Here is a 72,089-nt window from a genome sequence, read left to right as displayed (position 1 = left end):
AGGGGAGAGGCAGCCAGCCACCAGAAGACTGTAATAAAGAGGGAAAGTACTTTTTTACTGCTACAAATGTGATTTATGATTGTATTAAAAGTTTCTAAAGGTGGAAAATTACATATACATCATAAACTTAATTTTCAGTCCAGCTACCCATTCAAAGCAAAGTGGACCAATATAAATTTTTACCATTAAGATTCCTGCATTTCTTTGAATATTTAACTTTTGTGGTTGTTTTCATGTGTGTCTGCATGTATTTTGTTGGGGTTTTTTCTCCCTGGAAGCTACGAATCTTGATTTTTTAAATTTTTTTTTCTGTGTTTCTTCCTATATTCTTTACAGAATATGACATCCCATTTGATTCAGAAAAAAATATTATGGTTAGCCCCAGGTGCTCAGGTGGACTCAAAATATTTTTATACACTGAAATCTTAATTCCTGGTTGCATATCATCTGCTTTATTTCTTGCACTTAAAAATTCTGTAACTATGTATTTCTTGTAATATTTTTTTTTTGCTTTTGAGAGAAAAGTAAAATTTCTATCAAAAGAACAATGATCTCTTCTTTCACACATTGCCTTTCTTGGGAACATACTGGTTTTACAGATGTGATCAGATTATTCCACAACTTTGCAGGAAAAGGCATAGCCTAAAACCAGAATTAATCAGTAACAAACATCGTCAGTGTGATATTGCCACTCTGTTCTCAGAATCAAGTCTGGCTCACTGCAGCTGAGGCATTTCTTTTGATTTCAGCAGACTCATTGCAAGGGGAAGAGGATGATCCACAAGATCTCATGTGTGTTGAGGAGTTTAAACAAAAATACTCTTGCAGGAGCTAGAAGTCATCCTCAGTGGTCCAATGTAGGAAGGTCTAGATTAAAAGACTTGCACTGGAGAGAGAAGTTATATGTCCTTTGTTTTTCTCCTCATCGCTTCCAAAAAGTTGAAGTAAGCCTGAAACAGCTCCAGTGGTTCCCACAAGGCTCTGCAGGATTTTGCAAAGCCCAGAAATCATTTGCTCTGTGCTGGATTATTAACCCTGTTAGCTGTGACTCAAGAAGTTATGAGAGATTAGTGTGCATATTGTTCTGAAAGGGTGGAACTTCAAGGTTTTTCCTCCTTTCTAGTTTTTGGTTTTGAGTTTTTAAGTTAAAAAAAAATTAAAATAAATGTTTAGCCTCAGGGAGTCCTCCAAATTTAAGCCTTTTATTGTGTCCTGAATTTTGCAGTTCCTCATTTGGTTTAAGTCTCTAGATATGTCCGATGTGAAGCTTTGAAGTAACTGCTGCCTGACTGAAGCTTCTCTGGGGGCAGGGAAAAGGATAATAAAATTTGTGCTTTTGACATTTTCTTTCTTCTCAGCATGTAGACATTTTAACACAAGAATAAGTGAAACAACTTTAGTAAATATCCTAAAATTACAGAATTGCAATATATATATCTTTTTGTGGTTTGCTTTCAGTTTGGGACAATTGCCAAGATCAGTGGTAGGGAAAACCAAATATATTTTTGTTGCAGTTGTAATATCTAACATCAGGAACTGATTAATCCATTTCAGAAGTAGAGTATGAGATCCAAGAAGGAGAAATTTTGACACTTTCCCACATGACATCCTTGTCTCTAAGATGGAGAAACATTGACTTGATAGATGAACCAGTTGGTGTATAAAAAACTGGCTGGATGGTCGCTCTCAAAGAGTTGTGGTCAATGGCTCAATGTCCACATGGAGACCAGTGACAAGTGGAGTTCCTCAGGGGTCTGTTCTGGGTCCAGTGCTGTTCAACATCTTTGTCAGTGACATGGATGACGGCATCGAGTGCACCCTCAGCAAGTTTGCCAACAACACCAAGCTGTGTGGTGCCGTGGACTCGCTTGAGGGAAGAGATGCCATCCAGAGGGACCTTGACAGGCTTGAGAAATGGGCCAGTGCAAACTGCAGGAGCTTCAACAAGTCAAAGTGCAAGGTCCTGCACCTGGACCGGGCCAATTCCAGCCACAAATACCAACTAGGCACAGAGACTAGGCACAGAGTGGGTTGAGAGTAGCCTTGAAGAGAAGGATGTGGGGGTGTTTATAGATGAGAAGCTCAACACGAGCCGGCAGGGTGCTCATGCAGCCCAGAAGGCCAACCCTGTCCTGGGATGCAGGAGTGTGGCCAGCAAATCCAGAGAAGTGATTCTCCCCCTTTGCTCTTGTGAGACCCCACCTCGAATACTGTGTCCAGTTCTGGTGTCCCCACCATAAGAGGAACATAGATCTGATGGAATGAGTTCAGAGGAAGGCCACAAAGATGATCCAGGAGCTGGAGCACCTCTAGTATGAGGACAGGCTAAGGGAAGACTCTGGGGAACCTTATAACTGCCTTCCAGTACCTGAAGGAACCATAGACGAAGGCTGGGGAGGGACTTTTTACAAAAGTGTCCACTGAAAGTTCAAGAGGAAATGGATTTAAGTTAAAGGAAAACAGATTTAGATTGGATCTTAGGAAAAAATTCTTCAGTACAAGGGCAGCAAGACTGTGGAATAAATTCCCCAGAGAGGCTGTGGGTGCCCCCTCCCTTGAGGTGTGCAAGGCCAGGCTGGATGAGGCCTTGAGTAACCTGGTCTAATTGAGAGGCGTCCCTTCCCATGGCAGGGAGGATGGATTAGGTGATTTCTAAGGTCCCTTCCAGCCTAGGCCATTCTGTGATTCTATGATATTTTGTTAGGCCCAGTGTTCTCAGGTGATGCCTCATGGACCACTGGCAAGTATCAGCAAAAGTGAGGAAAGATATTTCAGAAATCGACACAAGCTTTTGGATCTTTGTAATTCTGGTTCTACATAATGTCTGTCAGTCTTATACACAGCTCAGTGGGCAAACATTTGCCAAGTCCATGGCAGTTGATATCCCAAGAGCAAGCATGGGATATCTGCCTTCACCTTTCCTAGCAAGACTGTTCAGATGCTATCTCAGCATTGATCATCTACTTCCTCCAAGAATAAACTACATACAGACCGCCTTCTCCTGGCTACTCCTAGCTTTTTCAGCCTGGCTTCCTTAAACAGAAGTGTACTGAGGGAGTGTGTTAGAAGTAGGACAAATAAGTCAGGGAGAAAAAAAGCTTTTTGAAACATCTTGACTGTGGTGGGGTGTATGTCTTTCTGTTTGACTCTTCCCAGCTGTGGCAGAGAGCACTTCCTGCACTACACAGGTTAGTGCTAAGACTACTAGATTTGGTATCGGCTGAAATATATAAAGTGATGTTAAAACAATTAGACACCCATTGCTCACTTTACTGGGCTATCTGGGTTTGGCTGCTGCAGAGACCTGGGAAGCACAGGGTGCTGTTTCAGATGTAGTCTGGGGCACAGACCCCGTCCAGCAAAGGGAATGTGCCCCATGGTGCTCTGTGAAGGCACCAGTGTTGTCCAGGCTTTAGATTATTTAACTAATTTCACTCATATTGTTCTCAGTTGAGTGATGCAGCCTATTGGGATTCTAGATCAAAGCTCCTTATTTGGTCCTTGCTGATCCCTGATGTTCAACAGAGTAAAACCTTATTTTGTAAAACAAGGAAAAATAAATCTTTGTTGTCATGACTTCTGTGCACTGTGGAAGCCATAAATGCAGTAGTAAGTTTTTTAGTAGAAACTTCCTTTATCTGAAATAGTGGTATAAATGGTCTGGTTTTACTTGCAATTAGTTGTAGTACCTTTTGTTCTGCTGCATCAATATTTATTCAGTTTGTCATTGTACATAATTATCTGTCATGCTAAAATTGTTAGACCTATATAAAAAAAATCATTCTGTGCTGGAAACAGCAATTCTGTGACTCCCTGACAAGTCAGCAACTTGCATGGTTGTAAAGACTTTGCTTTTTTTTGTTGTTTTTTTTTCCTGTTATGACCTGGAAGAATTGACATAATGTTGCTATTATGAGTCCATACTACCTGTCCTTTAGCAAGCAGTGGCTAAGAGCTGCATACTAAACCTCAGTTATCATATGGTGTGATCTGCATGAGCTGCATTCTGACTTCCACGGTGATGAGAGTGGAAATGTGAGGCACTCAGTAACCTCAGTCCTTCGAGGCTCCTCCCAGGGGTGGCTGGTGTAGGGTGCAGTGAAGTCCAGGCAATTCTTCTGACCTTTTGTAGGCACAGACCTTGGGAAACAAATGAGCATTGTTAAGGTGACTATATCTTTCAGAATTTTTAATCCCTTTTTTTCTCCCCCCTTATGATAAAAGTAGCAGCTCACCAAAAAGAAAAAAGCTTCTGACACTTTTGACAGGCTTTCACATGGTAATTAGATAGTAGAAAGAGAGTGTGGGTTGGCAAGGCATTAGATATGAATGATATGCAAGTTCATGTGCATTTTTCTTTAAGCAACATTGCACTGAAGATGAAGGCCTCTGAACAGTTGTGTGAAGATGAGGTTTTAAACTGAAAATGGGTTTTATCCATTTGAAATAATCCAAGAGAAGCTGGAGAAACCTACTGGCACTCATTTCTATTTCTGAATAACTCCTTTGTCTAGTTAAGAAGTTCTTGATACAGCATATTATGCATGTAATCTGAGAACACTGTGCATTAGCTTCCAGTTACACCCAGTGTCTTATTCATTCACTTTCAACTTAACTTTCTGGAATAATAACCCTTTTCTTACGCTGTAGATTATGAGCATTAACCCTCCTGCATTTGCATCCTGTTGAGGAAGGAACAGCGGAAGAAGATGCATTTTGTAGCTTGTATTGAGGAGGAGAAATGGACAGAGAGAGAGATGATGCAACCGTAGTGTATGAATTTTACAGTTAGTCCACAGGAAAATGGATTATGGGAACATATGCGCAAGACAGAAGAAAATGCATGGCGTTTAGTATTCCTGCAGGATTTTGGGACAGCCAACTTTATTTGGCAGGGTATCATCAGCAGGTCAATGGTAATGGTGACAGCAGAATTGGATTCAGGTAGTGGCAACTACCCCCTCTCCTTCTGCCATGTTTCTTGCTGCACGCTTTGGGTTTTGAGCATGTGCTGGATGCTGTGCCTACTGAGAGTCTAAGTCTGTACTTTCCACCTGCACTTTGGATCCCATCTCCTTCCTGCAATGAACAGGGACCTGCTCCTACTTGCTGAAGCCCCTTGAGCTCCCAGCCCAGCAGCGCTCCCAGCTCCCTGCAGTAGCTGCAGGTGGGAGATGCTCGCCCCACGCCCTGGGACCGCGACTCCCCAGCGCAGCTCACAGAGGTGATTGTGTCCCCGTATGCACTGACTTGAGACGTGGGGCAAGCTCTTCCATAAAGTTAGTAGCAGCAGCAGCTACCTGCCTTGCAGGGACTTGCCCACAGGCACTTGGGAGGCGGTTGTGAGGGCCTGGTCTGTGCTGCCACTTTTTAAATGCTATTTTGTCTGCAAATTTTTAGCACCATTTTGATTTCTGGAGAGAAGGTCAGCCCAAGTTCTAGAGGACTCAGCACTGTTGAAGGGGACCCTTTTCCCAGCATGCTGCTGCTCTGTCCTGTTTGCCAGGCTGCAAGTCGTTCAGGAATCAGATGTGAGCTGCCAAAATAGCAGATGATGTTTTTACTGTGTGTGCTGTAGTCTCTTGTAGCACTGGTGTTAATCAGACTTCATCAGCACAACTGAATGTCCTCCAGCCATTTCCTACACTAACTGTGTAGTCTTTAGCACCACAGGACAGTTAAGGAGACCCTGACTGAGGGCTGCAGGGGTAGGACTGGGTAGGTTTTACCTATGATGGACGCAGGGCACATCTTGCACTAGATCAAGTTGCTCAACCCCGTCCAACCTGATTCTGAACACGTCTAATGATGGAGCATCCACATTTTAGCAATCTGAGCACATCTGAGCAATCTGTTCCAGTGTCTCACAAGACACTGAGCAGACTGGAGAGCAGAAGTCTCCAGAACCTGCACCATGAGGCTGCAGAGTTTGTAAGGAAGTGCAGATTTCTTAGATTTTGTTTTTACTCTGCTGTAGGCAGTTATCTATGAAACAGAATATTTTTTTTTTAATCTTCTGTTATAGATCCATGAACGCTAACACACTTTCCTTGCTGTCAGTTGTTTCTGTGGATGAAGTAGCAAGCAGATAGAAAGTTCCAACACCTCTGGAAGAACTAGGAGAGTTATTAAGCTTTCCTTTTTAAGTTCTGAGAAGTTAGTAAATGTTAAAACCAAGGCTACATAATGAAGCATAAACCACAACTGTTTTATTCGTATGTTACAAGATTTTTTAAATTACTTCATCACCCCCTATAATTTACATTGGAATTGTGCCTTGTTCATTTCCCAGGAGAGACTTTCCCCGAGTCCAATAAATCCAGTGAATGTATTTAATGTAAATTTGAAATCCAGGAAATATAAAGCCAGTAAATTTGATGGCCACTTCAAATGCCTCTCTTTTTTTCTAGCAAGGAGAGGTGGAAGGCCACTGAAGTACTTGCAATACAGTGAAAAAAAAAAAATTTCTAGGATTTTTTCCTTTATGACTAGGGAAGTAGGAACTATCACACTGTGAATGACTTCTCAAAACTCATTTTTCGGTAAAATACTTGGGTGTAGAATTTGTTTGGTTTGGGTTTTTTTGTTGGTTTTTTTTTGTTGTTGTTGTTTTGTTTTTAACTTGATAATGTTCTTATGAAGCTGTCTTGCTTCTATTTGAAAAGATGTAGATGGAGTTGCTCCTCTGCCTTTAGTGGCACTTGGCTGCCACAGCGGTTGCCTGTTGGCTTGAGTATAAGTGGGGATGCTGATGAACCAGATAGTTTTTTCACTTTTTTTCAGCTTTTGTCTTTGCAAATATGGAGTGCTTGGTTTTGCTGAAGAATCAAGATTTGGAAACTGCTTGTTACAGATAAGACCATTGAGTGTGACAAGTTGGGTCACTGGCCCAGGGAAGCTGTAGCTCGGGGAGTGAGACTAGGAGAGCACTTGATGTCTAGAGGTTTTTGTAAATGGTTGTGTTAAATATTAGGAATATGGCTTTCGGATTTGTGTGTCTTACCATGAGATCATTTATTATGTTTGTATCCTTTACATAACTATTTTCATGCTGAAGCTTTTCTGTGCTAGGCTTTACTCTTCTCTATCTTCTACTAAACTGAAGGGTATTTTGAAAAGGGCATCTTCTGCTTGCCTTGTCTGGCTTAGAAAATTGATGTCCTGTGAGCAGACACTGTTTGCTGAACTGTTTGGTGCAGCAGGGAGAAATGTTTTCCAATCAGTTTCAGCCTTTTTCTCACCTCTCATAAATCTAGTGATTCCCAAGCTCAGTGTATTGCTCAGCTTACTGCCCACAGAAATCCCTGCTCTGTGCTGTGTCAAGGAAGTTTACCATTCCTGGGTGCTGTTTTGGGCAAATCTTATCACAGAAATAATCTTTACATATTTAGAGACTGATAATCTGTGCTGAGGACTGCTTTTAAAAATGTTTGAATCGTAAATAAAGATTGTAATGTTAAATGGTGTCCTGGCACATTTTTAATTTGGCTTGTGGATCAAAGAGGGGAAGATAAGTAAATGAATTCCAAATTCACAAGTGGGAACCCTGAAAATATCAATTCAGTTCAGCTGACTATACTTGCTCTACCTTGTATTTGTGCGCTTGGATACAGAGGTCTGACTTAGGGGTCCACCCTTATCCAGAGCTAAAAAAGCATAAGGGAAATTTTGCCCTAAAGCTGCGCGGCCATATTAGCCTTAAAGATTTGTCTTTGCTGGTAGGCTTCTCCTTATCACAAAGGTTGAAGCGCAGGTACTTGGTAATGCTGGGTCTACGAGAGCTTTATCAGTCAGGCTTTCTGCAGGGTTTGTTTGCACTAGTACTTCAGCTCAGTGCCAGTTGGCTTTTGGAAAAGGATTTGCACTGCACAGCCTTCACCCATCTAATCTCTCAGGTGAGATTCTTACGGGAGAAGTACTGACTGCCGCCAGAAAGTCCTTGAGGGAGAGCCACGGTCGTGAGCCAGGCTCAGCTTGGACCTTGGCCTGGGGCTTGTTCCCAGCCAAGGGCGGATCAGGGTTCTGCTGGCTCATTCCCGTTTGCTGAAGACTCTCTGCGTAGCCTTGGAGAGATATAATGCTGCCTTCGTTGATCAGAGCATGTACGTAAACATTTTTTGATGAACATGAAAACTATAAAATAGATTATCTCTGCCTCCTCCTTCATCTCCTCCTCCATGAAAACCAGATTTTTATTTTTTTGAACAGGCGATGTGCATGTCACTGTAGCATTTGCCAAACGCTGTGGAGGATGGGGCGAGCCTTGGAGTTCAACTCCTCTAACAGGGTGGCATAATGTGCATAATGTGCTGGGAATGGCATCGCAGCTGGGTGAAATTTGTGACAATGCTGTGCGTCCCACTGTGGTAAAAATAAGAATATGATCTCATGCTAGGGAATCCAATTAAATATAAAAATAATGCAAAGGAGAAGCTACATTTTAAACCGAATAATTTGTCAGTTTATGTATGTTTCTGTTTCCTGAAACAAACCTGAAATGTGGGAGTTTGTTTTTTCTTTTAAAGGATAGGGAATAAAGAGATTTTTTTCCTTCTATGTATCCTAAAAAACCCTAAAGCATTCCTCTTCCTGGTTATTGCCAGGACATCTAACACTTTATCAAATGGAGTATCTCTGGCAATATTTGGGTCCTTGGCAAGGGCAGTTTGTTCTTTCTGCGTTGATGTCTGTGAAGATTTTTATTTTTTTTTGCTGGAGAGTGAGAATGCATCATCTGAAAATTTTGAAATGAAATTTCTATTACTATTAATTATATATTACGTTTGTCAAAATTAAATGAAAGGAAGACTTAACCCTAATTGAAGAAAAAGATGGACAATATGGGAAAAATTCCACTCTGTTGTGGGCATCCTGTATGGGTTTTTTTGCCTCTCCCATTGAAGCAAAGCTGTCACTAGTTAATTTAAGTACTTCTCCCAAGCATTAGAATAGCTGACAGTAGTAAAAAAAAAAAAGTACATTACAGTGAAAGACAATAGAGAACAAGACGGATTTTAAAAGAAGACTGAAAATAGTTTTCCAAATTTGAAAGATTTTTCCTTTAAATATTTAGGTTGTGATCTGTCTTTGTGACAACCTGTAATGAAATCTAATGTTATACTACATTAATTTCAGAAACTAAAATATTAACGAGATACAGCATCCTGAAGAAAAGTCAGACCACTGTTGGAAGTGAAGCCATTAGCTGAGAAAAGTAACCAGAGTTTGCAAAAGTGATAAATCTGCTTTTGACATCAGTAACCTCTTCTGCAGGTGCAGGAGAGATGTTACATTCTTTGTGTATTATGTTGCTTAGTTTGAGTCTGCAGAAAATGATTGCAAAAGCTGATAAGCCCTTAAGAAATATAAATGTGGAATGTTTGGGGGTTTTTTTAATGATACTAATTGATGCTATTGATTAGAGGCTGAGATCTTCCAGTTCTTAATTCTCAAAGGATATGCTTATAAAAGCAGACAAAACACAAACTATTTCAAATTCGTAACTATAGATTACTTGCTATTGATGTAGTCTCAGTTTTAGTAAATCTTTAATTTCCTAAATGAAAAAAGAGTCTTATTTTTGCGTATGTGTTTCTGAAGTATAATAATGTTTCCAGTTTGGTTTTTAAAACCTTACACATATATGATTATAATTTTCATTAAAATACAGATTATAAGAACTTCTAGGTAGAAAGTTAATGGTCCCAGTAAATTTGATTGTCAGTTGCCATTCTAATACTGAATATGGAAGTGAGGAAAGTGAAGAACTTTATGCTAAGGTAAGTAGTTTCTTAAGTGTTTATATAGTCCTATCTCTAACGTAAAGGCTGCATTGAATTGCAGATCACCTTGTGGCTGATATGTCTTAGTGGTTTCTTGTTAGAGAGAATCAACTTTTCTCTAGGAAAATAGGAAGTACACAACAAATAAAATAAAATAAAATCAGTCTGGAGTGCATGATCACTGGCTAATGTCAGTATCTTTTAAAATACATTTTAAATCAGTTTTCTTGCTTTTAAAATCTGCCCTGACTGCACATAAATCTTTGTTTTACTTGCATATGGCATAGTTGAAGAATCCAGTGAAGACATTGGGTTTTTTTAAAGACAGTGAAAATTGAACTAAGTACTGATAAAGTTTCTAAGAAATTGTTTTGTGTGTACCGATGTGTGGTGTCTTATCTGCACGTGGTTCTAAACACATTTAGGTGAAGCAAATCTTACATCTGAGAGGGTTCTTTTTCTCTAACTATTCAGCACAGAAGCCGGAGTTTTATTACTGTACCTCATGTGAAGAATTTGAACTCACCCCTTGCTAGCTTTTGTGGGATGACTTGAACGTTGGGCCATGGCTGTGACATAGAGATGAGAGTCATCCTAAATGTTCTCCCCTGCTTCACAGTCTGCTTTCCTTCTCTTATTCTTAAGGGTGTGATAAGGCACATCCTCAACACATTGCTGAGAAGGTAAGATGGTAAGACACAGCCCAGTTCTTCTGCCCTGACGTACCTGAGATTAATCACGCTGCTGCTTCCTTTCTTTACAAGTTCATGTTAGGCCAGATCTTCAGCTTCTTAACTAGGCAAATCCCGTGGTGCCACTTTTTTTCAAGCTGCTATCCTTGCATTAATATTATACTACAAAAGGGTGTCTTTGCTTTCCTGGCTTTTTTTCATAATGAAATTTTTTTTTTTCTGGTGCAGACTGATCTCAGCATAATGTGGAGGAACTATACTTTGTTAAAATGTTTTCTATTGATTTCTATGCTTGATGCAGCCAGCACAGTAACTCTGAACTCTAAAGCATTTACACCGATAGACCTCTTCTGGGGAAAATTCCTCTAATTTATTGTTGTGTCAAAAATTTCTTTCATCTCCCACTTAGGCACTATTGGAGAAGATAATTTTTAACTGGTTGGTTTCCAAGTAGAAGCTCATCTACCATCTGCTGGGGAAAAAACAGTAAGCTGCTGGTTATAGCTCGACAGCTACAGGCAGGTCAAGGGCACATGCTTATAATTTTGCTACAGTGATTGCTGACTAATTAGCCACGAGGAACTTTCCGAGAATTTTTTCAGATCATTTTCTTCTCTCCCATTTTATTAATGAACACAGTGTGACCATCTGTGAGGCTCTGAGTGATGATTGCTGTTATGGATTTATCCTTTCAAATTCTGCTTCTAATTTTAGGAAGTAATATTCTTCATCTTTAATTTTCTAGTGGTAAAACTGTAAAAGGACAAGTTATTTCTCAGCAAATGTTGGGAAATGCAGTAATAAGATTTTATAAATGCTGCACTACAATAGCTAGCTATATTAGAGGCAGGGAAAATACTGTTCACAAAAATAACCATCTATAGTCCATATAGAGTAGATGAACAAATATTTGTGTTACGTTTTTTTTGTTAAGATGGTTTAGAAGTGGTCTGTTCATGCAAGATGATGCTTTACGTTACTCTTACTGTGGTCTCTTTTAGATCACCTGTCTGCAGCCCAGAGCACGACATTAGGCAGATGTGTGGGATGGAGCTGTTTTCTTCCCATTTCCTCCTACACATCCGTACCTTGTGAGGACATGGAAAAACTAATCTAGTCTGTTCAGATTACTTGCTGTGAGATGTACCTGATTGTAGTGAACTAGGGCATCTCCTTGCAACACTAATCACTCTTAAGTAGGTGCATTAAAATAGGTATTGAACTGAAAAGTTGCCCTACTTGTTCAGAGACTATATGCTTATATACATATGTAAGCTTTTAGATAGGTATTGTTCCTATAGCTATCAAGTTTAATGATTAGATGTGATTTCTTGTTCCTCACAATTACAGCTTTCCAGCTAAAAAACGTATGTGGTGCTTGCACTTTTATCCAATTGTATATACTTCTGTAACAAAACACAGTTAGAATATTTGACATAATGAAGGCCATTCCTCTAGTGTTCAGCTGGCAACCAGCTTTGATTTCCCAAACTTCAGGAAAAAACTTGAGCTAAAAATTTGTCTGTTTTTTGCCTAACCACACAAAATAACAAGATTAAAGAGGATAACATTATTTTGGGCTTTAAATCCACTTGCTTCTCATAGTGGAAAGCTCTAATCTGGTCAAATCAGGGTCTAGCAGACCAGTCCAGTATGTACCAGACTTTATGATAAGCTGTTGCCCATATGTGTTGTCATTGTCCCCAGGAGACAAGCCTGGAAAGCTGCTGCTGTGTTTCAGGTATGGTACAATGTTTTGCATTCGAAAAGTGAATAGAGGAAAGATATTTAGTCTGTGAAATACTGTCAACATTAATCTTTTAAACAAAGGAGCTTGGCGTGGCTTTGTCAAAGGAAACTAAACTTGCAGTTTTATTTTCCCATTGTTCTCTTGAACAGAGAGTCTTTTGGTCTGCATACGACCACTGACATTATGCCACAGAAATTTCTACAAGCAGAGTACTCGGTACCTTCCAGATCTTGCATTTAAGCCTGGCAGCCCTGTCATGACTGCGTTCCCCTGTTTACATGCCACAACAAAACAGCCGTGTTCATTTTGTGAGATGTTTTAATTTTAAACCGTGGATGCTTGTCTCTCACTCTGATTCTCCTTTTTCTCTCTGTTGCTGTCAATTCAGACAGACTGTAGCTATCAAATAAGTTGTCTGGTTGACTTCTGTGCCCCAAACTCAAAGATGCATGAAATGAACCAAAAAGGGAGGACACGATTTTGAAGGCGTAGGGGATGCCTGCCACAGAGGGATATTTTCCTGCACTGTTAGAGTTTCAAGCTAAACAGATGGCACTGAGAGAGGTGAAGTGGAGAGGTCATTTGAAAGGTAGTTGTAGTTTCATTCCCAGGGAGCTTGAATTAAATTGCTGAAGTGACTCAGTTACTTGTGTGAGATCTCGGTGATGATGTGGACCGGAGAAGAGAAGGTTCTGAATATGTATCAAGTGACATGTGCCACATCTTGTAGTTTTGCAGAGTTAGTGGAGTCTTCAGAATGTGGGCCTCTAAATGTTCCTTGAAATACAGAATCTTCAGTCTTCTTACCTGTTTGTTAGTATGCTGGGTCAAATCCAGTCTATAGTTCTCCCTATCTAAACTCAGCTATGGGATTGTGCTTTTTGTTTGCTTATTTTTTTAATAAATGCTATTCTTAACTTTCTCTCCTTTAGTATTGTGGGCTTTCTCAGCAGCTACTGTGTTCCACTGTACAGCTGGCCGCTTGCTGGGGGTGGAGCATGTTTCATAAGGCTCTAGTACCAGTCCTGAAGTTCATAGTGATCTCCAAGAGATGTAAATACTTGTACCAATTACTTTCAGAAGTGCAGAATGTTGCAGAATGTGATACACTTACCAATATCTCTCGGTGATAGAAAGTATTCCTACCAGCTAAGCTCAATTCAGGCTTGTTGGCACAATCTGTGTCTTTATGCTGGAAGAAGGGCGCGCCCATGTGCAGGTAATGAGGCCTTTTTACTGCCATTCTTTGCCCTGTTTCGCATCATGTGGGTTATCTCTAATTTTTGCTGGAAAGCGCTGCAGCAATTTGCTGTCCCCAGAAGGCTGAGATTTTCTTCTCTGATGTCCTGCAGACTGTCTAAATTCAGGGACAGCTTTGGTGAAAACTGTAAGATACTGCTTTTAAAGTATATTATAGTAGAGTCTAGCAACAAAACCCTTGTTGTGCTAGGTAACTTACAAACATATGATGCGCAGGATATATCCTGAAGAGCTTTGAAAGTACTGTGTGCACAATTTGATCCTGTTAAATGGTGCTCCAAAGAGACCACAAAGATTGAATCAACTCAAATTTTTTTGCCAGTTTTTCAGAATCAGTACCTAATGTTCCCACTACTTAATCAGCTGCCATGGTCTGAGCTGAACGAGATAGTCCCAGAATTAATGTCTGCAGAAGTCAAAGGCAGAGTATGTTTAATGAAGTAATTCTTCTTGGGGGGAAATTGCCAAGTCTATTTTAATTGAAGCTATTTCCTACGCCAATAATGTACAGTTCAGATTTACCTTTTCCAGCAGGTGAAATCTATAAAAAATAGACTGCTTTTTAATATGCTTGCTTCTAACTAACAGTATGTGTCACCTTGTTTTAGCCTATGTACAATGGAATAATATTGAAATCATTCATGTAAACAACATACACATCCTGTTGTTGGCTTTGCTTCAGATGTTTCTTCACATTTGGCTAAGTTCAAGTAATAAATTGCTGAAAAACTGGAAGACTCTCTGGAAGCAGATTAATCATCTGACTCAGTATTGTTTTTTAGTTTGCCACAAGAAATCTTTCCAATCTATGAGATCATGGATTAGCTGGTTGGAAAGTTTAAAGAGAGGCATGAAGAACATTCCCTTTTTTTTGCTGCACTCTCTTTGAAACCTGCAGAATCTCAGCAAAGCAGAAATGACAAATGACTCTTCTTTGCAAGCTTTACCACAAATACATATTGTGATGAAAAGTAAGGCGTCTGAATTGATACCTCCTCATTTTATCTGATTTTGGACATTGTAGGTGGCATTTATCCCATGAGATGTAGATGTACGTGTTTGAGACAGTAATTTAGACTTGCATTATGATCCATGAAAAGAAATGGACACATACAGAAAGTGATTCACTTCAGATTTCTAAAACCAAGTTGCTAAATTTCACTTTAAAATTCCTTTTTCTTCCAATTGGTGAAAAAGAGGCAATAAGAAGTTTTGACATGCTATTTGTGCTATCCATATAGGTGATACAAAGTCTGTTCTGTCTGTCAGCAAAAGTGGTGGTAGTGGCTGATAAGTAGATCTAATGCTTTAAGGCAAATTGTTTAGGATTAGTAGTCCCCTTCATACACCTTTCAAGATGTATGAACATCTGTAGGTTTTATGACAGCTAGATTGCAAAGAGATCGCCAAATCTTAATATATTAACACTGTTAAAGAGTTGTAACGTAATGACCTTGTATTGTAAGTATGTATTCTCATTGTATTGTGAAAGCACATTAAGGTTTGTGTGCTATTACTCCAAATTTCTATCTATGTGGATTTCTTTTAAAAGCATTCTATTTTTTTCCTTGGATTTGCCTGGAGAGTTTTAAGGACCTTTGTGCCATTACTATAAAGCGCTTTTCTCTTGGTTACTGTAACTATACAGCCCGAGCACACTTGTAACCCTGCCGCCACGTGAGTGCCCTTGTCGAGCCTGTGAGGCAGAATTTAGCCCCAGGCTGGACCCCCCACCCCAAGGCACAGCAGCCGTGGCCTCCTGGCAGCCCACAGCTGCCTTCCTCCAAACCCCCGTACTTCTCTCTCAGTCTGCTCTGTGCGAGTTCCTTGAGGATATGCTCTACTCATGAGAAAATGTGGGACTAGGTGCTGCTGTAAAATGTATAGTCACTTTAAATTTAATATTGACTTGGGAACAATAATAACAAGATGGCTCTGCTAGGAGTCTAAATTGCATTACAAATGTGTGCTAAAAATTTCCTTGCAAATGTTCTTTGCTGAGAGGCTGAGCTGTGTACTGCAGAGGCAGATCACAAGTTAGGCTTACAATATAGCTTTTGCTCTTGTGAGATGAGTAGATGACATTTTTGCTGTTGCTTGGTTAGTGCATATTGGTTTTTGTTGTTTTTTTTTTTCTGATACTATCCCCCTTTGCTTATTTGGCTGCGTTGAAATTGCAACTTTATTGCTCAATGTACTTGGATGTAATGATCTCCATGGCAAGAACATTCCATCCCCTACTTGCAAAATGAACAGGTTATGCTTATTTTGTAATTAAACTTTGCATTCTTAAACTTAGTTTTGTTACATTCTGTGTCTCTTCTCGAGCTTGCTTTTATATGTTTGTATGTTTGCAAAGGAGAGGTAAAATGAAGTGTAAGTGGACTCTTTAGAAATCTTGTCTCCATTTGGAATCTTCCTGACAGTTGTTACAAATTTAATTTTTTTCTGCATCCTTGGAAGCAAAAGGCATCCAGCAAGGAGAGGGGGTTAGAGAGCATCTGTGGACGCTCAGCGGCCGGCCCAGCCCTAACCCTCCACACCACCATGAAAAAGCAGGTTGCAGGTTGCAGCAATGATGAAGGTCCCATTCCCAAGGACCGGGGAGAATGGTGACGGCAGAACGTGTAGGCGTGCTCTGTCCAAAGGAAGGGTTTGCTGGTGCCTATTGGTCAGCCAGGACAAGAGGAGAAGCATCACCATGGCAGCTGGGAGGAGGGGGAGGAAGGAAGAGAAATGTACGTCTTAATAGTTCTTAGTAGGAGTGGTTTCTTATAGGACTCTAAACCAGTGCCGCTGATTTACTGCTTGAAGATTTATGTTTGGGCAGCATTACTGTTTCTGCACACTTAAAAATTAGTGCAGCTGGTACTTTGATGAGGATATTTTCTTTTCCAACAAGGACTAGATCATTTTAACACCAACCGATTTCTCCCTGGGTTTCCTTCTTTGCCCTGAATTTGAGAACTGGCTATTTCTTGTTGACTGAATTCAGAAGAAAACTGTCGTATTGAATTTGTCATAATAGCTGAAGTCTGAATTTGCCTTGTATTGGTTAAATCAAGCTTTTGATTTGGTTGCCTATTGTCCAGTATGCTAATCCGTGTTATTTCCAGCTGAGTTAAAGTGTAAAGTCATTAGAGCAGCGTGGGCCTTTTGTTTGTACAAGGAAAGGTTAAGTTCTGCAGGCAGCTCATACTGCTGCCAGCATGGCTGCTAATCTGAGTTTGGGGATTAATTACCTGTAACAGCTGCAGGACAGAGTCCTGTGCTGAGCAGGAGTCTGATTAGGCCAAAGTTTGGAAAGATTTGTCATAGGGAAAGTTTTCCCATTTGGTTTGTTCAGAACTGGATACGTCTGTTACTGCTGTGTTCAGCCTAGCGATATCCTAATGCTGATATTTTACATACGCTCTGAAAATCCTGTAAACAAAATTAACAAGCAGTTTAAGCTGCATTAGCCTGTAACTATTTATGGGCTGTCAATATTGTTATAGTCTTTGTTTCTGATGTGTTTCTAATTCAGCTTTTGGTAAGAGCAGATAACTGTTGCGGGTGCGAGGGGGTGAGGACGCCAAAACGCAGCTTACACACAGATTTCAAAAGTGATGTGTGTTAAGGTAGTTTGGAGATGAATAGATTTTTTTTTTTTTTTTAATATTTCATGCAATTTTTCTTCAGGCCCTTCTGAATATAAGTTTCTGTTTATTAACATTTCTGGACGTGCTTTTAAATGCACTCAGAAGCTGTTGTTTTTCTGTTTGAAAAACTGTGGTTTAAAATTCAACACTAGTTGTTATTATTATGCACAAGCCATTTAACTTTAATTGTATGCACTTGTGCAGAAGAGTTGGAAAACTCTGTTTTGGAGTGGAGGAGAATTAAGTACACAATAAATGAAAACAAATATCACATTTTTCCCGAAGAGACATTGGATTTAACAGAAGAAATATGTGTTGTGCACTCATGTTGGCAATGAGGAAGAAAACTATGATTAGTAATAATTGATATTTATGTCATCGTCTACAAAGTATAGCTTATTATATCTCCATGTGAAAGCTATAATCCAGTGATCACTTGACTAACATTACTTAAAATTATCCATTAAGTTAATACTCGACTTTTTTTTTTTTTTTAAGTTTCAAAGCCACTTGGTTAAATAAAACCTCAAAATTTTCTTTGAAAACTGCACAGTTTTCCCCTAGTAGATATGAACTTTGACATCTTTGGCATTGCTTTCTTCTTCCTTGTTTCTTCTTTTTTTCTAACTTAATATTATAAGGAATTACAATGTTTCTATGTGATAGGAACTTGCAGTGGAATGAAAGTGCTCATTTAGGAAAACGATTCTTATTAGTAGTTTTGGGTGGAAAGAATGTGTACTCCTCATCAGGGAGTTGCAGGCTTTAAGCTTCTGTGGGTTATTTAAAAAAAATGGGTGAATTGTACGCAAAGTAATGACCTTTTCATGAAATTACTGAGTAATTCTGAATTTAGTTAATGTTTCTATTTCAGTCAGAGGGAAGATTCTGATAAAGCTATTGGTATAAATTAAGAGTTAGCAGATAGGGTTAATATCTGTACTCCAGTCTGTGGACGATAACTTGAAAAAGCATAAGCCTGTCTGTTGCTTATGTATTTCTAATGTATATGTTCTCTCACGTATGGTGGAAAGATAAATGGGAGAGTATGTAGCACATAGCTCTCTGCCTGAATGCCTGCCAGTGCCAGAATGTTGTGTTGAGCACAACAGTGAAGGGTGATGTTTGATCACTCTAGTTCAGACATGTAGATAATTGATCATGGATCCCAATTAACAGTAAGTAGCCCTGGAGCGAACTTCATCATCAAATAAATACTCATCTCTATTTATTAATTTATTTATTAATTTATTATTTAATCTGTCTATCTATTTAATTAATTTCCATCTCTTCTTCCTGGTCACTTAAAAACTTTCTTCCTCAAGTCGTCAACAGGTCTGAAAAAACTCCTTGTTTTTACCTGTAACCAATTATATTCCTTGATAGTTCTATGTTGTGGATAATGCATCTTTTCCTGCTGTTTTACTTAGATGACAGTGCCTCTGCTGCAAGCAGTATGGAGGTAACAGATCGCATTGCCTCTCTGGAGCAACGTGTCCAGATGCAGGAAGATGACATCCAGCTGCTCAAATCTGCTCTTGCTGATGTGGTTCGACGCTTGAATATTACAGAAGAACAGCAGGCCATGCAGAACAAGAAAGGACCTACCAAAGGTTTGCATTTCCGATATATGTAAAATAGGTAGTTGCATTTGAGGAGTGTTTTATATGTATTAAAACAGATTAGTCTTTAGATCTTTGAAATACTCAACATCAACAAATCAGTCTCAAAATAAAAAACATTTGAAATTTAACCTGTTAAAGAGAACACACAAACAACCCAAGTGGTTATATCTGTAAGCCTTCTACAGTTCTCATGAACCAGCAAAATATTTGTATATTCTTAGTGCTTAATCCACTATCTACATTTAACTATGGCTACCACTTCCCGACTTCTGATCAAGATCAGTTTATAAACTCTTTAAGGAATGTATAATCTTCTGTGGGTGAAACTCCTAATAGTTTGTGATTTTTAATTTTTTTTGATCTAAAGAATTAATTAGATTTAAGTGAAATGTAATTTTAATTTAATTCAATTCAAATATCTCAAGTGTCTTTGGATGGTACAGAGAGAGCCAAAGATGGAGCTCTGAGCTAGCAGAGGCGACACAACCAAGAACATGGTGCAGCAGCAGCTGCTCACCTGCGAAGGAAAGGTAGAGCTGCATTTGGTGCCTGACCCTGTTCCAGAGCAGCAGATCCAGAGCCAGCGAGATTGCAGCTGTGAGAGATGTTGCCACTCAGCAGGGTGCTCTGCTGCGCCCCGGTGCTGCAGTGTGCTCTCTCTCAGTTCCTGCTCTGCAAGAAACAGGTTTATGTGTAAACAAATCAGAAAAGCTGGAGTTGAACCTCCAGCACTTCGCAGTAGTAAAGGTGTGTTAGAACCCAGCTGATGTGATTTACTGCAGCGTGTGTGGCTGCAAAAGACTGGGAGACTGCCTGTCTGTAACTTAGAATTGCACAAGATATTTTTGGGTAGTTCTAGGAGTAACGGTGGTGGCAACCTATATGTAGAAAGAAACTATTAATGTACATTAATAAACATTTAAAATTTAATTCACATCAGAAGTATGCTATATAATTATGGATATGTAATTTTCTCAGCTGGAAATTAGGAATTTCTTTCATCTTGCTTATATATTTGTGACTTTGCAACAGGCATTTACTTTTAAGGAATTGATTTAACAGAATAGGTAAGGAATTAAATTTGCTGAACTGAGATCTGTTTGTTACGTGTTTTGTGTCTGGAGATGAGGAAAGAAGAAAGGGACAGAATTACAGAACCAGATTAGTTGATCATATGTGATCCTAGCTGACATACAGAATATGCAATAAATATCTGTGATCTTGTTTTGCTGTTCTCTTCCCTTTCCATTGTATTCTCCTCATTTTGTCTTTGTCTGTTTAACTGAAAAAAAATAAAATACCAGATAAGTGTTACTAAAGATAGCCTCCACTGTGATAAAGTGTTCCACCAAATCTAGTTGTACAAGGGAATTAAGAGGCTTTATGTTGCCTGTAAAATAGATATTATCTTATGTGTGGAGGAAATAAAGTCTAGTAATTATTACTGAGTTGTAACCAAGTCAGTTCTTGTTGCTGGCTGGCTTTACTTAACAAAATACAGACCAGATTTTCATGGATTCTATGAGTGGAGCTGAACTCTAAATCAGGAGATGCTTTTTTTGTTGTGGGAGATCGTTAAAGCCATAGTTCAATGTACATTGAAGAAAAGCTGCTGTAAGCCTATCCCTCTGCCTTCTATGGCTGTTTTATGTTTTGTTGGGTTCTTTTGTTCGTTTGTTTGGGTTTTTTAATGTGTATATGGCATGGATACTTCTTAAAGTGTATGTGAAATGACAGTGTAAGTTTTGCTGTGGTAATGCAAATGAAGGACTGCAAACAACAATTGCTCTTCCATTACAAGTTGCTGAAACGAGTCCTGATAATTGCCAAGTAAATCCATCTAATTTCTTTAAAGAACTTTTACTGTAAAATTTATGTAAAGAACTTTAATTTTACTACATATCAGTTGTATCATTAGTATATGGTTAGCTTTATTAAACATACTATATCACATGAAACAGAACTTGAAGCATCCCGATAATTTATTTCTTTCAACTGCTTTGCAAATACCATACATTTCACATGATGGCCTATTTTTCCTATAGTAGACGCAGCTACTTTATAATGAGTTACATGCAATTGCTTAGCATAACACTAAATCAAATTTCAGTATTTTAAGTTGGAATAGCACTACAGAGCGTCCTGATAGAGACTGTTAGGAGAGGGGTTTGCTTAGGCATGGCCAAAACTGGAGTGGTGGCTTCTCATGTTTTGCCAGTTGGGCTGCATAGACTTGGTCTGTTTTCTTTCCATTTATCATTTAATTCCACATTTAGAATTGTAAAAAGTGGAACATGATCTCACAAAGGGTCTGTGCGAACTGGCATCTGAAGCATATTGTGTGCTGCTGCTTTCATTTGATCTATAGCTGAAGTAGATCTGGATTAAAAGCATGTGTGTGTCAGGGGGAGGCTCAGGCCTTCGGAAAAATGGGGTCTCCAAAGTGATATTTAAAGTCTGTAACAAGCTTCATGGGACAGAAGACTATGTTCTTCTGAGTACTTCAGATTTAAAGTTGATGTAAAGGCTTCAAGTTTCAATCTTTCAAACCTATAATGGAAAAAAGCCTGAGCTTGTTTTCAGTCTTTGTGTGTTCTTGTTCTAGACTTGAGCTAAGGCAGCTTACAAGGCAGCGTACGTCACAGAAAGTGAGCTGCTTTTTCTGGTCCATTTGTGGAGCAACTTTGCTAACGGTGTTCAGGGGTTTTGTTTTATTTTGTTGTTCCCCCCCTTCCTTATTTAATTCCACTACTTGGTGGAGTTCAGTATCCCTTCCTGCCTTTGTTTTACTTGTGCTTGTTGTCCTTTCCTTTTGCAATTATTGGTTTGTTTGTAAATTTAACAGCCCTATTAATCCATAGATCAGAGTATGATTAAAAAAGCTGCTGCTGAGGCTGATAAACATGTCAGTCCTGCTACCACAGGTAAGACCTTGAAGCAACAGAACTTCCAAAATCAATGTTACTGACAAAGCAATAATAGCAACTTGTTTGAGTTACTGACTTCTAACAGCAATGACATGTTTGGGGTTGTTTGACTGTTGTGTCAGTTAACACTGGTGTGAACTAGCTGTTGTAAATAAAATAACTCCGGAGTAAACAGTGGATTAATTGAATAAAGTATAGTTTTTCTGTGTGCCATGTAAGAGTTTCATGCTGTTGCTTTCTACACTAGCTGACCATACTATTAGATCTTTAAATCTACAGTTTCAGAATCGTGGATTCTGGGTTGGAGCTCGATTTGAAGCAAAACCTCTGCTAGAGGTTGCAGGATTTATTCCTGGCTGCTGCTAGTTTTGATTTTGTAAGGTTGAAGAGTAAACAGACTCCAGCTAGTTCACTCCAGCTACTTTTTAATATGCATCTTTTATACAACTATAAAAAAGGAAAATATTTTAATTGTTGGTTAATTTAACTTTAATTGTTGTTCCAATTTATGATCTCAAAGTCTCATTAAAGTTTTGTGAGCTACAGAAATCTTGTCAGGAAACAAGTAGCTATCTGTGATCCTGTAGTATGCAACAGAATCAGTTTTATAGATAGAGATTTATTATGGCATGGCAGAAATTAGTCAGGAAACAAGCAATAAAATGTCCAGCAGGAACTTGTAGAAAGATTTTACTTTTGAAGAATGAATACTGTAGAAGTAAATAGGATCGTGGTATCTGAATCCCTTAATATAAAAAAAGAAAAAAAAAATAGAGGCATGAGAAGCCAAAGTACAGTAAATTTTTGGTGTTTTGTATAAACTCTGAAGACAGCACTAGCCTGTTAAAATAGATCATGGAAGCCAGGGCTGGAAGGCACCATGAATTCATTTAAGTCTTGTTTAGCCTTTCTTTAAAGCTTGCCATAAAATCAGTGAGCTCTTGCTCTTCCTACCCTCGGTAAGAATAATAATGACTCACTCCGTCAGTCTTTGCTGTTATAGGCTCTTGAATCCTCAGTGACCATGGAGAAAAATTTCTTCTTCTTTTATTTTTTCTTTGTTGACTTGTTTTCATGTCATCCTTCAGTCTTCTAAGCCAAATAAGCCTTGTTCCTTCAGCTTTTCCTTGTAGTATTTTTTCCTCTAAATTTCGCTCCTCTGAAACAATAAACAATGAATACTTGAAAGTTGCATTCCCAAGCAGACCATATCTCCTTAAGACACAGGCTTTCATGTCTATCTTTTGTTCAATACATGGAAACTTCAGGTGAACAAGTCAATAAATGCTTGCTATCAGTGCTACAGGAAGTTGTTATCATAACGTAGCCTAGGACTGTACACAATTGTTAATGTTTCAGTTTAGCTTTTTAGATTATTTATCCTCAGCAGTCTTTTCTCGAAGAGCATTCCACAGGTATTCTGTCTGCCATCCTCTCCAGATTCAGTGAAATTTTCTCTTCTGTTCCTTAAGTGACTTATGACTGCTGCCTTCTCTCAGGTGTTGTTTCTCTGAACCCGGAGACTTCTGGCATCTTCACAAAGCTGGCTTCTAATACAAAGTTCTGCCAAATTTCAAGTGGTTCAAGCTTTTTTCCCTGCTGTAGAGAGTGCATTATTATGTTTGTGTCTGTTTTCATGCTATGGTCTGCTGTAGTTCTCATGTTTGTGCTTATTGCTTGCAGTTTTAACAACTGTTTGGTTTTACAACTAATTTCTAACGTATTTGAATGGGACTTTTCCATTATTCCAATACAGGTATGGCATGCATCTCCTTTTTTGAGCCAGTGTATGATTGGAAGAACATAGGTAGATAATGCCAGCTCATGAAGCCTGCTGTTCTGATTTCAATTGCTTTTTCTGACTGAAGGGAAAAATTCCTTTATGTCAAACATAAGCCCACATTCTTTGAAAGAAAACTTTTTGGGGAATAAGGATTTCTTAATAGAGCATTTGCTTGTGGAAAACCTGCAAGAATGTTGAGGGGTGAAGAGCAGGAGTTTCTAGGTTGACAACCTGCCTTCATTTCTAGCACTCTGAATGCTTTCCAGGTGGGCAAAAGACTGATTCCCTTTTAAGAGAGCTGAATGCTTTTTGATGGCAATGACTATGCTTGCACTTGCCAGTAAGCTGCTTGGGCTAGACCACACTTTGACAGATGCTTAAGCCATATGCAGATGATTTGCTTGATTATATTGCTACTATTATTTTTTTAAAAATCCTCCTTATTAAATCTCTCATCTATAGTGAATTTGGCAGTGATGAAACAAAGCCAGCATACTACATGGACACTTTTAAATATTGTAATGTTGTTTTCTAGGGCAAAAATAAAAAAGCAAATGAAAACAATGATTTCGTTTTATGCTTGTTTTGCAGCAAGACCACTGGTACAAACCCTGCCTTTAAGGACTACTGTTAATAATGGAACTGTGTTACCAAAGAAATCAAGTGGCTCTTTACCTTCCCCATCAGGAACCAGAAAGGAAACTGTATCACCAGCAGCAAAAAGGTATGCATCTATTAGAAACCTTATAATTGTGAAAATGAGAGTATGGTATCTCTCCTCTTTTAACCTTCTAGATAGTTGATTTTTCTTACTTACAAAGCAACGGTCTAAATATTTATTTTGGAAGGGAGAGATGGATTTCATTTTAAGAGGATTTAAACTTACTTGTTCTAATTAGAATTAAGATTATTACCGTGAATATTGAAAGAATGCACAATGCTTGGTCTACTGTTCTGTGCTGCTACAGTCTAGCACGCAGAGGGCACAGCATGACATGAAAAGTAGTGCAAGAATTCTTTCAGTAGCTAGTAGAGAATATATAGTCTGTAGTGAAACTGTTATCACCACGAATCAATATGTTACCTTTGGTTTTTCTCTCACTACAAATTATGGCAGCTGCATGTGCAGTGTTAGAAGCATCTCAGGGAGAAGGAAAATTCTATGCCTAGTGCATATTATGCAAATGAAAGCATCCATCCTTAGATATCTTACCACTGGCATGTATTTAAGCCCTTTTTAAAATTATTGCTCTGTCTCGATTTGCTTTGTTTGTGTGTATAGTTTTTAAGTGGGCTACATGTTTTATTCGACTAGGTTATAAGGAACACAATGGATTGGGTGCAGCAAGTTCAAGTTACATGTGACAGTTATTGTGGTGCTAATCTGCTGTATGGTTTGCCTGTAAAAGATAATAGTGTGGGGTTTTCTTTTTACGTTTCTTTTGTTGTGTGTCATCCTCAGCTTTTTGTAGTGATGATGCTGTCAACTCTGAGGAGGGCAAGTTGTGGAGATGAGAGCATTACCCTGCTAAGATCTGAGGTCTCTTTTGTAAAGAGATTTTTTTTTCCCTAAAGGGGAGACGGTAACTAAGGATATGCCACTCTTTGTTACGGCATTGAAGGGGACTGATTTTTCAGGAAACTCCAGGTTTTACTATTGTAGAGAAGCTATGCTGTGCACAAATAAAATTGGAAAATACCATATTTGTGTCGCACAAGTGAACTCCAATGAGTCGCACAAGTGAGCTCCAATGGACAGGGGCTCGCTGCAGCTCTAGGTTTTTGTGGATTGGCCTGAATCAGCTCTTAAGATAGGAAGAGGAAGGCAAATACAGTATAAATTGTTCCATTATCAGAATGATACTATCAGAATTTTGAAAATGGGAGAAAGGACTGGCTTTTTAAAAAAGAAAACATACTGGTGTTTAAAAAGGAGAGTGGGTGGATGAGAGTGGGTCAAGAACATACTCTGCTTTCTCTTTTCTGAGAGCCCTTTGGGTAATTCACATGGTCCATCAGGTGTTGCCTGCTGCCTGTAGGCGCTGTCCTGACTCGGGGTCCCTGGAAGTAAGTGACACCCCGCAGCCCTTCTGCCTGACCCAAGTGTAGTCTGGATAGCCAGAGTGCCAGTGAGCAAGCCCTTAGAGAGCATTTTTGGACTCTCTTGGTTCCTGTGTGAGAAAGGTCGTCCACAGGATAAGAATTTCATGTGGTTCTATTATACTTTATCCTTTCTATTTGCTGAAGAGGCTAGGCTGAAGGTGCTTTAAATATGCAATATGACAATGTATGTTCAGTTTTGGAAAAGAAAAAAATAACGCATATTTCAGTTTTGTTGAAGTAGATTGACACTTACTAACAGTGCTTAAGAGAGTAGGATTATTCCATGTCCTGAAAAAAGCAGTTATAAATGCAGGTGCTGTGAAATTCTTACTGCCTTCAAATGCTCAAAAATTCTGTATTGATCATCTTTAATATGCAAATTTTGTTATTTAATTTTATTTTTTATTAAATTCTATTAAAGTATATTTCTATGCCTTGCCTATAAATATACCTCAAGAGGAGCAGAGTCAAATGGTAAGGACTTCACCAATGAATTACTGTACAAAACTTTTTTTGGTAAATTTTTCTCTAATCTTATAATTTGATAAAGAACCTTAAAATAATGAATGAGATTTCATGTTTTTATAGTAAAATGTGCTCCAAATATTCCGTATTCAAAGATTAAATGTTCCAAATAGCTTTCTAGCAAATAGTCAAGTAGATTAATTCATTATGCATTCATCAAGATAAATTGATTCATGCGTTGTATTTATGCTGGACCCTTTTACCTTCAGGAACTGTATGTGTGTATGCATAAAGCAGTAATGGAAATAAATCGGCAAGATCAAATAGCTTCCTTTTTCTAAGGGGTAGGGCTTGTTTATTTGTGTTTGAAGCTTCCTTCAGTGTTGAACACTTTATAGATGGTGTGTAATTTTAAATATTTTTTTTATAGTTGTGGTTTCTGCTAAGCAGTCATGTTTTTATAGTGCTCTTTTCATATAAACTGGTTCAAAACTACTATTACTTCATAGTGCAGGTATTCTTTAGCCCCAAATATCGTAATGTGGCATAGCAGCTCTAAATATTAAGTATGTATAGATGTCTTAAAGCATAGTTTCTACTTGGATACTTTCAATAGTTTTCCTTTACAACACAGGTGCAGAACTGAAACATATGAAATTTTTCAAAGTATGGAAAAGGTAAAATTTGAAAAGCGAAGGAAAAGATAAAAAAAAGTCAGAAATAAAAAGTATTTTTTCTGAGTTTTCTTCTAAACCTTTGGTCTGCTGCTGGGAATTAGAAATATCTGTGAGGATTACTATAGTAGATAATACCATCTTCAGTTTTTTTCAGGATAGGCGAACACCAAGGTGAACGGAGTCCTTCCCAAATGTTTCACTTAACAGCTTTATGAAAAAGGGATATTGCAAAGAGCTAGCTTCTGATTCCTCTCTTCCCTGATACTTTTACCGTTTCGGTTAGGAAGTATATCATATCTCTTTGAAATGATATCAGTCTGTCCCTTGAAACAGTGTGTCATGCCTGTTTATATAAATACATCCAAATAATCTCCATGGGGACCAAGTGTGCATCCATACATTCCATGACTTAGAAATAGATGTAGTTATGGATATGTCTGCAGACACAATCTCATTTCATGCAATAGCTGTATTTAAATATGCTGGTTAACTCATTTGGACCCACGGGTTGGTATAGAGTTTATCTGCCTTGCTGGATTACCAGGGAGATGCAGTTCAGAGTTCACTACATTTTCTGATTTGCCATTTAATATTTGAAATGGAAATGACTTCTTCTGGCAGGAATGTAAAATTGGAAGTAATAAAAGGCTTGAGGCTGAAAGGGTGGAACTAGCAGGCTTTTATTTGAGCTCTGCCACATATTTTCTCAATGACCTTATGCAAATCATTTAACCTCTATGCATATTGGTTTTCCATATGTAAAACGTGCATCTCTGAGTATCAGTAGGTTGTTATAGGGCCTAATGTGGTAATTAGATCCAGATCTTGCAAAGTGTTGAGTAACCTCAACTGACTCTGACTTCAATTAGAATTGAGGGCCCAAACCCCCCTTCAGCATTCAGATCTCGTATAGTCAACACCCAATTATCCAAGTTAAGAGAGAAATTAAATAACCCAAATAGAGCAAAAGCACAAATCCAAAACATAGGTCCATAAGATTATAAAAGTATATGCAGTGGTAATACACTGCAAGATAGAAAAATGGGTGATGCTGGGGATACTGGGACCAAAAGTTCTGGTCTAGCACCTCCAGGCACTGCTGCACCCCGGTGGTGGGTGGTCATGGGTGGCCCATGTGAGCCCAGCTGGGCGGCCTCCAGCTGCAAGCCAGCTACTGCAGAGCTGAAGAGGTTTTGCAATGGGCTGGATAATCACCTGGCACAGATAATCAAGAATTGCTTGCCTTTGTAAAGTGTTTCCAAGTTGTTTTTGCAGAAAGCCCTCACTCAGAGGATTTGATTTGGCGTTTAATATATTTACTGCCTTTACGCTATAGAAATGTATAAGCTATTTTAAGAACTGGCTTTTTGAACGCTGCCATGTTTTTGCTCTGAACCTTGTGCTTTGAATAATTATTTGAAATTTTCATTCAGAATAAGATGAATTTATTGCATCTTAAACAGAACTTTCCCTTCCCTTTGCACTCTTCTTTTCATATGTCATGTGGCTTGAAGTTCGCTGCCTAACGCTAAATTTGTCTTTGGAGTCTATCCAGCACACACTAGTAACATTTTGTATTCCCTATTAAATTCTAGGGGTTTGTGACTCATCTAGGATAGCTTTGTTTCCAAGAGTTGAGATGGAAAAAGGGGGGAAAAAAAATGTGAAGGAGGAGAATGGAGACAGTACCTTTCCCAGTGGGGATGCTGCTGCAGGCTAACACATACTTTGCCTTTCAAAAGGAGACAATCAGTCATTCTTTCTCTCCCAGCAGATTGCAAAGTATTACAATGGTGCAAAACTGTGACAATGGAGATCAAAAGGAAGAAGCTGGAACAAAGAAAACATAAAGAGCTTTGTTTGTAGGGAGAATAAAATACTTTAATATGATAAATTCCTGTTCTTCTCAACTCTAAACACATGGCCCCTAGGAAATTGTTCAGTCGCCTGGAATTAATGTTCTGCTTTCTGTTCTGAGGGCAGCGACAGTTTGTAACTGGCACAGACACAAACTCCCTATCGAACCTTCAATTAAATCTTCTGTTTAACACTTGACTCTCGGAGAAAATGTTTTGAAATAACAGAATATAAATTAAAGAAGAAATTCCTCTCCATTGAACTTCGAGTGGCAGAACTATTATGCTGCTTCGCTATATTTCTAACAAAATTATTAGTGTGTTTTGCTCAAAGGCATGATGGAATTAAAGTCATATGTTATTCTTCAATTTATTCTAATTGATTTAAATTAGGGTCAAAATGATTGCTAGACAAGTTTCAGAATATTATTAATATCATCAGTTAGTGTCCTAAGAGAATTGTGCACTATTTTTTTAACTGATTTTATTAAAAAGCTTTTGTATTTTCCCAAAAATTTTTTGGTAATTTTTTTTTTTTTTTTAATTTTGGCCAGATTTGTTCACCACAATTCAGTAATGCAACCATCTGAAACATTCATGCTATGCAGTGGTATATGTATGTATATATGAGGATTTATTTTCTTGTCTTTATTGTTGCTTTTTTAATAGTCTTTGTCTTCTAGCTGGATCATCTGTCTTGTTTCTTCAGATAGCCTCTTTGATTTCCTTTTTTTCCTTTTTTTTATGAATCGCTTTACAAATGGTCAGTGTGTTGGAGCATTGCTGAGATTTTGTCATTCAAAGATACATTGGTGTCTTTAAATGTATGGTTTGAAATGATCAAACATCTAACTGAGTCAATAATAAGCACTGTGTTGTTTAATCTTGCACGTGACTTCATATCTTGAAAGCATGCAATTATGTCTTTTAATGTAAGCTTATTTTAAATGTCTTGTTTCCACATTTTATTGTTGCATTCACTTTTTATTCTGCTTTGTTTATGCACCTCTCAATCTGGATTAAGCAGGTCTGTGAATCTTCTCAATGCATGCAAACTGAAAAAGCCTGCTCTAAGGTGAGGGATCCTTAATAGCTTTGTAGTGTTGAAGCTCAGTTGTTTTTCCTTTCCATTTTGGTTCAACACATAGAAAGTGGCTGTTTTAGTACAAGCATTAACGTGCTTTAACATTTTCAGAAGTACATGTTTAAAACTTTCTCATAACTGATAAATGCATTGCAAAACTTAGATGATAGTAAATTCAGTTACAGTACCTGCATTATCTCACGCTAACATAATTTTTACTATAGGACTGTTTTGTTAGACCACATTGTTGTCTTAAACAAGTTAAAAATTGTGTTAGCCGATGTAATCTTTCTAAATGATTGAAAAAGATCTCCTTTCATATCACTAATGTGGAAGCCAAATTCTGGGATCCAGTTATACTCTTACAAACCTATAAGTTAAATGAATATTTTCTGTCAATTGAAATTCCTCCTCAGGTGACAGTGTATCTACTGTGGCCATGGATATAATCACTGATATTTAACACTATAGCTGCCAAAATGTGTATGTGCCAAAATTGAGTTAATATAATGGAGTTATAATCCTCTTTTCTAACCACCTGCTAATACTTCTCACTGGGCTTTTGTTGTCGTTGTTGAAAGTTTAAAATAATATTTGTCAGAAGATAGCATTGCTAATTAGTTTAAGCGGTAATGGACATAAGCCAAAAGAGTTTAAAAGAATTTTGTTCTTGTGGTAGAAGTAGTTTTTATACTGATATGAAGCTTTATTATTCAGGAAGAAGATAACATTACACTTTTAAGTTTTAGCCCTACCAATTAGTTTTCTATCTACCAGTTCATCTTTTGCATGTTGATAGCTATTAAAATAAAACCCCAAGCAACATTAAAACTAGTTTAAAATTGTTCCTGTAACTTACTTTTTTTTCTAACATTAGTATAATTCTGTGGTTTCATTAGTTTCAATGTAGGTTGATATTGCCTCTTCTTTTCCTTAACAAGGAAAAGATGCCAAAATAAAGGTTTGATCTTGCAAAATCATAGACAGAGAACATTTTTGCAAGTAAAGCTATTTTATGTGGAGTAAATATCTTCTGTATCCAGACTTTATTTTTTTTTTACTGGAGTATTATTAGTTTAGTAGTAGGGTGATGTTATGAGATGCAGGGAGAACAGTTAAATGTTAACAGTATATTATTTTAATTTACTAGAGGTTTTTCATGCATTTGACATTAGAGAAGACTTAGATAACGTTAGGCTACAGTTGGAAGCACTTATTTCTGAAATGAAGCAGAATTAAATTCTTCTCACTGGCTTTTCCCTTTTCCTATGAATGTATTTTGTTCTGTGTATAACTTTCTTGCTCTCTTACATCACTCTCTCCACAGAAACAGTGCTTTTTAAATTTTGTGCTTGTTTTTAATACAAAAACATGGCATTGGACATCTCTCTTACCATAACATCTTCCAGAAGTTTTTTTTTGTCAAGATACCTGAGATTTATCTTAAGATACATTCACTCTGAGAAGATATATCAGCCCTTTCAGATGGGCATTTGCTTTGCAGAAAGGCTCCGGTGTGGTTGTTCCCATCATTTTGCCAACTGAGCCTCAGCTGTGAGGTGTTGAAACATTCCCCTCCTCACTGGTAAAAAGACATGAAGAAGCAGGAATATATATATGTATGTATATGTACATACATATATATATACACACACACACATATACGCATAAATATATATATGTGTATATACATATAAAAAAGTATATATAAAAAAGTATACTGTATGCTTATATATATTATATTTGTGTATATATATAAAAATATATGTTAAAAAGTGTATGTATATATATAAAAGTATACAGCTTAGATAAGCTAAATATTTTTTGACGAGACAGAAAAATTTTATCTCATTGTCTTTGGTTATGAAGAGCCAATGCCTCTCTTTCTTGCACCACACACAAAGTGAGACAGAGCCTGAGGAGCTGACTGAGCTAATGGGGTAGGGATAGTTGTTAGAGGCTGATGGGGAGATTTGGAACAGTACTCAAGGATGCTTGAGAAGAGCCTTATGGTAAGCAGAAAAACTCTGGGGGCACATGGATGTCAAGGGGCAGCTGCTGGGGGATGGCAAAAGGGGTGACTGAGATGAGATTGGACCTTGAAGGAGGAAGAACAAAGAACTGAAATTTTTGCAGGGGGAGGGAGCTTGTGGTTGAGCTTTGGGTAGAGGGCTGTGAGCTCGAAAGCAGTCATTGATGTCCATGGCTTGTGAGGTGAGAGAACTGCTGAAGGTGACCATTTAGTTGTGGGGATGTTATTGGGTAAACACGATGATGTTTCCATTCTGCTCTTTGGAGGGATGGGGGGAAATCAGACCCTGACACCGAGTCCTGTCATTCAGCCACTGCCATAGGGTGATTTCTGCCTTGGTCCAGGTCACGCTGCCTGCAGCTCTCGGCTGAACGGGGAGTGCAGCAAAGCGCAAAGCGTCTCCCAGCTCAGGGCCTCGGCCTTACCTCCTTCCTCTCCTGCTAGGAAGCACTGCTTTAGGGAGAAGTGCTTTGGACTAAAGAATAACTGCAGTAATTTGTCTCCTATTAGGCTTAAGCTCGGAGAGGGCTTCTCGTAATTTACTAAGTAATACTGCTTGTGTTTTTGCTCACGTTTTTCCATCAGACAGAGCTGGATGTCCAAAGGGTGCCATAAAGTCATAGAAGAGCTCCATGATAGCCATCTTGGCAGGAAGGGTGGTTGAAAAGTGAGAGAGAGTATGCCAAGATTTAAGCTTTTAAGAAACCCCTTGTCAGGAGATGTGGAGAATCTAATCTATTCATACATCTAAGTAGGAAGCACATTTTTTTGACAAGCTAACAAAAAAAAATGCAGGTTAGCTAACCATTAATTGCACTTTGGGGTATGTTAAAACTAGCTTTGAACTGCAGAATAATTGATATTGAATGAAGACACAGAGTTAGCTTGCTTGTGCTCGAATTTTGACCTACTTTTGTCATTCCCTGTAGTCTGGCTGGAGCTGTCAGGTAATGTGCTTTCTCTTTAAAACTCTCACTTCTTATTAAGAAAATCCAAGCGTCCAAAAGTGTGGAGTGGTAGTCAGAGATTTGAAATGTGACCTGGAAAATAGATATTGCCACTTACTCTATGGTACCTATTTAGCCCACCTTCTATTTTATGATTAAGGTAAAGGCAGTATGTTTGTGTCTGTTGCACTGGGTACTCAGCAACTCTTCTGTAGATACCTTAACAAATCAAGTTATGGTTGAAAACAAAGATGCAGTTATTTTTAGGGTCAGCGTTCTACTTGATATACTTCTTGAAAATATTTGTGGTAGGGATTCTATGATGCTAGAGATATGTGCTTTAACAAGTGCCAGTGTAAAACTCATTCCTTTTTTCTGTCAGCACCGTTAAGAGAACCAGTTCAGCTGAGCGTGTGTCCCCAGGTGGTCGGAGGGAAAGCTATGGAGATTCCAAAGGGAGTCGCAACCGTACTGGATCCACCAGCAGTTCATCTAGTGGTAAAAAGAACAGTGAAAGGTAATGATATATAAATATCTATCTCCTTTCTCTGCCTACTGCCCTAATAATGAAATTACTTTCTTTAGTGAAATTAGTTTCTCTAGTTTAGCAGGTATTGGGAGGTTGTTCTCTTTTGTTTTTTTTCTAAAAGCTCCAACTGTTTGACAAAAATATATTTTAAAATACTTTAGAGAAAACAGGTTTTCAAATTTAAATGAAATTTATTTCCCATATTTCCAAACCATAGACAATATGGACCTTGAGGTTCTCAGAAAGGTTATTAAACATACCTCTTTTCCATTATCTTAGTGGTTTCCCTTGGTCTTCAAGTTGCTGACATGCACTTTTTCAAGCTCCCAGGTGTAGTGTGTTGACCCTAGCTGGCAACTAAGCACCACACAGCCACTCCCTCCCTCTCCTGCAGTGAGAAGAAGGAAAAGAGGAAGAGTAGAAATCGGAAAACTCATAAGATAAAAGGCAGTTTAATAAATGAAGGAAAGAGGAAGAAAACCCAAAACAAATGATGGAAAGCAATCGCTTCCCACCTCCCACATCCAGAGTGATGCTCAGCTGATCTCTGTGCAATGACTGCCTTGGTCTGAGGGTCAGATGAAAGAGAAGCAGAGGGAGAGGCTTACATGCAAGTACTATTCAAGCAAGTGGAATAAAGTGATGCCTACCTCCTTGTAGCTCTGATGATGCTTCTCTGTACTACTGTCAGTTCAAAGGAAGGAGGATGTTTTGTCCACGGGCTTACAATGGTTTTGAACAAATAGCTGATTGATTGAGGTTTGTCAGTATTGTTCAGCTGGTTCTTTCCTGTATTTCCTGGACAGATTTTAGTGCTGGTGTTTTTACTTGGCCAGTCCTGTTCCAGTTTCTGATGCAAGAAGTGGTGTTAATGGTACTGTTTCACTATCTCACGGATGATGTGACCATAGAAACACAATGTTGATAAGGATCGCATAGTAACCTAATTTACCTGCTCTGTCTGCTCATCAGTGCCATCATTGGGATCGTTGGGCTGCTCTTGAGCTGATGATGTGGCACAAAATGTTCCCTTCCTTTTCATCCCTTCAGCATCTTTGCTTCATATAGGAGCAGCTGAGGTTGTTAGGTTCTAATGGACAGCCTAAATATGGTTTTCAGCTGTGAGGCAAAGCAGCAAGTGTGCAAAGTTTATGAAACTTGTGAAAGGCTTAGTGAATCATGGAAATAATGAAAAAAATAAAAATACCGTCAGATAAAAGGTTATAAAATTGTAGACAAGGAAGATACATTATTTTCACAAAGTAAAAATATAGCCAGTCTAAAATCTTCCTGGTGCTGTGCATCTATGTATGTAAATGAGGTTTTTATAAGCCGACAGAATTCTGCAGGATCAGACCCTTTTAGTGTAGAGAATGTACACCTTCGCACATCTCAGAATACCACTGAAGCTGCAAACCCAGTGTCAACACTCTAAGGGACAAGTGAGCCTGAAAGGTTTAAAAGACTCAAAGTAAAACAATAATGTAAGTAAAAAATAATGGCCAATGAAGGGACTGCTAAGAGAATAAAAGCTTGCTCTTCATTTAAGCTGGAAATTCTGTGAAGTGTTGCAGTAGTGTGTAACTTCATGAAGCTCTGTTGCCTCAGTGAAGGAGCTGCTGTTTCCTATATTGACCTGTTGATGCTGGTGGATTTCTCTAAGACTTTACTTTTTATTTTGCATGTATGTGTAACTTCCTGCTCTGTTGCATATACTAAATTATAGCAACAGCCCTTATGTTGTGACCTCATTGATTAAAAAAAACCCCAACCCTATGTTATATAAACAAAACAGATTTCTTATGGAAATTTTTTGTTAAAAAGTTAAGTTTCTACAATTAGATGGGTGAACTTTTTTCTGAAACATTTCCCCTACCAATGGTGAATGTCATTACTTTTCCAATTTGACGTAGTAATTTACTGTAGTTTTTTTGAAAACATATTGACAAACATATGATCCTCTGTGTTTTTTATCTTGTATAAAAAATTTCATTAGATCAAGTCTCCTAAAGGTGAATTCTGTGTGTCTTGTGCAGTGGAAGATACACCTGTCAAAATCTAAATGCAATGCTTTGCAAAGTCTGATTTTTGACGATATCCCTCAATTCCTGCTACCTACATAATGTGATAATTGTCTGAAATTATTTATGTGTTAAAGCTACGGAAGAAGTAAAATGAGAATATTGATTAGGTCGTTCATTAAGGACTTCTAACAACTACATATAAGTACTGTACACTTGAAAAATAGATTCCAAAATAGTGGAGAAAAATAAAAGCATTGTGACTTAATTAATGGTCTGCAAAATTGTTTTTTTTCATCCTATTCTAACAGAAACCCAATGGTTATGTCATTCTGCAGTTGTTAGGCCACAAAGAGTTGAGCAACGTCATTGATCAGAAATTACTTTGGACTCAGGGAGGAGGTCCAGCACAGAAGTAGTGCCGTGCTTAAATAATGTGCAAGTATCTCAAGGAACTAATGGAGTGTGTGTGTTAAATTGTCTTAGCTGGAGCTACTGATGTTGGTGTCACTATAAGAAGCCATGGTTAGAGAATTTTCCTTGATTTTTGTCACATGCAGCCAGAGGGTTTTCAGCGCCACAACTCTCACCTTCTTGAAGAGTGGCTTTTCCTGTTGAAGAGGCTGGCTAAAGACTTGCCTCATGCTTCATGTTCCAGCTGGGCCACCATGCAAAATATAAAGCAAGAGTCATGGAACTAGGAGGAAAATGAGCATGATTCTGTATGCTGGGGACTTAGACTGTCCTAAATCTAACAGTATGTGTGAAAGTGTGAGGAAGAGGGTGTTACTTGGCTGTCTACTCACAGCCTTATTGTTTGTATCAGTGATCCTTATGGGTCCCTTCCAACGTGAGATATTCTGTGATTCTATTCTATGAATCTCTGATTCTGTGTCTGGTCTGTAGATGAAGCTTAAAGCAGAATGCATGCCAGGAATCTAAAAAGACAATCATGAAATGATGTATTTTCAAAGTATATAGAGTTGTAGGCTGTTACGCAAAAACATAATGCTATAGAAAGGTATTTTAAAAAGCTTTAAGCATAAGGAGTAAGGGGATGACAATAATCTCTCATGCTGGTATGGGATGTCCCAACTTGCCATGGCTTTGAGCCAGGGTTAAGCCTCCCTAAGGGTTAGATAAGTAGGAAGTGACTCAAGTTCACGAAAAAGAAAAAGGCTCAGACCTCTGAGCTCTGTGTGTGGTTGGGGTTTGTATAACGTGATTTACTGTCTTACTGTCGTGAATCAGGCTTTCACATTAGCTTGATTAGCTCGAATAAATCAATAAGGTCTGTTCAGAGCTAGGGACTCTTTTTTTCTCTAATGTGGAAGCACTTCTGACTAGTGCCTCATCCCACAAAGATTTTATTTTCTAAAAATATCTTCATTCATAAGAGAAAATATTAATCTTGGTGTTAACAATGGCAATACATCGTGCTATTTATATAGATGAGATTAGCTGTGTGTGCCAGCCTAAGGCATGAATTTTGATGCATGATTAATACCAAAGCTGATATTATGAAAAGTTGCTAAAACAATGGGTAGGATCAGTGGATTTCTTTTTTTGGTTTTGTTTCATTTTGGTTTTATTATTAAATAAATGTATTCTTCTTAATATAGCTGTCAAATCAAGGCAGAATGAAAAATACTGTAAAATTATTGGCCACAATTTCTCTTGCAGGGACAGAGAATTCTTTATGCATAAAAAAATTCGAACGCTTTTTCTTTTGGTTTTGTTTGTTTGTTTGTTTATCTGCCCACTGCAGTCTAGGAATGGATGTGGAGATGGCATCACAGCTCTAAGGATACTTCATGCTTCAGCATTCTCTATCAGAGTGATAGGGCTTTCATCCCTTTTGGCATTACCCTAAGAAATATGCAACAATTATCTGATATTTCAAAAGTTTTACAGGATAGAAAGTGGAGCTGGGAGGAAAGGAATGGGGAGGAAAAATAACTGCATAGTATAGCTTTGTGTTCCTTTCATGCTTCATCATAAACAACACCCTCAAGCCTGATTATACAGATGCAAAGGGCAAAGAAAACACATGACTTGCATTTCTTGAAGAAGATTGCTTCTTTCTGTCCGGGGCAGTACTATCCAGAGAGCAACTCAGCTTTTCTGCCTTGTCCTTTTCCATATGCCTCGTGTATTTTCCCCTCCAGTTTTGCCAAATATTTTCTCAAGACAAAAAGGCAAACCGATTTCAGGTTGTCTCCCAGGCAGCAGCGCGGTGAGAAAGAGAAGTTTTAATCGTGAGGGTTATGTCCTTTCTGCGTTTTACCAAGTCCTGTCATTCAGCAAGAAACAATTGAGCAGTTCCATATTTTGTGTAAATTCTTGGGATGAGCAAGATTCAAGCCTTGGTTTGCTCCTTAAATCCAGAGAGAACAAAGCCATGAAGCAAGTGAACAGCCCCACATGCACTGCTGCAGTAGCCGTCCCCCCGCCAACTCCGCAGAAGTGGAGAGGTGCTGGAGTTAAGAATATATTCCTAACTATTTATTAGAGCTGTAAACTGCTTTCAAGTAACAAACTTCACTGACTGGAAACCGAAACTGGTGCAGCTGTTCATGACCAGTTGCTACGTTCTCCTGTAACTGGACTAACTTTGCAGAAGAGAAGGATTCAGTAGTTAGTGGAGAAAAACTGAGTTTTGAAAATATAAGGAGACTTCAATGTGAAAGTTTCAACATCTGCCATCAAGGAACCACAATGTATACTGGTTTTAACTCTGTTTGCCTGGGGATTTACCTTGTAAATAATTGAAATAGAACAGTATTTTTATTTATATGTACACACACAAAAATATTTCATATATTTTGTATTAAATTCTTAATTTAATGTTATACTGATACCTTTGTATGTGCAGAGTCTACATGTGTGCTTTTTAAAATAGAAATTTCTTTGTTATTTTTACAGCAAACCCAAGGAACCAATGTTCAGTGCAGGTAGGAACTTTTAAAATTTTTAAGCATATAACAACCATGATAACATAATAGTTGTTGTTGTTTGGTTTTTTTTTTTTTTGGTGGATGCCTAGAAACTGGTATTGAGAATCTGAATACAATAATTTCAGGCTGCTGATGACATATTTTTAAAAAGTTGACCAGTTTGTTCTAGTTTTTATTGGCCCAGTAAGTTTATTTTACAGTTAGGATTCTTTGTAAGAAGACAAAGAAGAAAAAGGCCATGTCTTCTTACCCCGAATATGTCTTTCCTTTCAAAGCAGTATTAAGTATTTGTTAATTAAAGCATATACCAAGTTCCAAAACTGTCAAATTATAAATACAAGAGATGTTTTGTTCCTACAGTTTTGAAAGTCTATCTTTAATTTGAAAATCATTTTAATTTTTTCCTACTTATCTATTATTCCTGCAAGAAAATTTTGCAAGTGAAATAGCAGGTAAAAGTGAAAGCAGAGTTTGTACTTGTCATTAACCAGTTAGTAGAAACTTTTGAACAATCTTGATAAAGATGCAAAGCTGAAGAGTTTAAGTTATTTTTGTTCTGAAAAAACAAGGACAACTAAAATAAAAGATTTCTTTTAACAAAACAAGGAAGGAAAAAACCCTGTTCATAGATGTATATTTTTTGTGTATTGTTCTGTGTCAGTAATTATACATGAAAAAGTAGAAAATCTGTTTACTATGCTGATTGATCAGCATCCAACAAAGCTCTTAAGCCTTACTTCAATGTTTAGTATACTTGATTTTGAACTCAGTAATAATATAAAAAAAATAAGTAAGCATGTAAGTCTCTTGTGACAATACAATCATGGCTCATGTCCCTTTCGTGAAAACAGTTGGTTTAGAAAAGGAAAACTTCTGATTTGCAAAGAATATACTTCTCTTGCCTAGAATTTCTCCTTGCCTTGCACCCCGTAAGCAAAAGTATTTCGAATAACTTTTCTTTTGATGCTTTCCCTGTAGATAAAGATCAGTAATTAACCATATATGACACTACTTTTACCCTGCTCACCTGCACAAAATTCCTACTGAAATCAATGATTTTTTTTCTAAGAAAGTTACACTTGATATTTTAATTACTTTAAGCATATAGTCGCGTAATAGTGCTTAAGCTACTATTTTAATGCTAGAAAAACTAGACAGAGCCCCTAGCAAGAGGAATAGGTTGGCAAGTGTAATTTCCGAGCGTATGGCATGGAGTACGGCTCAGTGTTTTGTCAAACACCAGGTTAGCCTCCAGCAGAATACAACTGGGCAGCCAGTAGAGCAGGTATTTAGTGAGTTTATTGTATTCAAACACATCTTTATCCAGCCCTTCTGTCTCTGTCTCTGTAACAACAAGGGAAGCGCCGTGTGACACACTGCAAAGGTAGGCTTCACTTCCAAAACCTCATAGCTCTCGAAGCAAAATGGTACTGGTGGGATAAAAGCTCAATGTGTAAACAGTGATCTTCCATCTTGCGTGCAGTTTGCAATGTTAAAACCTCCCTAGTTCTTTTGAATTAAACAAAAATATTATGCCATCTATTATACAGTCTACTGAATTATAACCCTCGAGTGCACTTTAATAATAATGATGGGTTATAATTTAGACTCCTGTGGACCTTTTCAGAAGAATTTGAATTAGAAAAAAATATGTTGAGAGAGCTATATGGCGACATGTGGATGTTCACTGTGTTTGAAATGGTGTTCTGCACTATTGCTAGAATTCATATAGAATTTGCCCCTTCGTTGGCTGTCTCGCTGTTAGCCTAACATGGTTATAGAAGCCTTTGTTTTTCCCTTGCTTTTTCTTACTGAGTAGACTGTAGATTTTTCTGAATGTTGAATAATCAGACTTAGGCCTCCAACTAATTTCTCAGTGCTTTTTGCTCAATGTCATAAAGCCGAGTTACATTTGGTAAACTTACCATATTGTTTTCTAAAGCTTTAGCTAAATTGTACTGTAAATATGCACATTTTTGATGCATGTTTATAACTGTGATATTATCACAGATTTGTCTTGCTTTTTAGAGATAGCCAAATCCTAACAGTTTTTCCACTAATCAGCATCTTTCAGCTTTGCAACAAATTTAAAATCCCACAAAGCAAAGAATATTTGTTCTAAGGCAAAGTCTTTTAAATTGTCTACCTCTGTGTATTCTTTGTACAATTTTGTGCCTGCAATCGGTAGTGGTCTCCTTTGCAGATCCTACTAGCATTTGCAAATCTTCTTATTTCAATTCAGTAACTGCTAATTTTTGCAGTGGTTTTCAACAGCAATTTCAAATCTACAAAACTGCAGATGTAAAAGATACATTTGTCTAAAAGTTTCTCCATTGGTCTGTCTTTGTAGTTTAATGATTGTCTGTCTTTGCGTCTATATCTTCATGTTTAGATCTCTGCTGTCTTTAAAACTTAGTTATGAAAAATATGAGGAAAAGGACATAGATTATGTGGATAATATGCTTGGATTACTAACAAAAATCAGTTAATATTACCAAAAGGTAGAAATAAATACACAGTATGGATTTCTGTGCCTGACTAAGTCATCCTCAGTTCATCTTTATGGTTAAGAGAGAGAGAGAGAGAGAGAGGCATTCTGAAAGCATAATTCATATGCTTGGTAATAATTTACTCTGCTGGCTTTTGGACATTCTGCCTTAAATGTGATTGATTTGTCCCAAAGTACTTGTTTCTCCCCATTTACTCTAAAAAGGAGTTTTGAGTGACTAGGTCAAATACTTCCACTGTAGATGGCTAAATGCAAGTTTTAGGAGTCCGATAAGTTTCAGATGAGAAGAGCCGTTTGATGAATTAAACTTTCATTCATTCTCAGCCTTTGATAAGCTCAGTCAAGAGGCTGTCACTGCTGAAATACTATTGACTTCTAATGCACCAGTATCAGTAGTATCGGCATGTGCTTTGTGCTCATCAAATAGATTCTGCATGCGCTTACAAATAGTGCTGTAATGCTTTGCTGTTTAATGTTCTGCCCTCTATAGTTTATTTCCCAATACAGATCTGTTGGTGTAGATGTTTAAAAACCAGTTCCAGTATTCTTGAATTTTAACAGGCATCTTAAGCTCCAACCATCTGTCAGCATTATTTCACCATTATTATTGCTTCTTTTTAGCATTAAGTTTTCTGTTGTTTTCATTATATGTATGAATTCTGTAAATGAAGCTAGAGAGCCCTAGCTCTAACTTTAATGAGACAAATCAGGTAAATCTCTTTCCCAAATGAATTAGTCTAAAGACAAGAGACACATATATTTTAGGTAATATAGCAGAGATATGATGTTTATTTGTTCAACCAATATTTTTTTTATATTAATTTAGTCAGGATTTGTAGCATATGCATATTTCCAATTAAAATAAAGCTTTAGTTTTTCAAATTAAAAATATGGTATAGTTGTAATGATACTTAACAATTAATAGCATAATTTTAACAGTCCTAAATTGTATAATTTTTTTTCATTTACATGGTTTTGTTACTTCTGCCCTTCCATTTCCTCTGTGCCCATGATTATTCTGTCTAGTAACTCTACAGATGTCACTGACTCCAAAACTGCTTGATTCGCATGAGAACAAGGCTGAACCCCTTGATCTGCCGATGGAGCAGCAAGAGCCAGCACGTTCTGAATCTGGACAAACTTCATCAGAAGTTCACAGGACACCCACTTTGGCCTTGCCAGTTCCCAAAAGTCCTAGTCAGACCTTCATGGCATTTCCCAGATCTCCTAGTTTTATAAGCCCCATGAAGTCCCCAAGTCAGTACTTCCAGATCTGTTATTAATCCCTGCTTCTCTCCCCAAAAAATATTTCTTACCAGCTCAACACATTACTTCTAGTATTTTCTTCTAAAAATGTTTACTTCTGTCAGCCAATTCTGGTTTTGTAGCTTCTCTCCTATATGTCATTTTCTTTTCTTTTAATGTGCTGTCAATGTTGGTTTTCCTTTTTCAATGTTTAGTAATTCTTAAAGTGCATATCTCTTCTGCATGTACATCAGCATGATTCCTTTTACTAATTGTTTGTGTTCCTTGTTTCGAATGTATCTCTAACACTGTATCAAGTGTAAAGCATATCTTTACACGGAGATGCAAAGAATGCAACTGAGTGTTGGAAAATACTTTAGATGCTGATGCTCAACTGTAAATATTGATTAAAAAATAAAATTAATTTTAAGCAGCATTTCTGCGTTAATTGTAATCTTTGATGTTCCCCGTTTTTAATACTGAAAAACTGTAATATTGAAACATTATTTTTCACAAAAAAAATTTTGATTTCAGACCTTTCAGTTTAGTAGTTGCTCATGACATTTTTTAGTTCTAATTCTACTGCTCAAAATACTTAGAGGAGAAAAGGACTTTATATGTTTTTAAAAAAATCTGCTTAGTAGTGTGTGATTTAGGGGAAAAAAAAAAAAAGAAACCTGCTTAATTGCTAAGTCTGAGATTGCATGTTATTCTGTAATTATAATGCACCAAACTGTTAAGTGGGAAGGGATGGAGGACCGCTGGAGTTCTCCACTGACGGCTTTTTTGTGTAACATTAAACATTTCTGACCTTTTGTAGAGGAAGGATACGTAAAAATGTTTCTTCGTGGACGGCCTGTTACCATGTACATGCCCAAAGAGCAAGTGGAATCTTACAATTTGGAAGCAAAAGTAGAGCTACCAGCCAAGAGGCTTAAGCTGGAATGGGTGTATCCTTTCTGTGCTAGAGGACTACTGGGAATCAATCATTTCTTAACGATTTGTTTTAAATAATTTTTTGAGCTGAAGTATAACCGAATTAAGATCATAGGGTTCATTCCATTAGTGAAGCGACATTCAGTTTCAAATAGGTATAATTTCTTGAGGCTGCTGATCTGCACCTTCTGAAGTACCGGGTGACAGCTTATGAAAGATTTTGCTTAAGTGTTGCCTGAAGGTCAAGCCTGAAACATGCTAATTATCTGAAGATTAAACTAGGGATATTGTAAGAATGTAGTGAGCTGTGGTTATTAATTACAGTATGCATGAAACAAGCTCAGGCTTTTTTGGCTGATTCTCAGTAGTATTTTATCGGTTTAAACTGCATTTCATAAAGTGTGCGGTTGTCCTTTAGAGGATGCTGTCAAGTTCAGTACTTCAGTAAGCCCTGAACTGAATAACACTTTGCCATTGATAGGTGTTTAGCAATAAAATTAATAAAATATTGTATATAAAATAAAGTTTGAATTTAGATTTTAAACTATGTTTAAGCAGCATAAATAACTGAACAATCAGAATTTGCCAATGACTTCTGTAAGTGGACATATTTACAGAATTCTAACTTGGAAGAAATCAGTGTGTCATTACATATAGAAACTTTCACATTTCACTCTTAAGTGATGAAATATATTCTTTATTAAAAAAAAGAAATTATATTTCATTTTTATGTCATCTTAGTATATGTAACGGATGATTCAAGATAAAATATAAACACAAGAACCTCTGAGTCTGTTTGTAATATGCAGTATCTTTAGAGAGACGAAGTCTTCATAAGGTTCCCTATTTTAAGAACAGACTTTTTTTGGGTCCCAAACAGTGCAAATAGGAAGTTGCTTTGTTTTGATAAAAAAGAAGACAGGCTGCATATAGTCTTTTTCAAAGTTGTATAAATAGAACTACATGTGGTTTCAGAATGCACACGGCGAGTTTCCAAAAACCTCATTGTATTCACTAGAGATTAATGACAGATTTAGTAACCATTCTTATTATCCCTATTGCAGCTGAGCCCATGAGTTCTACCCCACTCCGCTGGAACTGCATAGATAATACGTACAGAAGTAACTGAAGATCAGTTAAAAAAAACAAAAAAGGAATTCCACAAAATAAATAAAACCAGTTGAGACAGAGAAATACTGCTTGCAGCATTTTACCATCTAATTGTTGTACGGGCTCTCACCATATATGACAGTAGAATTGAATGATGTTGTTATGCTTGCAAGGTGCCCCTCACTTAACGTGCTGAAGAATGAGACAGGAGAATGTGTTAGGATGTTTGCTGAAACAAGAGAAAACCCAACTACAAAACAAAACAGATTGTCCTTAGCAGTGTGTAGGTGGAAGCTGAAGTTAGTATTTCAGATTATTATAAGAAATTATAATTAGAGTAAGTCATGCTTTCAGTCTCATTAGCTTCTCACTTAAGCTTAGTTACTTGACTGAATATTTGCCAGATGAAGTATTATTTTTATTTTGAATATGTGCATGTCCTTCCAGGTGCAGAATCCTATGTATAAAAGCTGTCTGTGAATAGAAATGGTATGAATTAATAAAATGATCTAACTAATGCTAAATGGTTACTGAGGAGGATGCATATTTTTTACAAAATTACTACACTAACTTTTAGATTTTAATTTCTTTGCAGTTAAACCCAGTCACGATACCCAAATTATACTAATGACTAAGTATATGAAAGACTTTTTTGAAAAAAGAAAGAAAGTATAATGCCCAATTTATATACTGTAATGATGAGAAGAAAAGCTGGGGTCAGAAGAGTTAAATAATTTAAGGAGAAAGCCAAAGACAGCAAGAAAGCAACCAATATTGCAGGCACTTATTCCAGTTAAGCTGGAGAAACCGAGCTATTTGAATGGAGAGTAACAGAACTGGAGTAGGAAAAACATCTTTGTAGCAGACAAATCAAGTTGGCGGTGGGATTACAGCAGAAATGGTTTATAATGTGAGAATGGGAATAGAGAAACAAGATATCAAAGGTGAGATAGACGAATGGAAAGGGCAAAGCAGACTCTGAAGAGAAACAGAAGGAAGAAAATCTAACGTGGAAGTTTCAGGGCATATTTGAACGCTAAAGGTGTGCTGTTAGCAGGTATCTGGGTGAGCTGAAAAAGGTTCAGGCCATGTCAGATATACACAGACATGAAGAAACAGAAATGCTGAGTGATGCAGTGTGAGGGAGGGCTGGAGCAGAGGTGGTAAAACCTGAGTGAGAAATCGGCACTGGGGATGTTGGAGTGGGAGCGGTGGTCTGCCCAGATCTGTTTGAGACCGGCTCATTTGGCAAGCAGAAGGTTTGAAACAAAAGCTGCCGGCCAAATGAAAAGGTCAAGATAACATTCCCTGAAGTGCCAACTCACCAAATCCAAGCTGAAGCTGCTGAATCCGAGTGTGGGAAACAGTGAGGAGAAGGAGAGATCAACCCCAGGAGTTTACGTCTGAGAAAAAAGACTGATAGAAAGAAATGGAGTGTTTGACAACAGCAATCATGTGAAGGGTTGAATGAAGCATTGTTCCCCACAGGAAGAATTGTAAAGAAAGGAGATTTGGCCTAAAGAATGTAGTCTTTCCCATTTAATGGCTATTTTTAAGCACTGAGATTTGTTTCTTACAAATGTCTGTATAATGTTTTTACTTTACTTTTTTTAAAAGTTCACTTCTTTATGCTAACTTCAACTGCTAATTCATTATAAACTTGAATATACATTGTTGAACTAGGGAAATTTAATGTTGGCTCCAGTTGGTAGTATCTGGCTTTATAGAGAAAAAGAAAATTAAACAAATAAAGCACTGTCCAGCAATCTAGTGTAGCGACTAACCTTTACACACAGATTCAAAGTTGATAGTAAATGTCTTGTAATTTGAAGATATTGGTTGTTTTCATGTCTGCAAATTTTAATTTTTGAGACTTGAAGGAACTCTGGCTAAATATTTCACTTTGAGAGTCCACAAGCTGGTATTTTTTAATGAATATTTGATGGCTGGATATGCAGCACTACTTCTATTGCATTTATTAGAAGAAATATCAGCAAGCTGTTACTTCCAAAACAGGAATTTAAATAAGATAACTAATCCTTGCTTCTTGGATAGTGTTAACATGAGTTTTTCAGTTTGACTGTGGTGTCATTGACTATAGAGAAGAGTGCACAAGTATGTTTTTAATAGCATATATCTGGGTTTCAGTACCTCTCCATATATCTATCAGAGCTAGTTTCTCCATATTGACTGAATTAGAATGCACTTCTGTTTTGCCAGTATTCTACTAATGCTGTTTGACTCTATTCCCATAAAAAAGGAAAGCCAAAATAGTTGTAGCCCTTAATGACTCTACAGAAGAATATAACTGCATAATTTGGCTGAATTAGCACTTGGTCTGAATGAGATTATTTTTGGATTAATTCCAATTATTTCATTGGATTAATTTTAGATTAGTGTTGATATGGCTAGCATCAGAATCTGGGCCACTGCCTTTTCAATACTAAAGAAATGAATTGGAATGAATGATGTAACCCTTTTATGGTTTCATATCCATCTGGCTGGTAATGCCCAGAATAATGAAATCAATCAACCTGCACAAAGGATAATGCAGTCAATCCCAATGTAATGTAGGGAGATGTACTGACTGACTTACTAGTGTTTCCATCAAGTCTAAATTTTAGTTTTAATTAGGTAACCAGTGTAAATAGTAAATACACTTGGGGCAAAATTAGTAATGCCTTAGTCTGGCATTTAGCAAATTCCAGAGGATACTAAAGGGATATTATATCAAAAAATCCTTTCTCCTTTACCATGCATTTTCTGTAGGATGTGTAGGTTTCTCAGTAAGTGAAATGCTTTAGCTCTCTTTACCATAGTAAGGGAGGGGGTTCTGAAGGCTGTCAAGGGATAAAGCTGTGCTCAAGCCAAAAGATGCGAACCTCAGGAATTACAGGGACAGAGAATCCATTTTAGTTTTCCTTATTTTTAACATTCTTCATTGGTAGATAATGTTATTGCAGCTTGACTGATATGCTAGCTATGGATATAGGGGTCGGGACTGTCGCAGTAATCTCTATCTCCTTCCAACGGGCGAAACTGTGTATTTCATCGCATCTGTAGTTGTGTTATTCAATGTTGAAGAACAACTTCAGAGACATTACACTGGTCATAATGATGATGTGAAGTGGTAAGTCACCGAATAACCATTCCTTCTCCTTTGTAAAACTATTTTTTTTCCCTTCATTTTGTTCTTTTAATATAGTTCTGAAATTTTGATTCAACTTTTAAGTCTTGCATGGGTTGAGTCCTTATGCTTGACAGTGCATTTGCACAATCAAATGAAGGTCTCACTGTAGTCACGGTAAGGATGTCAAATGTCTGTTGTAGCTCTATCTAGTCAACACACGAAGCAAATGCTGTCAGGGTGAGATGGCACAGACCTGAAGATAACCAAATACATCCCTAACAGAGCCTGAGTTTTCCTGCGAAACCTACTTTGAAGTCTGTCCTGCCATATGTGCTGTGCTGTTTCATTTGGATCTGTCTATATGCGATTGCTTTATCAAAGTTCTCCAAGTCACTGCTTGTTTCTCTGACTCAGTTGCTAACAATTCCTCCTCGTATTTACTTGAGAAAGTTTATTTTCCACAACTAATACACTTTTTACACTGAGAATACAGAAAAGTAGAAATCTAACTTGACCTATAGATCTACTCATTTTCATGACTCTGTTTTTATGATGCTTTAACATTAACTTCTTCATTAAGCTCTTCTCCTTTCCATTTTTAGGTAGGATTTAGTTCTTCATTTCTACCTGGGTCTAGATGCTAGATACAGGTCCTTTAGGCTCAATCTAACCAACAAAACAGTTTTAATCTCATTTGCAATCTTCCTGGTATTCTTCAAGCATGTCTATGTGATGGCAGATACAGACATAGCTGCCATACAGGCATGACAGCTTGGATTTTAGAGACATTTATCTGTGCTCAAGCTTAGAGCAGACTAGGTATCAGGAAATACCAGTATCAATAAACTTAAATCTAATTAAACATATGGTTTATCTTGACAGTATCTGTCTGCTTGCTAAGTGTAGCTGAAAAAGAGAATCTGGGTTATCTGATGGGCCCTAATGTATGAAATGAGTTTGACATCCCTTCTTTAGATGAAGCATTATCAAATACCTGTTGTCCCTCAAAGCCAAAAACAGACCTGATGATCAGATCTGGTTGCATTGCCTCATAAAACTGAATGATTTGTATAATCTGTTCTACAAGACAATTTTTAGCTTAGACCTGTTCCATCTCCTTTCTTTCTTTCAAATTTTATATCTCTTTAGATACTTGAAAGCATTCAGGTTTATTAGAAAGAGGATGCCTTTCTACATTATAAAGCTGAATGAATTATTGCCAGAGTTCATATTGCAGGACACTTTACTTCTAGAACTGTGTGCAAAACAGCTGCAGTGAAAAAAGAATTAAGAGAGAATTTGACATGAAAGACTCTACTACAGGCTTTAATACAAATTTTAAGTGTTTTTTTCCATTGCCACATACTGTATCCTAGTTTTAATTCTAGAATCAAAATTCCTAATTTCTATATCCTAGTTCTTACTCACTGGAGGACTTTCACCTTTTAAAAATTATTAGAGACAAGTTGGTGTCTCTCTGTAAGAGTCACTGAATATCTGGTCAGTATAGTCTGAAGGACAATGCTGGAATGAATACACATCTGTTTGCTCTGGAGGATTGCTGCTAGAGAGCATTGACTGTACTGACCAGGTTTCTACAAACGCTGATTAGAGATATGTGAAGTTAGATAACCAGCAGAAATTGTGACCTTGTAATACGCTGCAATCGCTTTAAATCCAGGTGAGATGAGTCTCAACAGAAGTTAGGCTGATGCTTGTTTGATACATGTTTTACAGTATTAGGGCTTAAGCAAATTACTGCCTTGTTCAGAAGGGAAGGTTTTTAGTAAAAGAGCAGGAAAATTCTTAGTTCTGTTTTCATACTTTTCAAATGTTTACGTGTATGCTGTGTGTCTTATATGGCTGATACAAGGCTGTTTATTACAGGCTTAAGTAAAAGTTTGATGAAATGAATGATAAATGGCTTTAAGTTTGGCCTCTCTTTCTTTTCTTTAGCCTGGCTGTCCATCCTGATAGGATCACTATAGCAACAGGTCAAGTTGCAGGGACATCCAAGGATGGAAAAGTGAGTGACAACTTTGCTGCCGTATAATTGGTTGTATTTCAGAAGAATATGCTATCAAGAAGATACATGTTCTGGTTCCATTACTTACACAAACTGAAGGTAAATTTGGAGCTGATCTCCAAAAGAGACGTGGGAGGATGAGGCTGCAAAGGAGACCTGAGAGGGCAGATGGATGTGGGGAAGAGGAGGATAAGGAGCAAAAATTAAATTGTACACTGCACAACTCCATTTCTTACCACAGCTACCAAAAACAAAGTGCAGATAAGATGGGCTATGGGTTGTTTGCTGAAAAAACCCAGTAATTCTTAGTCTTTCCATCATCTAGGCAAGAATATTTTTGTCTCTTTTATTAGCTATATTATCATAAAGCTTAGCTGTAGGCTAGGAGTTTATTTGAACAGAGCAAGATGAGCATTGCCCCAAAGAGCTAAGACAAGTGAGAAAGAGTGGGTACATGCAGAGGCAGGAAGAACATGCAGGAAAAGTCATTCAGCAGAGTATGCGGCCGATGTCACAGCCAAACTATTGCAACATTTTTGGTAGATGTCAAAGAGGAATTTTAGGATAAAAACAGATTACCAGCACACTAACTACTTTAAGTAAATGAGAAAAACAAAATCCTGGTTATGCAACATGAGGCTTATATAGAGATAACTTAATTGAGTAACCTAAACTATTATTTTTTTATTGTGTATTGGAGAAATCTCTGTTGTGGTTTTTTTTTTAACTTCATAAATACAATCCCTTACTCTTATGTTTGTGAAATAAAATCTAAAGGTCTGGTGTCTGTGCTTGAGGAGAAAGTGGCATATGTGGGTAAACTTATGTAAAAGGTGTTTATATAACTGAGGTACTTAGGTGGCAATTTCACTACTGACGGCTATTGCTTTTTTTTCCCCTTCTTTTTTCCTAACATTGTAATAAAACATATTCACTTTATCTGAAAGGGCAGGAAAACGAAAGCAGTAAACCGTGCCCTACACTGTTTTCTTTCACAGGCTGAAGAGTCTGTGTTAAAAACTCCTCTTTCTGAAGTAAAACCTGAGCCGGGAGCGCTTCCCGGCGCTGACCCCTGGCGGCGCGGGGCGGCAGCGCCAGGGACCGGGAAGAGAGGGAGGGAGGTGGAGGGGAGAAACTCCTGGCTTTCACCGGGAATTCATCTCGGGCCGTGAGGAATACCTTGAATTTTATGTACACAAAGAAAGTTATGACATTGGAATTATTCACATTTCAGTATTCCCTCCTCCCCTTGCGCTTGCAGTTTGACGACAACCAGAATTATCTCAGTTGCTCCAGAATTAACTGATAATCTGAGACCTATCAGTAGGTCCCATGTCGTGAGCTTATTGCCAGCTTTCACTTACTGAAGAGTGTCTCAGTGCCCCTTAACTTCAGTGAACTGAAAATATCAGTGAGACCTGACCCGGTGTGCACTTTGCATAGTCAGCCCCTGATATTGGTTCTAGGCACAGCAATTAGCAAATCGTTTGTAACGAATCTGTACTTACATGGGTGGCTCTAACACAGTTGTGATAATTTTCATACCTCATATTGTATTCAAACAGATTTTGAATGCATTCGCATCTTTTTAAGTCCCGATGATTTTTCGCCACCATTGTTTCAGCTATTATTTCTGTGTCTGTTTTGCAGCAATTGCCACCACACGTGCGTGTCTGGGATTCTGTAACTCTGAATACACTGCATGTCATTGGAATGGGGTTTTTTGACCGAGCTGTCACTTGCATTGCTTTTTCTAAATCTGTAAGTAAATGAATAGTCATGTTAAGAATGTGTACTGAACAGGTCTTTGAAGTCTTTCAAATTTAGCTTCCTTGACCAAAAAAACCCAAAACTCCTTCCAAGCTGTCTTTTCTCTCAGCTTCCTCTTTAAAGGAGGAAAGTTTGTAACAGTTTTTTTCCAACAGTTTACGTTGTTATTAAAGTTAGCAGTCTCTCAGCAGTCTTGGAGATCTACCTTATGCTTACCATAAAATGTAATTAATTTCTTCAGGGACAAGCAGTTATAGAAGTACTTGTGTTGTTGAAATTTCAGTATACTTACTTTCATCTTTAATCATCCTATTGGGTTTCTCTCTACATTAGAGAGTTGCTCTCTCCTCATCTTTTAACCCCCTCACGGTGCCTAAGAATAACTGAAAAAAGTCCTTTGCAATGGCCTATACTGCTGATCTTGGATTTAAAAAATAGGAGCTCCCGTAAGAGAAGCAAAATCTTTTGCCTGAAGACCATAAAGACGTGTGGATAAAGGATTGTAAAGAAATAGAATCCTGTTGCTAGCCTTCTGGCACCACCCTTTGAACTCTAGTCTGTTAGGGAGGTAAAAAGAGATGACATGGGCAGCATTCGAGTCCCATATGAAAACATGAGCCTGTAACATGACACGTGCAAGTCTAGAGACCCTTTATGTAGAGCAGAATCTGTAAGTAGTGTATGTGGTCATGTCTGGTTGTCTTGACAGCATTTGTAAAAGGGAGAGGAATAAATGGTATATTCCCATGGTGGCAAAATGCACTTCAGTGAAAGTTTCCACAAACATTTGAAATCTACCGATGGCAGTATTTTATAGAAGGTATAAGAGAGAGGACTGAATTGGGAGAGCTGGGTAAGAATACAACAGTGAAAACCAACACAGTTCAAGATCACCTTTGAAAGCTAAATAAAAAGGAATAGCAAGCAAATACTCTATAAATATCTCACTGGAGAAAGAAATAGATACTTAATAGAGAATTGCTATTGGCAGATGCCAGGAGAAAGGGACTGTTTCATGTGTTTGTTTTGGGCTGTGAATTCACATTCATAGCTTGACTGGTGTTGAGTATCACTTCCCATCCCATAGCACTAACACTAATTTAGACAGCCCTCTCTTCAGGCTACTTGGTCCTGCCCCTGTCCCACCCCTTGAGGTACCTTGGCCAGGAAAACAACTGAGCAACCTCATATATAAACAAAAAGCAGAGTTTAGTTGGATCTTCTTCATCCCCCAAAATTGATCTGTTCTCCAAACAGGCTCATTCTATGATAGCCCAAGCTTTTGCCGTGGCCCAGCTCAAGAGGCAGCAGCAAGCAGTTGTGCTATGAGGGGCAGAGGAAGGACTGTTTGTGTCAGCATTGCTGCCAAAGGAGTGCTTGTGTAACCACAGGCTCAGTCTGTTCCAGCAAGCTCATCTGCTGTCAAAGCTAATGTAGCTGATGCTGGGGTAATAGGATACAAAAAGTTGGATTTGAACCGGTTAGAAGGCAATTAGACATTGTTTTGATGGTTTATTCCTCTGTAGACACACAGCTAGGAATGAACACCAATAAAAAAAAAAAAAAAGAAAGCTAAAATGGTCCAGAAAGTACGTTCTGGATAACTGCTGTTAGGAAAAAGATCTGATGATTGTACAGCAGTTTTCATCACTAACAGGACCAATGTCAGTCAGCCTCCCTCAGTTAAGGTAACATCTCAGTTGGAGTTCCTCATGCTGTCTTGGGATTCAAGAAGAATGGGTACCAACTGGAGAAGGTCTTGGAGATATCGTGGATGAAGAAAGGCTAAAAGGAGTTAGAGACACAAAGATTAGAAAGCCTGCCAGAAAACATAACTATAAAAAAAGACACCTGTCAGGAATAGGTTGCTTTCTAATGTCTTAATATGTTCCCTGATTTTGATCTGTTATTCCTATATGAAGAGTAAAATTGTTCCCGGTGTCTATAGCAGATATGAGAAGAACTAATTGGTTTAAATTGCAAAGAATAAAACTCTGTGTAAGTATCAGGAAAAGCTTTCTTAACAGAACAGATATGATGTGTAGTTTGCCTTTGAATTTCCATCACTGAATGTTAGAAAGAGATGCCTACCACATTCCTGACAAAGTCTTTTTGTCTACAGTTTGCAAGAGTTCTTCTAGATGCCTTTTTAGCCCTGCTTTTCAATGACCCTATAAGCTATCATATTTCATGGAGATAAATATTTTCACCTACACAGAAGTATTTATTTATTTTGAATGTGTATGTTTCTCATATTGGTTGGGTGATGCATTAATTGTTTACCGTGTTTTGCCTCAGAATGGAGGAAGTAGCCTGTGCTCTGTGGATGACTCAAACGACCACGTGCTCTCGGTGTGGGACTGGCAGAAAGAAGAAAAGCTGGCAGATGTCAAGGTGTTGCAATATTTTGTACTACTTGCTTGTATGTAGATCTGGATTTCTTGTCACAAAATGTCTTTCTATATTTAACTTCTTGTGCCTTTTCAACACTTTCACTTATAGAAGGCAAAGATCCTGAAGCACGAGAATATTTTCTCTATCTTGAGATTATCCCAATAATTTAGGATTTTTAAAATTTCTTGTTGTCATCCTAGAATTGATTTGAAAATTCTAGGCAGCAATGATAGGAGCATGTGCAGAAATGAAATATCTTAACTAATCTTTTGGGTAGCACTTCTTCTTATGTGACATGTTTTGAGGGACAGCCATTGATACTAACTTATAAAAGCATAACATCTTTTTACTTCAAAGTGTTCTACCCAAGTATTCCAGACATCTAAACAATAAATGAGTAGCTCAGAATTTTTCTTTTGTTAAGAGTATCAGTTTATCTAACTAGAGAACAGTTTCATATTGTTTTGTTTTCTTTGAATGTTAAATTTTGATACAATGTTTTTCTTTTTCCTTCCAAGTGCTCTAATGAGGCTGTATTTGCTGCAGATTTTCACCCTACTGATACAAATATAATAGTTACTTGTGGAAAATCACACCTTTATTTTTGGACACTTGAAGGGAATTCCCTTATCAAAAAGCAAGGATTATTTGAGGTAAAATAAAATATTTCCTTAGTTTTATGTTTATAGTAATGGTAGAGCCATACAGAAGTAAGGGTTAACAAGTCAATCAAAACAACTGATCATTTTTTAAACTTGAAATTTTGCAGAAACTCAGGTAACATTCATGGTATGGCACAGAGAACTTTTCCATGGGTGAAACTTCCACAATGAAGTTTTGAAATGCAATTACAAAGTAGTTCCTTTATTTTCCTATACTCGTTATGCTGTTATGCTATGCTTGCCCTCTTCCCCCCGCAAAATAAAATTACCTTAAAACTCTCTATGGTTACCTCAGGTTACAAAAAAAATAGAGGAACTGATACATGCTGGGTTGTCTTTTTTTTAATGTTATTGGAGAAAAGACTTGCAAACCTCATGAATTACACAAATATGAATATTCTTCCCTTTCCCTCTGTTCTGCTCAGATACATACACATACGTAATTCAAAATCAGTTTGAGCTGGCCACTATTTGTTAAATATAATTTTCATTTCAAGGTCCTGAATTGATTTTGTTCTTAAATACAGACTAAGGTCTACAGCAGTTACATGCACAGATGTGGAATGTTTGCAGTGACTGCAGATAACTCCAGTAGGGCCTGGTTAACTGCTTGTGGAGTCGTGGTTTGCGAGTATAGTCACAACAACTATTTTGCAACATCATTTAATGTACTTGGTGTGAAAGCAGGAGGAGATGCTAGGATAATGCAAATAAATTTTGTTACATTTTATTTCTCATTCATTTTGAACTCCTAAGCTACTCTGTGAGATTTCTGCCTTTGTTGTGGCTCTCTTATTCTTGATGGTTGTTGCAGATAGAAAAGTGTGGTGTCCCTAGGTGAGAGCAGCTCTTAGTTTGAGGGAGAAAGAGGCCACACATTGGCAGTCAACAAACTTTGTAAATAATGCCCTTACAAGATACTAACTAGTGATTTTTTTTTTTGTCCCCTTATCCATTTCACCATTTTGTTGCCATCAGTATCTTAAATGCAAGGTCTCAAAGTGATGTTTCCATTACTGAACCTTAGAATTCTTTCAAGGGATGATGTCTTAGTTCTTACACTACAGCCAAACTCTCCAGTAATGTTTTTCCTCCTAGAAAATTTGGAGTTAAAAAATACAGTGATAAAACTTGGTTGCATCTCCAACCCATTTCGAAATAGTTAAAGACTTTGGGATTATGCAGGATTTGAGGGATTTGGTTTATCTTGGAGCATTCCTGGTCTTGTGTTTAAGGTTTGCAGGCGTCGTCACTCGCTCTATTGCAACTTGTAATTAAAGGATGCGGGATTGGGACACCAACCTCAGCTGATGCATCTTTTGCCCTTGCAGAGATTAACTGTTTAGCCTGTAGGAATGTTTGACTCCTGTGTACATATTAAAGTAATAATGGAGCGCTATAAAACTAAAATAATTACTCAAATATGTATGGTTGAAATGAAGGGGTTGTGTGTTGCTCTGAGTGTGTATTTTTCACAACCATGCAGAAACAAGAGAAGCCAAAGTTTGTCCTATGTGTGACCTTTTCTGAAAATGGTGATACTATTACAGGAGACTCAAGCGGAAACATTTTGGTTTGGGGGAAAGGTAAGACAAGATTGAAGTTAATAGTGAAATTTTAATATAAAAGACTGAATTTTTACATGTCTGTAGCCTCATTTTAACAATAAATTTTGTTTATCTTGAATTCTCTCCCAAGACCAGTCTAGCAGATTATGTCTGGATTCTCCCTCTACGAGCACCTAAAGAATGTATATACCTGACTGCTAGAGCACAAAATTCTATAGAATGTGTTCCCTATGGTCAAATGTTGACTCATAGAGCTATGCCAGCGTGTATCACTTTCACTGGCATGAGAAATGACAGGAAAAGTGATTTTCCTTAATCAATGTGATAATAAAAACACTGTTAATGTAATTTATGATCTTCTATATTGTCACTATGTAGTGTTTGCAAAAATTATGCCTATTGACATACACTTTCCAAAAGACAACAAATAGCTTTATTTGTTTTCCTAGGACGTCAACCTAAAATATATGCAGGTCTAATTGAATTCTTCAGCTTTATTTCAAAAGAACAGATGGATAGGACAAACTTAAAAAGTGTTTTCTAGTAAGAAGAGGGTTTTTTTTTTGAGGCAGCAGAAGGCAATGCCTGCCGGAAGGCAAATGGCAACAACATCCTAAACGTTTACTTAGTGGGTGAGATGCCCTGCATAGGAATAAGGAGAATCCCCTGGAGGAGACCTTATTAGTAAAGGAAGAGAGAATATGGATGACAGTTGCTTTTTTATTTACTCAGTGCCTTCTCTCAAGATACTCAAAGGATATAAGACCTGGCAAACAATGTAGTGAATCAGCTACATAACTGAGCCTTACTGAGCTGTTTTTGTGGACTTTTTCGTGTAAGGACTTTCAGCCAGTTATACCCTCGTGCTTTTTGCCCAGTACGCTGCTGTTGAGAAGAGGGGTGGATCTGGTGTGTGTAACTCAGCTCCCCTTATATTTCCCTTTTCTTTTTTCAATGATAGTTTAAAGCAAGACATTTGAATGCTTTTCCCTCTAAACAGAGTTTAGAAATTGTGTAGTCCCATCTTCTCCCTGTTCTTGCCTGTTTTTTTGGACTGTCAATAGACAAGAGAGACTCTGGCAGCTGCTGGTGCAGACAGGTCTGTCTGGTGCTAATTTCTTCCTCGACTGCAAACAGCCTCTTCTACACTTCTTCCCAGGAGTGAAAGGGAATTATGTGCTGCAGGATTTCCTCACCTCTGCCCGTTCTTTTGGGTTGGACAAAATTATTGTTCTTGTTTTTCTGTCTTAGTACAGTGTACTTTCTGTGTCTTCACTATTTTTGATGCAGAGCTCTATGTTCAAGCAAAGGCTGTTTCCACCAGGTCAGAGCACCCTTGGCAAAAACTTGTCTTGATGGAAATCACTTGTAACTGACACATTACAGCCACAGATGTGGAGAGAAGCAAATGGGATTTATAAAGGAAAAAGCAGTTGTTTCTTCCTAACCTGAATCAGCCTCTCGCATGTGCTAAACAAGAAGTTAGCCATGCTGTGATGCAAAGTTCACATTTCGGCAATACAATCATCAGTAGTCATTTCTTTGTACTTCATGATAGCAACGGTTCATCAAATCTGAGAAGTTTAATGTATTGGTTTTTAAAGTATTTTCAGTCTAAGCAGGTGCTTGAACAAGCCAAGTTCATCAATAAAGTAGTATACGCTCTTCTGGAGAGTGATTCAACACCTTCCACCTGATGTTCAAAGACCTTTAGCTTAGTGAGGTTGTGGTGCAAGGTCGGAGTCTAGAGGCTGCATGATATCGTTGGAAGATAACAAGTGACTGGGTTCTGGTTTCTTTGTTCATAAGGTGTGTGATGCAACTGCAGGTCAAAATGCGATGTCAAATAGTTTAGCTTAAACCTCCACAAAAGTTTTAAATGAACCTATTTTACTTTGTATTTGAACTAGACTGAGTATATGTACTTTCAATTTTTGAGTTAGAGGGAATATCTTCTTAAGATATACTAATTTAATCTCTCCTGTGGGTCTGAGCATTTTGGGGCAACATTCCATGCCCACCAGTGTTATTGTTTAGATATAATCCTTGACAGATAGAGAAATGGATAAAAAATGGGAAAAAATGAGATTTTAAGCTGAGTATTTTAGTGGTAATATATTTGCTCCTTCTATCCAGGTACCAACAGAATAAGCCACGCAGTTCAAGGGGCACACGAGGGTGGAATATTTGCACTGTGCATGCTGCGAGATGGCACATTAGTATCAGGAGGTGGAAAAGACCGAAAGCTGATATCTTGGAATGGAAATTACCAAAAACTTCACAAAACCGAGGTGATATCACCTATCCTGAAATTGCTCTGCTACTCAAAATGAAATTTTAGCCGTCTCCTCAACAAAGCTTTAATCTTTTGTTTTTTTCTTATGGACATCTATTCTGCGGAAAGAAAATCGATGGTAAAATGTAGCATTGTTTGAGTCATCAGGTCATTCCTGTGACAGCCTATTCATTAACATAATAGATCCTTTTAAAGATCTATTTTAATTGGAAAACAAATCTTGTATTTATACTTTTTCACATTGTTATCTCCTTTCTTGGCATGTAATAAAGTGAGGTCATTTCCACTTCAGAGTATTACAATATTAAAGTGGTTTTATATTTTCTTCTTTTCCAAAACAATATGAGGATTTTTTGGGAGGTGCTTAGTACTTACATTTTTTTTCATTAATTAATTGATTAGTGTTTTTAATTGAAAAAAGTGAATTTGATTGCTATGAAGGAACTTAAAATATTAAAGCAAAATTTGTTTGGACAGGACTGTCTGACTGTTTATGTATTCAATGCACATAAGAGAACAATCATTATAAAACTCTGAGGAAGGCTTTAAACTCTAATATATATTATTAAGTGTTGCAAAATTATATATGCAACTGGAATGATATGTCTGTTTTGATAATTCAGTTTTTAACACACAATAAGGTGCAGGTTTGTTGTGCTGTCTCTGACTGTGGTGCCCTCCTTTTTCACTTATTTGTTCATACAGTGTTTTTCGTGTTATTTTAAGTTTTACATCTTCCTTTGGATGTTATGTTGGAGATTTGCTCTGATTCTTTCAGAACCTAGGCTGCAATAAAGAAACATACTTTGGGAGAAACTACGAGTGATACAAAGTCTGACACTATCTCTGAGTAGAAATGCTTAGTCTGATATCAGAGCTGCAATTAAAATATGATCAAATTAACGCAGCATGAGGGAAGTTTTTCTGTTTGTTGAAATACATAGTTTATCTATACGAATGGAGGGTTCCATAGATAAGGATAAAGACAGTTACTGAGCTGATGGAAGTGGTTATAAACTTTTGAAATTTATATATATATATTCATCCATTTCATTTCTCTATGCAACATTTCCTAAAATGCGTTTGCTAGACCATACATCTTTAAAAATAGCAACGCTTGTCTGACTTACCTGTTTATCTGTTATGATCACAGATTCCAGAGCAGTTTGGTCCCATAAGAACAGTAGCAGAGGGAAAAGGGGACGTTGTATTAATAGGAACTACTAGAAACTTCGTCCTACAAGGCACTCTATCAGGGGATTTTTTCCCAATTACCCAGGTAAGCTGTTGCCCTACAAGGGCGTTTCTAATTCTGTAATAGCAGTAAAGGTATTGCTTAAAGTTCAGTTTCATAAATATGCATCTATTTGATTTATTATTGCATTACTTTGGGCAACAAATAACATTATAATTATGCATTTATCCAAGCCAATGTATTTTTGTAATGCTTTAATATATAGTTTGATCATTTTAATCCTGTTTAAACATGTTTATTTTTGATGGTACTGTCCTTGTCAAGAAACATTTCTGCTTGTGTAGGGTCATACTGATGAGCTTTGGGGACTTGCAGTCCATTCCTCTAAACCTCAGTTCTTCACTTGTGGACATGACAAACACATTACTCTCTGGGATGCTACTACTCATCGTCCTATCTGGAACAAGATTATAGAGGTATGCGTTTATTAAACACAACTCTACTCCTCTTACATAACTTCTCAAGTAATTAATGTATTTCATAAAATTATTGATTAAAAATATATTAAAGTAGTAAGTTGAGGAAAAAAATGAGAGTCATAAAATTGGTCTCTCTGAAAATGGATGCAAAACCCTTTAAAACAAGAGTTTTAAACCCTAAGTTATATAGATCTATACAGTGTACCATATAGAAGTGTGCAGTGCTATTGACATTTGTATTTTTTTATTAGGAAGAGAACCATAAAGATAAAGCTAGGAAATATTATTTAGAAGTAGCTCTGATCAGGATTAGTACTATCCTGAGCCTAATAGAATTCAGACAGAAAAGGATTCCCTTCTCCATTTATTTTCTGTAATTAGTATTTTTACACATCCTGTTCGCAAAGAAACAAATGTGGGGGTTTTAGAATTTCACCTCCTTTCTCTAGTATGAAACTTGGTGCGTAGGTACGGAAGGAATACTGAGTGGAGGGTCTGTTTTATCCTGTACATAGGAACTCAGTTGTGCATTTGCAGACTCCTAACAGTTTTGTGCTTCCATGTAATCTTGATTGCCACATGCATCACTAGGAACTGATTTTTAGAGTAAATTTTTTAACCCGTGATCACTTTTCTAAATATTTATCCATAAAAAGACATTGTCTTATCTCCTAGAGACAGCAGTGTTGCTTTTGTCTATTTTGAGATGGCATGATCCCTTGTTTTTTTAAAGAATCTTTACATTTTGTTAAATAGGTGTGAGCATTGTTTTTTCTGAAGAAGGTGTACTGATCACACTAAATAAGTTCCTTCTCAGTCTTTCTTATCTGCCCTCTGTACAGTGAAAAAGTTCAAAAAGTACTTCAGGTAGTGGAAAACAGCACTTGGTATGGATTTATATCTAGTACAGTGTTTTGTAGATCAAATTGTAGCTGGTAACTTAGAGATGACCCTCATTTTGCTGACAAAAGTGCTTTCTGTGTGATATAGTAAATAATACTTTACTAGTTTACATGAAGTTTTGAAAATTTGAATTATGCAACTTTGTTGTCGTAAAAAGATTGTTCATTTTCAGGCTCAAAGCTGGTATTGATAACACTTACTGAATACTTACACGTCTGCACTGTGTGTATCCTGTGGCTTCAGGTTGAAGGAGTCTTAACAGAGCAGTGTTTGCTGAACTGTCTCACAGTATCCCACTCCAGTTGCATGCACTCGTTAAAGTCATGCATGATTGGTGAATGTGGATATTGGAATTTATTCTGTCTAAACAAGGTCATATGTTCCAAGATCCATATTTTTGTTGACGTGGGAAGCTTCTAAATTAATTAGAGAGGCCAAATCAACAGTTCTACTGCCCCAGATGTGGAGCTGTATTTTCACAGTTCAGTGCCTTGGCTATAAAGACAGATTAGCCTGTAATATAAGAATTTAGAAGAAATGAAAATAAAAATAGGTCTTTTAATATAAAAAATAGGATCAATAATCCTTGGCTTGACAGGCAGCAGATAACTGCATGTTCCTATTTATTTCTTTATCATTTTAAGGTTTAAGATACGTTGATGTGATTTAGATTTGAAAATAAGCTAACTCCCTTACAGCCTTTAGAAATACTTTAGATGGGCCTTAGGGGAATTGTCAAATCTTGAGAAGCACCAAATTTTCAATGTGCTTGAGAATCTCTTGAACTGTTACCAAGATGCCAAATGAAAGATAAAATAAACACTAGTGTGCACAGGCTACAAACATCAGTGATAAGGCATATTTTAAAAATCAGTAGGCAATATAAAATAAGTTTTCCAGGATCTATCTTGGTAGACTCTGTAAGAAAAAACTCCATATAACAAAAACAAACAAAAAAAACCCCTTATGCCTTTTTTCTTCTGAAATACAGCAATAGCAGTGTACTGTATTGTACTTCATGGGATATGAACACATTCAGTTGCAGCAATCCTTTACATGTGATTCAGAATAATTCAAATAATGACACTCCTGGGAACTTTTACATACACCTTTCTGGTCTTTATCGTATGTTGTTTTGTGCAGGGTTTTTTGTTTTTTTGGTTTGTTTGGGTTTGGGTTTTTTTTGTGGAGACATTACTTGATTATTTAGAAATTGTGCACTACTGGTTTTGTAGAAGTCTTATTTATAAATATCACGAAGTGGAGAGTAAAATCATTGGCACAATTTTTTATGCTTTCCTACTAGATTTTTTTGTCAGAAAAAAGTAATCCTCTAATTCAACTTCAGGTACTAATGTGATCCTTTATTCTGCTCACCGTAAAGGTGTATGTTTTTGTATACTTGCATACACTTTGAAAACACGAGGAGAATAAGTCAGCACTTCTGATGTATTTCCTATTACAGGAATGATATACTTAGGAGGGCCTACAGTCATGAAGAGAAGGTGCAAAATTTGGCACTTTCCTCTCCTGTAGTTGAAAGAAGAGAGCATTTAGAAGTTTGAGTTGATAGTGAAATATCATTAGTGGAAATAGGTATAATGTGGGCAACAAATCTATGACTTGGATAAGCTGCTATTTCAGAAATAAATTTTCTTAAGTAATCCTTAACTCAAGAAAAGGACATTGCTTTCTCTGTTTTATTTTTTTGTGTCCTCTGAAAAACAGACCTGGAGTTTAGCTGATTACAACTTAGTGAGCCACAATTAATATTTATCTGTGGTTTAGCAAATATAAAATATTCTCTAAGGAACTGTTGTTATTGAAGCATTTAAAAAACTGCCTTATTTCCCTTGATTCCTTCAAAAAGGTTGGTGACAACAGCAGCAGGACTGTTCAACTGGACTTAGATTTCTTTCTTTTCCCCTTCAAGTACACACAGCTTCTTTAAGACAAAATTTCTGTTACCAATCTTGACAATAATCTCCTTATTAACCACTTAAATTGTCCAAAATTATGTTTCATAAATCAGTGACTGATTATCTAGGGTAAATAAATCATTTCACGCTAATCTATTTTCGTCAGAGATCTATGTAAAAGCTTTTTAATGTAGTTATGAATGCAAGTTACTGCTCAGATTAAATTCACTGTTTCAACCTCTGGTTTATTCAAGAGAATATTTTAGCATTTACCATGAAATTAAATAAAATTAGCAAATTCTGGACTAAGCAGATGCTGAAGAAGGTGCTGGTGTGCATAGAAGTCACGCTTCCCCCTCCGTGCACAGGGATAGACACACCTTTGTTGAAGAAGGTACTTGAATGTCCTTTAGGCAGTAAGATAAGTGCAGTTTTGATACTTAATTCTTAGGTCAGCTCTAATTTAATAAGTTTTTTTGTTTGTGATTCGTTGAGAAGCTATCTTTGCCAACGTTAGTGTTATGAAATCGCTTGCCAAGTTATTTTTAGGTAGCGAAGAAAACAGTGACCTTGTATAGATGGAAATACTATTGGATAGTATTTCAATCAGTTCAAAATGTTTGGATTTTTTCCCCCTCAAGTTTGTATTTGAAAAAAAGCAACAACAAAGAAACAAAAAAACCTACCCAGAAGACGAGAGAGACTTGCCCTGTTCCTGAAGCAGATACTTGAACTGTGTTTTTTTTTTTCTAACTTGGACTCATTAAAAAGTGTGCTTCCTTCTGACACATTTTAGGATCCAGCACAGTCTTCAGGTTTTCATCCTTCAGCATCTGTTGTTGCAGTCGGGACACTGACCGGCAGGTGAGACGTGCAGAGCTACGCTTTGGCCACCAACAAACACTCTGTGGTTTTTCCAGCTTACATCCAAGTTCATGTTCTTGTTTGGCAGATGTGTGCATGGCATATATTCATCCCCTGCTGACTTCTGTTGAATTTCAGAATGATTTCTATTTGTATTGCCTTGGTGCCTTGAAACCCTAATCTTGCACCCGTAGTCCGTTTGCTGAGCGTTGCATGAAGATGGAGTGAGAGATGGTTTCTGCCCTGGGAGAGTAGAAGTCCAAGATCAGCAGGACGGGATGAATTTGGGCAGGGCAGGAAGCCTGGCTTAGCAGTGAGGAGCATATGTGGGAGGTGCTGTCACTGTACCAGGGGCCTAAATGTTAAACCTTTGTGTCTGTTGTGACAAAGGACAGGCTAAAGGAGTTTGGGATAATGAGTTAACTTTGTGCATGTGTACAGAGATCTCTGAGGCAGCGTAGAGGAAATCACACAGAAAAGGTTGCGAGTTGGAAAATTTAGCAAGTGATTTTTTGTCTCTACTGCTTTGACAACCAGGGGCTTCAACAAAAATTTGGCAAATGTTCCACTGTGCTAGACATGGTATAAAAATGCACATTGAGGGACTTGTTCTGTCTGAAGAGTGTAAGGCATAAATAAGACAGACAAAACAGAGGTGGAAGACAGCATCTCTGTCTACAAGGCAGGCTGAGCCCTCGGACACATGGTGAGTCAACAGCAGAGACTGGGTTTAACCTTGGCTGCCTGTGGTAGGAGGTAGGAGAGCCTTCACCATCACTTCATCCTCTCCTGTAATGTCACTTGAGGGCAGACTTTGTTGTGAGTATTGAAAACAGTTTCACTTAGCTGAAGACATACAGGATGCTTGTAGGTTATGAGCCAAGATTATTTCACAGTGTATATCATTCTAAAATAAAGGATTTACTTTAGTTACTGAATTTACTTGATTTGCTGAATAAAATAAATCAAAAGGAGAAGCTTTGAGAGGATGCTTTACTTTGTCTTTAATAATTTGGTGCACATTGAAATGCAAACTTTTATTTCTGTCCTTTCTACATGTTCACACAAATTAAATTTTGGTCCGTTAAGATTAACCACTTATATTAAATTTATTTAAAAATACTAAAATAATAACTTAAAAATAATTAAGATAATCTTTCTTTCAAAAGAGAATGGTTCTGATTCTTGCTGGTGTTTTCCTTTGCTCTTGGATTTAGTGTAGGCATCAGTTCAAACATCAGCATAGCCTAGACAAGGGTCATTAAAGAAGAAAGGGTCATTATATGTAATGCTTACTTTTTTCTAATGCATGACACATAGTAAACCAGACTAAAATCTGAAGATTGATATCAGGGTCAATGTCTGATCATTTTTCTGGTTAAGAAACAGGGGAAAGAAACTCTCCTTGTGTTAAAATAAAAATAAACTAAGCTGAGTAGCAGTTGCTGTTTTTCTTTTCTTGGTGTAAAACTTATGCTATTTTGACAGAAGAAAAGTTGGTCAAGATTACAGTAGATTTAAATTCCTTATGGAATCATTTATTGGCCTCTTTCTGTATTTACAACAGGTGGTTTGTGTTTGACACAGAAACAAAAGATTTAGTCACTGTACACACAGATGGGAACGAACAGCTGTCTGTGATGCGTTACTCACCAGGTTTGAGAGCGGTTATTTACTGGTTTGAAAAAAGTGTTGATTTTTTAAATTGAATTTGGGATTGGTTTGCTTTAAAATAATTCCCCATTTGCCATACTGAAGTTGAAGATAAATATACCCTGAAACATTAGCAGCGCTGAATGGGTGGTGTCTTAAGCTCTAGTTTTCTTTTTCCCTCCCCAACATGCTCAGTATGGTTTCACTGGGAAGAAAAAAAAATATAACCGCACAGGTTGTTGTAATCAGATTAGCTGTGAATGGACTGTAACTGCTTCGGGAAGTGTCATGTGGTTTTAGCAGTAATATTTGCTCTATAAACTTGCTGTTTTGTAGTCTTGATACGTGCATCAAGATGCAGCTGAAAAAATTAAAAATAGAATTTTATTTTTTTATTTTTCGGCATCAAGGCCCTTAAGAATGGTTGCTGTCGTGTGTGACACACTAGCTTTTCAAATTAGCCTATGTTCTTTCTTACAGGAATAATTACACTTCACTTTTTTGTGTTTATAGATGGAAACTTCTTGGCAATAGGTTCCCATGACAACTGCATTTATATATATGGTGTAAGTGAAAATGGAAGAAAGTACACTAGGATTGGCAAATGTTCAGTAAGTACCTTTTTTCTCCTGGTTCAATATTAACAACTTAAGTACATTCTGTAGCCCTGTATTAATACTGTCACGTTGAGAGATGCTGTTAGTGCAGTTAATACAATATTTTTCTCTTTGTAGGGTCATTCCAGCTTCATTACTCATCTGGATTGGTCTGTTAATTCACAATATCTTGTGTCTAATTCAGGAGACTATGAAATCTTATACTGTGAGTAAGAATTATAAATAGTTCTTTTGTGCAAAGTTCAGATAGTCTAATAGAGATTTAAAGTTTAAATGAGACCATGTAAATGCCAAGTTAGACCATATGTTTTAATTCATCTGGTGCAATCAAAAGTCTATACAATTTGAGAATTAAAAATGTTATCATCATGTGGTTTTGGTTTTTTTCTTTTGTAGGGATCCCCTCTGCTTGTAAACAAGTTGTGAGTGTTGAAACAACTAGAGATATAGAATGGGCCACTTACACCTGTACTTTAGGATTCCATGTGTTTGGTAAGTAGATTTTCTCTTACAAGCTCTTAGCATTCTTTTTATTAACAAACACTCAGATTGCCAAGCTTTTCTTATGAAACATGACTATTCATATTTCAGGAAAAAATACAGAACTTCTGTTACACCATTTTTATTACAATCTGTCCTCTTATTTCAATCCAGAAAGACTCTGATTTAATATTCTTGCTAGCTTTAAGTATAAGTATTAAATTACAACATAAGTGGGAGACAAGAAAGAAATCACACACTGCCCTTTCTGTCTATGCTAGAGCTGCTTCTCATAATTTTTAATTTAAAGTACTAGTTCTATGAAATTATCATTTAGTTAGGCATCTACTTGGCCAAATCCCCTTGCTAAAACCAGCTTCATTTGCATTGGTTACTGTGCAAACATAAAATGGGTAACAGTCGCTGATATTAAGTACTTATAATGTGTTTGATACAATATATAGCAATTAAATTAGATGAAAGGAATGCAAGAGAGAAGAAAGATGTAACAAAATCAGGATGGTTTGTTTCCATAGGACTTCTCTTGTGCCAGCTTTGAAGAAGCAGCTTTCCCTGGAATGCTCTGAAGCTTTGTACTCATTCCACAACACATGCAGGACTAGACAGATTGTTACAAAGCTGAGTACAAGAAGCTTCAAATTCTTGAGTCCTCAAGAAAAAATAAGAAGCCGTGGTAGAATTTCAGAGAAGAGTCTGATTTAGTATAAGCAATAGTCAAGGAAGATTTTTCACCCATGTTTCATGTAGAATTGAAGCACTGATGTGTTTGAAGACAGCCAGAAAGGACGTGATTTTAGAGCCTAAAGATGGGATGGCAGTAGCAGTATGCTGGGAAGACATATCCAAATTTTGTATAATTTAACTGACAAGCAGTGCTTGGGTATCACTACAACATGCAGAGTTGGTAAGAGGAGGAAACTCAAGAAGACTGGCTGTCTGTTGACATGATGTGCTTCTCATATGAGGGATGAAGGACCGTATAGAACAATTAACGTATTCCTGGGATTTGAGTACACCTGACACACAGTTACAGAGCTGCACATTCTTTGCATTTAGCATCGCAGATTCAGATATTCTGAGATGCTAAATACTTTGAGTATTCCTTTATAATTTGAATTTATGCAGAACAGAGTGCTATCAAAATCTAGAGCTGCTTTTGGTGTATAGAGAATCACAGGAGAGGAGCGTCACACCTCAGAAGAGGTGACCGTAAGAATGTTCATCAAATGAAGGGAATATTACAGGAAAAGGATATAACTTATAAAGGATACACAATGCACAAGGAGAGCACATGATGTCATATATATTGAGAATTTGTAGCTATACACTTAAGTTCAGATTGGAAAGTTACAAAGTTAATGCATAATAATTTTAGATGAAAAAAGGAATTTTAATGGTGACAGTGTTATACTGTTGCCCAATCTTCCCTAGAGATCAAATGAATGGCATTTTTTTAATAGCTAGGAGAATGTCAAATCACAGGAATTACTGAGCATATGATATTTGAACTATTCAGGTGTCTTTTGGGAAAGGAATTGCAGTACAGTGGCTAACCAGCAAGTTCTCAAAATTCTTCTGATACAAAAAATAGATAAGCACCTAGAGGGGATTTTCTTACAGATTTGATTCTGGGGAGTTGCAAAGAACTTGCTGAAAATGTGAATGTAGGAATGACTGTGGAATTAGGGAGGTGTGATCCTTAGTATAGGAAGGAAGAAGAACACCACAATGAAAATAATGGACTTCAGGGAGGCAAAGTGCAAAAAATCCAAAGCCCTGTTAGAAAAGATCTGAGGTTGGAGAAAAGGTGAGATGTAGTAGATCCTTAGGTGACACGCAGCCCACAAACTCAGCCAACCCAGAGGAAAGATAGAAGTGGCAGGAAACCACAAATTTGGTTAAACTGTTGTTGTCCTCTCCTACAAGGAAGGGGAATGTAGAAGGTAGAAGCTATTGGAGGATTGAGGAGACACATAAACAAAGCCTCAATGTAAATGCATACTTGTGACAAGCACAGAAATAACAGAAGGGCCAGTGACAATATTGATCTGCTGTGAGGAAAGGACAGGTGACACTGCTAGGCTGAAGTGTTAAAAAAACCGTCACTTTTTTTTTCTTTTTTAGTATATCTTTATTAGAAGATTTACTACAATCTGACGGCTAAGCCAGTAATGAAAGGAGAGTGGAAAGTACAAGTCAAATATTTTCAAAGTATCTGAGTGTGATGAAACTTGTATCTGTAAAAACAACAGGTTAACATAATCTTGAGATGATCATCAGTTATTTTTAGGACCTCACAGAGAACAGGCAAGGTACTGGAAAAATGAAGAATGAGTGCAGTATCTGTGGAGCCTATATGGAGAGGATAAAATGTAAAGTTAGTGGCTAGAAAGAAGCTCGTAAATTGTAGATTGGAAGCCAGCACTCACAGATCAAGATAGCCAATGCAAGGGAGATATGAACATTGATCTGGACACCCATCTTGAAGCATGGGAACAGATTAGTCAGCTTGGAAACTCTTAGAGATGCTTCAGCTGAAAATTAAGAGCGTGCAAAGAAGTGTGTTCAAGGGACGATATTTTAATGATTCAAACACATGTAATTGTGAAGGACTAAAGTCTTAAAACATTTACTTATCTGAATGCACTTGCAAGGACCATGTTGTGCTGCATATATGACCATGGCATAAGTTCATATCACATGCCAAGTTTTGGAAAAAATAGTATTTGAGGTGAACAACAGGAACAGAAAAAGTCTAAGATGCTGTGCGAAGCTTGACATCATTACCCACACAGCAGAGCTCTGGCTGGGTTCAGAACTGACTAGAAGACTGTACATTAAAGATTATATTTGCTTGAATATATTATTAGTGTTAGATGATAAAACAGCATGTATAATTTGTAGGTGGCACAAAGCTGCAGAATTAACAATTGTGCTGAGAACGAATGGTATGAATAAAGGAGGCAAATCCTTAGAGACAGATAGGAGGTTACACACTCGAAGAGCAGAACCCAGTTGTACAAATACAGAGTGGAGGAGAGTAGGCAAGAGAAGAGCAGATCCGTACAGAAAAATCAGATTACTCTTGCATGCAAACTGAATGTGAGTCAACAGCATTATACTGCTGTAGGAAAGGCAGATGCATTAGTGAGATGTGTAATGAAAAGAATGCCATGCAAAACCTGAAGTAATCGTCCATTTATCAGTATCTCCTTCATTCACAGCTGGAATAGCTGCTTCTGGTTTTTGCATGTTGGACCAACAGATAGTGTACTGACTAGCAAGAATAATTATCCATCTAAGTATTGTTCTGGGAGAGGTAATGAATGAATTTTAGAGAAGAGGAGAAGAAAGAAAGCATGGCCTCATTCTTCAAATGAGAGAAAGGAAATGGAGTCTTTTCACGTCTGCAGAGGATGGGGAATTTTTTTTTTTCAGCAAAGACGATTCAGTTTACATATTCAGAAAAACTGACAGTGAGGGACTGGAATAAATTTTTAAACAGCACAGAGTCTCAAAGAAAAGCCCTGATATGATGCTTTCCCCATTTCAGAGTGGCAATCTTGTTTCTTAAACCATTTCCTTTAGAGGTTATCTCCAGCTTGTCAGAGTGACCTCTTGAGAAGACTCCTGCCTCTTTTCAGTTAGCATTTGATGCTCCTACAGCCTCCTTTTTGTCAAAGGAGTTATTTAAAACGACGTTTTTTGGGTCATTTCATTCTACATGTTTGTAATTTCACAAGTAGCTGTTACTGTGTTCTCTGCACCTTCCTTTTCTTTAAGCCTCTTTTTATTGTCCCTCTAGCAAAGAGACATTTCCACACATATCAGGAGAGCCTGGGGCAGTCCACAAATCAGTGCTTTGTGTTTCATTTTACTTACAACAATTTGCAATTCTTTATAGCGACATGGAATCCCTTCTTAGTGCTTTTGCATTGCTGTACAATGATACAGACTTTATTTGGGAAGAATTACATGCAGATCGAAGTAGGTATCATTTATGTTGAGTAGGGATTAGACAAAATAAGAGTTATGAAAACCATAAAACAGACCCCACGATACTGCATACAAAAAATCAAATTTCAATAACTGGTTGGATTTTATTACAGCTACAATTTATTACAGGAAAGTATTCAGAGGCTTTAAAGATTAGTGCATAGATCTGGTCCTTGCATGGATGAGCCTACAGTTAAATTTCGAAACACCACTTTGTGCAAAACCAGCAAGGTATGTGAGGAAGGAGGAGAATTACAGTAAAACTGTAAAATTACAGCATTTAAAAAACTATGGTATGTTCAGTTTCATTTTGAGGGATCTATTATTTCCTAAATAACATTTTAAACCATATAATTTCTTGTTTCATATGTTTTAGACTTTAGTAAAATGAAGAAAGTATATTGACTCATACATAGGTACTTTTTTAGACTACATAGCATGAAGAAAGTATGTTGGCTCACACACAAGCAGAATGGAAAATAAAAGCTGTAACTTTGTTTTCTGTGAAAAAATTTTTAGACTCAGGACAATTCTCTTTTTTTCAAGTAAAAAGCATTTTGCTAACTAAAGGAAATAACGTATTTGTTTATGTGCTTCTTTTCTTATTAGGATCTGGTCTTTTGCTGGTACTGAAGTATGCATACTGACCCAGCTGCAGTTATTTTTATAGTTTTATCTTTTTTCTTTCTTTTAAACAAGTAATCCTTTATTAATATTTTAACAAAAACGGAAGTTGTCACTTTTGTTTTCATTATAGAAACCTTTAATTAGTCCTTCTGTGTTTCAGGTGTATGGCCTGAAGGTTCAGATGGAACAGATATCAACGCTGTCTGTCGATCACATGGCAGAAAACTGTTATCAACAGGGGATGATTTCGGCAAAGTACATCTTTTCTCATATCCATGTTCACAGTTTAGGGTAAGGTATTTCCAATAAATTTGTCTATATGTCTAAGGGATTGAGACTACAATTAAATTTAAAATTTAATTTAATATTAAAATACTTTAAGAAAATGATGTGATACCTTGGTTTCCTTGTCGCACAAATGTTATATTATAGCGTTATGTTTTTATGACAGTTTATATTCTCACTAATTTGGTGTTTTCTAGGCTCCAAGCCATGTGTACGGTGGACATAGTAGTCACGTAACAAATGTAGATTTTCTCTGTGAAGACACCCATCTCATCTCCACAGGCGGAAAAGATACAAGTATTATGCAGTGGCGAGTCATTTAAAGGAAACATCAGCGTGAACGTATACAATTGAGTCGACCATGCACAAAACTTATGTATAAACTGTATATTTAAAACTTAACAGTATGTTTGCAGTTTAGCCTGGTCACTGTGATTTTTGTTTAAAAAATTCTTACAAACCTCAGGAAAATTAAGCCCTGTGCTGGTTACTTTACTCAGTCTAGTGATTTTTTTTTTTCATTGTGTGTCACACCTTAAGAATGATCGTTTTCTGTTGTACAATATACAATGCAGTACAAGTTTAATATAAGAAATGTTGCTTGACAGTTTGCAATACAGTGATATCAGCGGAATGTGACTATCTTAAATGTTTTCTTTAAACACTGCTTAAATGGTCACAAAAATGCCTTTCAAAGACTGTATATATGTGCTTATTTGTTTCACTATCTACACTTTGTACTGTATATCGATTTATTTAGAAAAAATCTATGACAATGTCGAGGTACCGAATTGTTTCTGATGGAGGACGATGAATAGAGAGAGTATAAACCAAGATTTAAGATGCAAAAATTCATGTTCTAGACCTGAAAGTGTGAATGCTGGTAAATATGCATTTTCTTGGGAACAACACGCCTCGCGTGTCACCCGGTAGGAGCTGTGTTCCCTTTCAAGTGAATCAGCAGGTTATGCACCAGGGTGACCTGAGTATCTCAGCAGGGTTTACAGATGTTTATGTGGTTCAGGTATTCCATATGAGTTTAAATTAAAAAATCTTTTTACTTGTATATGAACAGTTTCTTTCTGAAAACAAAACAAAACAGCTTGGCCACAAACCCATTATCAGTTGATGTATTTAACTAATATGTATATTAATCAGCATGATGCTATATTGTACATGTATAAGATTTTAGCAGTTCATGACAAATGGTAAGGCAATCTAGCTTTACTTTTTTATGCTTATGGATATTGTATATTTGTATTTTAAGACCAAG

At 37.3% G+C, this 72,089-nt stretch overlaps 1 protein-coding gene across 4 annotated transcripts; it reads left to right on the top strand.

Moving 5' to 3' along the window:
• Positions 1–18,560: 18,560 nt before the first annotated feature.
• Positions 18,561–71,756, top strand: EML1 (echinoderm microtubule associated protein like 1). 4 transcript variants are annotated; one of them, XM_009870060.1, is made up of 24 exons: positions 18,582–18,738; positions 21,612–21,674; positions 24,052–24,184; positions 29,589–29,636; positions 33,007–33,141; positions 38,100–38,128; positions 39,489–39,515; positions 42,706–42,835; positions 46,912–47,061; positions 49,018–49,087; positions 50,738–50,848; positions 53,156–53,251; positions 53,770–53,904; positions 55,400–55,499; positions 57,618–57,772; positions 58,931–59,056; positions 59,317–59,448; positions 63,070–63,137; positions 64,705–64,793; positions 65,304–65,401; positions 65,525–65,612; positions 65,804–65,899; positions 70,692–70,822; positions 71,014–71,756. In XM_009870060.1, exons 1-24 carry the CDS (start codon positions 18,582–18,584, stop codon positions 71,137–71,139), a joined length of 2,493 nt encoding a protein of 830 aa, XP_009868362.1. In that variant the 3' UTR covers positions 71,140–71,756. The 4 variants fall into 4 exon arrangements, with proteins under 4 accessions (XP_009868363.1, XP_009868365.1, XP_009868364.1 ...); XM_009870061.1 differs by lacking the exons at positions 21,612–21,674; positions 39,489–39,515 and having other exon boundaries at positions 18,561–18,738; positions 24,052–24,183; positions 29,579–29,636; XM_009870063.1 differs by lacking the exons at positions 21,612–21,674; positions 29,589–29,636; positions 39,489–39,515 and adding an exon at positions 29,732–29,738 and having other exon boundaries at positions 18,561–18,738; positions 33,017–33,141.
• Positions 71,757–72,089: the final 333 nt, after the last annotated feature.

Source organism: Apaloderma vittatum, unplaced genomic scaffold, assembly GCF_000703405.1.
Source record: "Apaloderma vittatum isolate BGI_N311 unplaced genomic scaffold, ASM70340v1 scaffold17715, whole genome shotgun sequence".
In the NCBI taxonomy this organism is placed as follows: domain Eukaryota; kingdom Metazoa; phylum Chordata; class Aves; order Trogoniformes; family Trogonidae; genus Apaloderma; species Apaloderma vittatum.
This window is presented reverse-complemented; position numbering and strand designations above follow the sequence as displayed.

Excerpts from the sequence above, each read along its gene's own strand:
- EML1 (XM_009870060.1), top strand. The coding sequence starts at position 18,582 with ATGGAGGTAACAGATCGCATTGCCTCTCTGGAGCAACGTGTCCAGATG. Across the intron at positions 21,675-24,051 it reads TGTCAGTCCTGCTACCACAG|CAAGACCACTGGTACAAACC; the intron begins GTAAGACCTTGA and ends CTTGTTTTGCAG. Across the intron at positions 39,516-42,705 it reads CCGTGTGACACACTGCAAAG|AGGAAGGATACGTAAAAATG; the intron begins GTAGGCTTCACT and ends GACCTTTTGTAG.